Genomic DNA, 72,089 nt, shown 5'->3' with positions numbered 1-72,089 from the left:
AGGAAACGCTTTTCCGCCCTCCACAAATGTTTAAGCAGTGCACGATAGTGCAAAAGCAATATTACATGAGCATCCTAACACCGAATCTAATGCTGAGGAAGTCGCACTTTTGAATCATGACGAATGACGATCAGCAGTTGCGTCCGCTTTGCATACGAACTAAAATGGCGGCGCCCACAACAATGTCGAGAAACGGAGTGTCGTTACTCTAAGCGCAGCTCATTTAGTGGCTCTAGTCGGCGCTTATCGCGGAGAGATAATCCTAGCTGAACGCGTCATGGCTCCTGGCAGGTGCGGCATATTGTGTGCCTACTTCCATCGGGCGATCACAATTAAACAACCAGGATCGAACAGCTCCTTCGAGAGCATTCCATAGCATAGCCTGTCAATCTTGTGTCCTGCTTTTTTTTTGTGTGTGTGGTTATGTGTTAACTTTTTTGGCTGCTCCGAGCATTTGAAAGTGGAAATGTAATATTCCCGCACAATCACGCCAGTCTAATTTGCAACGTAAACGGTAGGTGCGAGAAATATAACTTGCTTCATTTACGCACAAAAACGCGTATGAGTTCAAACTATTCATGCTGTATTGCTTCATTGAGAAAGAAGGAAATTTCAAACCGAAAGCTCAGAAACAATCAGTTCCCAACGTTTCGGGGTCGACTTGACGCCTTCAGGGGGTGAGACTAAATGGAATGGGACAGCGAGAGCTTCGATCTCTTCTACCGGGTTGATGTTTTGTTAGCGTGACGCAGGCCCTGGGCGTAAGTAGAGGCTTAGGCACCGAGGGACCTGTTAATGTTCCCCGGTATGTTCTGAATGTGCCAGGACTCCAAGAACAGACGTTTTCGGATATGTGGCTCCGTGTCTATCACGTGCGCGTTCGCGAAGTCCATCCGATGATCCAGCACGTCACAAGGTTCGCCGACGGCTCTACGCTCGCGATCAAAATTGCGCACATCGTTCTGGTGCTGGCGCATGCGTTCGGGAAAAGCTTTAGTTTCGCCGATGTAGGCTGCGGGGCACTCTGCGCACGGTAGCTTGTACACCACGCCTTGTACTAGCTTTTTGGGAGGCGATCTTTCGGCCTTGGCATGAGCCGTCCTAATGTTGACACTGGTTTGTGCGCCACTTGATTTCCTTCTTTTCGAAAACGCGCGCCAGTGCCTCGCTGGTCCCTTTTCCATAGGGGACGCTCATGCGCGCGATGGGGCGGGGCTGTGCGTTACCCGGCGATCCATGGTTAGGGCGCGTAAAACACTGTCGGCGGACGACGCGCTGAACAAAACTGCTTGTGTAGCCGTTTCTTTGGAGGTCAGCAAGGATGGTCTTTTTCTCCTTTCTTCAATCCGTTTCCGACGAGCAGATGGTCATTGCTCTAGACAGGAGAGTAGAGACCACTTACGCCTTGAGATTTAGTGGGTGGTTCGAGTCAAAATCAAGGTAACGTCCGGTGTCTGTTGGTTTCTTGTAGACCGATTGATTGATTGATTGTAGTGTTATGGCGCGAGAGAAACTAGGCCAAAATGCGTCAGGCGCATACACTATTGCAGGAAAAGGGTTAGGGAGGAGACAGAGCTATAGTAGCTAGTGATGCAATAAAAGTATGAACATGAATCGTGTAAAAGATGTATATGAATTTCATGTAAGTATAAAAGTTATAATCAATAAGAAATTATCTGAAAATAAAAAAACGGTGAAAAAGGAGGGGTTATAGCAGGTGTAGATAGCCTGTTATTTTAAGAAATTCCAAAACTTTACTGAAAGGTACAAGAGGTTCATTTTCTAGCAAAAATTTGGGATGAAATGGAAGATGGGATCTAAAAATAGTGGAAAAAAATACTTGTCGTTTTTGATCCAAGTACCTACAGTGCCACAGAATATGTAGGACAGTCAATGTTTTGCCACAATGCTCACAGCGCGGGGTATCATCATTACAAAGTAAATATAGATGCGGTAAACGAGTGCGTCCAATACGCAAGCGGCACATCAAGACCTCGTGGAACCGGTTCCTCTGGTGGGAACTCTCCCATAATCCTAAACAAGGTTTGATATTATGTAGTTTATTGTCTGTTTCTTGATTCCATTCTAACACCTAAAGTTCATAAACTGATTTTTTAATAACTAGTTTAAAATCCTCATAGGGTAGGCCAACCGATGCTTTTAGGCCACCATTAACAGAGGCAGCCAATCTATCTGCTGCCTCATTACCTGGAATACCTACATGGCTTGGCACGCAGCATAGTTTTATATCAAGGCCAAGTAGGAGAGCGCGATTTATTTGGACACGCGCTTGTTGAACGAGGCGATTCTTCGTAATGGTAAGAGAACATACAGCCAGTAGAGCACTCTTGGGAATCTACGAACAAAATAGCCTTCCTCACACGGTCTTCTAAGATGTGTTCAAGCGCCATGAGCACAGCGTAAAGCTCAGCAGTGAAAATACTTGCAACACTGTCAATACGTCTCGCTCTACTAAAGTGTTCCGAATAAACTGCAGAACCTACGAAAGACGAGCTTTTGGACCCGTCAGTAAAAAATTCCACATAGTCTTGATATTTCTCTTGTAATGCAAGAAATTCCTTGTGAAGAACCTGATGGTTAACTGACCTTTTATTACATTTTGTAGGCGACCAGTCACATGACAATCTTACTGCCTTCCAAGGGGCAACAGTTTGTGTTTCCTTAATCAAGTTACTTTCAGGAAGAGCCAGCTGCAGGGAGGCAGAAATGCTCTGAAGCCGGAAGCTTAATGGACGTATGATGCTAGGTTTGTTTTCAAAAAGCCGCAAAAACATGGAGGTGTGAACAGAATTGTTTGATGGATGCATAGGATCAGATTTCACTTTGAACCCATAACACAAGCTAAGATATTGTCTGCGGTTCTCTAGTGACATTTGATGTGTATCTACATACAGGCTGAAAACAGGCGACGTCCTAAATGCTCCTGTGGCAAGTCGAAGGCCAAGGTGATGGACCGGATCCAGCATTTTTAAGACAGATTGCCGTGCTGATCCGTACACAATCGCACCATAGTCCAGACGGGAACGGACCAGTGAGTTGTACAATCGGATGAGACATCGCCTGTCAGACCCCCAGGATGTGTGTGAAAGAACTTTGAGAATGTTAGGCGACCGAGAGCATTTCTGCTTCAGCTCCTTGACGCGAGCCAGAAAAGTACGTTTGTTGTCGAAAATAACCCCTAAAAATTTGTGCTCGTATTTTACAGATATTGCAGCGCTATTGAGCTGCAAACAAGGACCAAGCAACGGACCACGACATAGTGAAAAGGGCACACACACTGTTTTTTCAGATGAAAACTTAAAACCATTTTCATTGGTCCAATAGCTCATTTTGTTTATTGAGAGTTGAAGCTGGCGCTCGCAACTTGAGAGATTGCAGGACGAAAAGGAAATCTGCACATCATCTACATCTAATGAATATGAAACTGATGGAGATATCACTGCAGCAAGGCTGTTTATCTTTACCACAAACAAAGTGCCGCTCAATACAGCCCCTTGAGGGACGCCATTTTCCTGAGGAAAAACATCCAAAAGTGTGGAACCAAACCCAACCTGAAAAGTTCGGTTAGTCAAAAACTCCCTTATGCAGCGTAACATGCGGCCACGGACACCATGTGTGTATAAGTCCTTTAGAATCCCGTAACGCCAAGCAATATCATATGCTCTCTCTAGGTCAAAAAATACCGAAACACAGTGCTGTCGATGAACAAACGCTTCACGTATGAAAGTTTCCAGGCGAACAAGATGATCCAATGTTGATCGCCCCATTCTAAACCCACACTGATTGGGATCTAGAATTCCCTCAGTCTCTAAAAAGTGTACTAATCGTCTATTTATTAGTTTTTCATAAGTTTTCCCAAGGCAACTGGTCATTCCAATGGGACGATGACTTTCTGGTAGAGTAGAGTCTTTACCGGGTTTTAGGAGAGGGATTATATGTGCCCGCTTCCAGCACTGAGGAAAGGCAGAAGCAATCCACATATGATTAAAAAAGGTTAACAAATGGCCTAGAGATTCAGGAGACAAGTGCCGCAACATTTCATAGTGGATTTTGTCAGAGCCAGCTGCCGACTGCTTTTTTGACCCAAGGGCCACCTCGAGTTCGCACATTGTGAAAGGCTGGTTGTATACAAGAGTGTCTGATCCTGACATAGCAATTGGTCGCTTTTCTGCTACAGCTTTGAACTTCTTAAATTTTGCCGAATAATTACTTGAGCTAGACACTTCACAAAAATGTTCCGCAAGAACATTTGCCTGGCCCTTCAAGGTTGGCGAAGCCGAGGGAAAAAGAGGCGTCCTAAAAGAGAGGTAGCTACCGCGAATTTTCCTCATTCAGTCCCACACCTCTTTAGTAGTGACAAAACTGTTCACCTTGGAAACATATCTCATCCATGAGCTTTTCTTAGCTCGTTTCCTTGTCCAACGAGCCTTTGCTTTACATTTTTTTAAACTCTATCTTGTTCCAGACCGTTGGGTAGCGGCAGAAAGTGCCCCAGGCCCTGTTCTGACGTTTAAGCGTAACAGAACAGTCTTTGGTCCACCAAGGCTTGCAGCGCTTAGGAAGATTTTCAGATGTTTGTGGAATGGAGGCAGAAGCAGCATTTATGATACGGTCAGTAACGTACAATGTGGCATTTTCCGGAGTCAGCTAAAAGTTCAGTTGAATCAAGCACTGCTTCCAATGCAAAAGAGCCCAGTCAGCTTTGTCTAAATTCCACCTGGGGATACGTGTTGAAAGTGAAGAAGGTGCTACAGTACTTTCTAAAATAACAAGAAAATGGTCGCTCCCAAAAGTGTTATCTAAAACCTTCCAAAGAAAACAGGGAAGTAAAGTTGGGGATGAAAGAGACAAATCGATGGAAGTGAAAGTATTATCAGCTGCACTAAAAAATGTAGGATTGTGTCCATTTAAAAGGCAAAGACCGGATGACAATAAAAATATTTCAATGACACAGCCACGGGAGTCTTGGCGAGCACTACCCCACATGGGGTGGTGGGCGTTAAAATCCCCCAAGATTAAAAAAGGTTGCGGAGGTTGCGCTACAAGTCCATGCAGGTCATGTAAATTCACTGGAATATTTGGTGGCAAGTAAAGTGAAACAAGCGTAATAAGGCGGTCAAGAAGAATACGAACCGCCACTGCTTCTAGAGAGGTTGTGAGAGGAACAGAAGCACAGGCAATACCACTCTGCACAACCACAGCTACTCCACCAGAGGAGTTGCTATGGGATGCACGGTCCTTTCTAAAAACCTGATGACGACGTAGAACATTTGTTTGTGCGTCCTTGAGATGAGTCTCCTGTAGGCATATAGCGACAGGTCGAAGCTCATCAAGAAAAAAATTTATGTCATCAATATTAGGGAAAAGACCTCGGCAATTCCACTGCATGATGCTATAGTTCTTTGCCATTTAGAGACGAAAAGATATATACAAAAGTGACCTAAAAGGGAGATTCGTTAAGGTGTAAAATCTATTTTTACTCGTGGGGTACCCTGCTTTTTAGGAGGATCTTTCTGTTTCCAAGTGGGGTCACTGGCGACAGAAAGAGACGACTCCGATCCTGAGAGGGGAGCATCCTCCTCGGACCTGGGGCCACTTACGTCCATGGGCTCGTCTGTTGCCGCCGGCAGTTGACCCCTGGAGGTCGACTGCTTTGGCGGCTCCCCGAGCTTCCCCTGGGGAGCAGAGGTGCGAGGGGGTAGGCCTCGGCCCTTAGGGGCCAAAGGGCCAGGTGGAGCAGAAGAGATCAGCCCCTGCCCTGAGGTGGATGCTGAGGAGGCAGCATCCACCTTGCGATTCGAAAGCGGTGTCATTGGCACCGCTCCCGAGGACGCCAGAGACCTCGACGGGAGGCGCAGATCGTCCGTAGACGTCTGTGTTCCAGTCGAAACCATAGGCCGTACCGGTCCCCTATGTACGGCCTGGGCATAAGAGCCTTTGGAGACAAAGGCAAAACGCTTTTTTGCATCAATGTAGGAAATGTTTTCTTTAACCTTCAAAGTGAGAATTTCTTTTTTTTTTGCTTCCATAACGGGCAAGGTCGGGAGTATGGTGGATGTTTTCCATTACAGTTAGTGCACTGAGCTTCGTTCTCACACACATCAGCGACGTGCTCCTTACTGGAGCATTTGGCGCGGGTCTCGCTACCCCGACAGCTCCGCGACCCATGGCCGAACCTCTGGCACTTAAAGCAGCGCTGAGGGTTCGGCACATAAGGCCGGACACGGCACTGAAGGTAGCCTGCACTTACATTAGTGGGTAGAGTCGTGGAGTCAAAAGTGAGAATAACATGCCTTGTTTTGCGTTCTACGCCGTCGCAACGGACGGTGATGCGTCGTGCTGCAACAACTCCCTGTCCAGAGAGACCCTCAACTAGCTCTGTATCTGTCAAGTCGAGCAATTGTCATCTTCAGAAATGACCCCTTCGATGGTGTTTAACTTTCGATAAGGGGTCACACTGACCTTGTAGTCTGAGACGGAGTCCAGGGCTAAAAGTGAGTCACTTTGTTTTTTTGTATTTAACTCCACAAGGAGGTCGCCTGATGCCATCTTTTTGGCGCTAAAGTTAAAACCGATAACACCTGCAAGCACTTTGGAAACTAAAAAAGGAGAAAGTTTAGCCAGTGGCTTTTCGTCCTCAGAGTGCAGAACAAGAAACTTTGGAAATTTGAAAAGATCAGGGGTCTTAGTAAAAATGTCAAGGACTTCGGTGCGGGTCCTTTTCAGGGCCCGATCAGTTGGTTTAGTTCTGGAACCCATAAAGATGGGAAGGCATTTCAGTGCCCAGGTGCACCGCCCACCACGGAGTCCAACGCGGGGGTAGGTAATGTGCCATAACAAGAAAGGCTTGGCTGACACAATTACTCTACCATTGCTGCCCGGGCACTATAACCGAGGGTGGATGCAGGGACAGGACCTGTTTAAACTCAAGGTTAGCCCTTGCTGCCTAAGGAGGTGAAAAAGGAAGGAAGAGAGTGCAGAAGAAAAGAGAAAGAGGTGGAAGGAAAAGTGAAAGAAGTAAGAAGAGGGTAGAAGAGGCGACTGACCGAATCATCCTGGTCGGGCCAAGCCAGGACACGCGTCTACGAGAAGCAGAGGCCGAAGCGGTGTATTGCCTCGCCCGGGGGGCCCCGAAGGGTCCAAACATACCCCGGGCTCAGCTCAACCACCAGGGTCCCCTTTTCCCCGGACACGGGTACGCCACGCACAGCCAGAAGTGGGTGGGCGCAGACTTGTACGTAATCCGTTACAAGTAACGAAATTACTTGTAATTCCTTACATTTATCGGTAATTTAGTAACGGAATAATTACATATTTTCTAGAGTAATTTTAAAGTAATTCCCTTACATTTTTGACGTAACGGATTCCTTGTAATCCGTTACGTTACATTTTTTTTTGGTCAAAACCACCCCCCCCCCAATCTAAATATTTTTTTTTTTTTCATTTTTGCAAAGTCGAGCGCAATGACACTGTCACGCGAATCGACCAGCGCAAAGGGAGGCTTGGCACTCTTCAGTTCCGCAAACCCTTTTTTTTGCAACACCAAGCCCCTGAATCTATCTTTTTTTAGACCCTAACGTCAATGTCAAAAAATCCAAATGAACAATTCTACAAACAAAAAAAAGCGGGGGGGGGGGGGGGGGGCAAGTCACTTCCGCTTTTTTTTTAGTTCCTTTGTTTTTTCTTTGCGATCGAAGACGGGGGGAGGAGGACACCAAATGATTTCATTTCATTTCATTTCATTTATTTACTCTCAAGGCCGAAGCATTACAGAGAAGAGTGGTGAAGCAAAAAAAAAAAATACAACATGAACATAAACACAGCAGGGGGATTACAAAAAATGGTTGCAAACGGCACTTTTGAAACGGTCGGTGTCAGTGATTGAAGCGATGGAGGCGGGGAGGTGGTTCCAGTCTGTGCAGGTTTTGGGAATGAACGAGTGGAAGTGCAAATTGGTGCGGCTGCTTGGGACGCCAACCTTGAACTGATGGTCGCTGAGGGAAGAAATGTACGATGGTGGCAGAAAGAGAGAGTCACTGAGTAGAGAATTGAAACGATAAACCTTATGAAAGAGACAAAGACGAGATAGTTTACGACGCAATAAAAGATCGGGTAAGTTAAGATTAGATTTCATAGAAGTGACACTGGCAGTCCGAAAGTAATTTGAGAAGATGAAGCGCGCGGAACGGTTTTGAATGGCTTCTATTTGAAGAATAATGGAGTTAATATGGGAGTCCCAGATTGATGATGCATATTCAAGCTTTGACCTCACTAAAGTTTTATAAAGTATGAGTTTCAAGTTAGTTGGGGCTAAAGAAAAATTACGCCGTAGATAACCGAGTGCGCGATTAGCATTACTAGTGATGTAGTCGACGTGATCTTGCCATGAAAGGTTAGCAGAAATGATAATGCCAAGATATTTGTAGGACGAAACTTGCGTTAGGCGAACACCGTTAAGTAAGTAGTCACACGGTAGGATGTGATATGAATGACGTGAAATTCTCATTGACTTACATTTGGCAGGGTTAAGTTTCATTAGCCAGGTGTCACACCAAAATGAAATGTTATCGAGGTCAGACTGAAGAGCATGATGATCAGCAGGTTCCAGAATTTTGCGATAAACAACACAGTCGTCAGCAAAAAGTTTTATAGATGAAGAAATGCAGCTAGGTAAGTCGTTAATATAAATAAAAAAAAGCAAGGGCCCTAGCACTGACCCCTGCGGGACACCGGACGTTACAGGACAGTAAGGGGAGTTATGGTCACTGGCGGTTACATATTGCGTGCGATTAGACAAGAAGCATTCTATCCATTTAAAAATATTAGGGTCCATGTTAAGTTTACTTAATTTATAGAGGAGCAGACTATGACAGACACTATCGAATGCTTTAGAAAAGTCGATGAAAATGCAGTCAACAGTGATTAAGTGATCTGCAGCAGAGAATAAGTCGTTAGTAAAGGAGAGTAGTTGAGTTTCACATGAGTAATTTTTTCTGAAGCCGTGTTGATGCATACTAAAAAAAGAATTAGTTTCGAGGAAGGACACCATATGACAGTATATGACATGTTCCATGAGTTTGCACGGTATACTGGTTAATGCAATGGGTCTATAATTATTGGGACAATGAGTATTACCTGATTTGTGCAGAGGAACCACCTTTTCCATCTTCCAGTCGTCCGGGAGCGTAGAGGATTCTAATGATTGTGCAAAAATCTTCGACAATGTTATAGATGAATACACTTCGGTGTTCTTCAAAAATTTGGGGTTAATGCCATCATCACCTGGAGAAGAGGAAAGCTTCATATTTTGAATTAATTTCATTACGCCTGCCCAGTCAATAACTATTGGATCCATCGGAATAAAATCATAAACCGGAACATCGGCAAACATACATGGCGTGCTGTTAACAAACGACGATTGTGCGCCTCTTCGAGAAGCTCGAGGTGGTAAGTGCACTGAAAATAATTAACAATGTCCTTCTCGGTTATAGTGACAAGGACCATTTTCATAATGTCACAACACGAGACAACGCTCCGTCGACCCTACCCTTTTTGTGAATCAGCTTTCTGCGAGCACTTATAAAATGGTAATAGTCTTTCTTTCTTCTTCTTCCTGTTTTGCCCCAGCAGGACGCATGTTATCTCAAGCAGATATTTTTACAAATAAAACATAATGGTGGCTGACGTAGACTTGATATTCTGGGCTTGAGGAGAAAGTGAAATTCGTGAGTGGGGCCATAGTGCGGCTTACTTAGTACTCTACCCTTTGCTGCCCGTGGCATCAGCGGTCGTCTATCTGGAGAACACCGGAGTAAACTGCGGTCGGTCCGTGCTCCGTGCGTTTTTGAGCGGCACCAAGAAAAGTACACACGGCAAACATGCGTTTACATTTCCTTGCTTTAACCGACGTTCTAATTAATTGTTCTTGTGAGTGTCCTTCTTTTTCTTTTATTACTTATATTTATATACTGGAAACTTTTTTTTATTCACCAATGTCTCAAGTGAGGCTCGAACTGTTCAGAACCAAAGGAAGAAGAATATCGAGCCAAACCTTATTTATTCTTTAATTATCCCCTTACTGTTACAACTATGATTTGCTGTTGATGACTTCTACAGCTTCGCGATTTAGACAATGGAGAATTTTAGTAGATCGATCCGATGACTCCGATAATGATATCCGATACTTCGCCGTCGTCTTTGCGTATTCATCATATCGTTATGGGGTACCGTTATCGCGGGTATCCGAGGTATCGGAAGGATCTACTTAATCTCTCGAATAGCAGGCAACGGCTGCAACGACGAAGCTTTGCTCTACATTCGAGGTAAAAAGTACTTCCCTTGCTTCGCTGAAAAAGCTCAATGCAGAGCATGAAGCATTCGTGAGGAACAATATGGCACTCCCATCCAGTGCCTCAGCTCAAATGGTGTTCAGCGTAGCAGTCAACATATTGAGTAAGAGATAATGGATAATGTCTGACGAGACTTTCGAGAGCCAGCTGTTGCTCAACATACTCAAGGTCATTAAACGGTGGCAACAATAAGAACTTGAATAACCCTCTTCCCTTTGTTCCTTACTTGAGGACAACAATGTTGAAAGTAACGTACGAAAGTAACGGATAACTTTTTGGGGTAACGGTCAGTTACTTTCATGGGAGGGTAATTGTAATTGTAATAAATTACAACTTAGCCTCGAGTAATTGTAGATGTAATTCGTCATTATTTTTCAGTAACGTGTACAAGTCTGGGTGGGCGAACCCACATGGCTCGGGGTTCGTAGTGACGCCACTCACCAAGCACCTACTAGAGTAGGTGCCCCCTGCGTGCGGGTATGGTGGCCCACGTGGCTGGGGTCCGTGGTGACGCAACTCACCAAGCACCTAGCACCTAAGGTGCAGGCGCCCCCTGCGGGCCTCAGGGTCTGTGGAGACGCCACTCTCCAAACACCTGCTTTCACAGGTGCCCCCTGCGGGGTTGTAGACCGAGAATCTCAGCTGGTCGCCTTGCCTTTTCACAAGAGCATCCAATAACGGCAAAACTTAATCTCTCTCGTATTCTACGGTGAACTGGATGGCCGGTTCTATGGAGTTCAGGTGGGCCGAAAAACAGTTCACCTCTGATTCTTTCACGATGCAAAAACCATAATTTACATAGCTCATCAACTCATCTTGCCTTGGCGAAAGTGCTTAGTGCCCTTTGTTTGACCATTTCCACTGCGAGGTTTGCCGTCGTGACAGAAATAGAAGCGCCCATTGCCGACCAGCTTACTCGTTTGAAGAGCTCCCACTTGAAAGTGAAGTACGTGCTGCCGAGGCAGAACTCAAGAAGGCGTCAATGGACGATTATATTTTTGTCACGACGGCAACCCCCACAATCGACCGCGATCACAGGTAAAGCTTCAGATAACCCGCAACAATAACTTGAGCAACAAGATAGCTCAAGCGTCGTTAGTCCGGGGCGTGCTTGAAGCATTCTACCGTATAAGTCGGTTACAAGTCAAGAAGGTAGAGTCAAACACCCCTCAAAGGGAATCTTGTATTCCTCCGCCACCATTCGCGTCCCATCGTTTCGTGACGTCACGACCCGCGCGAACCAATCTCGTTCTTGCAAAAAAATATTCCCAACATGGCTGCCGCGCATATTTTCTACGACTCCAGCATCTTGCAGCAATACTTCTGCTCTTTACCGTGGTTATTGACTTCCCCGGGCGTACGTCGCTAAGTCGCAACCGCGTCCACTTTTATTCGCAATAGGTTCTGCGCGACAGCGCGCGAATCCGGCGATAGCATTGTCATCGAAAAGTTCGCATTGGGCGTTATGCTTACCAGCGTTGGTCGAACGCCGTCTGCTTCTCTGCCTGAGGTTGCGCCTCAACATCGTGACGGCATCGGCTTTTGTTCGCTGTGGTTTCCGTGGAGCGACGTTAAAATTCAGCGGTCACCAAACTCTTGTTTGTAAATGTAGTGGGCTGTGCGGGATGGGCACGAGTGAAACGCGAACACAGTGAGTGTCTTCACCCGATTTCGACCGTATCGTTACTGGCGTTAATGAATAGTCTGTCTATTGAAATGACGCCTTCGAAGCAGTATGTATTCATCTGTGAAACGTGGCGTTCTTCTGCTTGCTGTCAGAGGCCCTGTCAGTCGTATGTTTACGCTTCGAAACCCGGGCACGTGACGAGTGCACCCCCCTCGCGTATCGGCCTAAAGCATTACCGGCGAACACGCACCAACTTTTCCAATATAATTCAGAAGGAAACTTTTGTCCACAGTATTTCATTGCGACATTGGTTTCATAATTTGCAACAGCTGAAAAGTATGTTAATAAAAAATTGATTTCAAGGGAAGCTTGACTTCAATTCATAAATTGTGAGTTTCTTATATGCGAAATATTAATTTAAATAAAATGTTTAAAAACATACCAAATACCCTGATGTCCTGATATTGGTCTGAAATGAATGCAAGCGGCATAATGGTTTGTCTTTTTAACAATAAAATCGACAATGTTTGAATCAAGCAACGGCTCGAGCCACCTAATTACAATTCTGACGTATGTTTATCTCTGTATCATACCAGGCCATAGCCGGGAATTACCTCTTGAGAGTTCGCCATCGTCTTTTGGGGCTACCTTGGCAAAGTCAGACTCTTGTAGAAACATGTCGAGCTTCTTCTTGGAGGCAACCTCGCAGTCCTCATTGTCAGAGCTTTCATAAAACCATCAAAAAAAGGGTCCCTGTAGTTTCATCGACACTTGTTTCATCGACACATGTTTCACTGACACATGTTTCATCAACTTTTTATTGACAACCGTTTCTTCGACACTACCACACCGCGCTGTGAAGTTTCATCGAAAGGCAAATCGCACGCTGAAGGAACAATACGTCGTGCGTTTATCACTGGGCACGTGTTAAACTATCCGACCCACCCAGTTCACGACACTCTGCGGTTACAGTCTGCGGCAGTTCATTACAAAAAATGCGAACGCACCCGACCCACCCGTACAAGCAGCTTCGCAGCAGCGTGTACGGGTGGTCCTGCAGCCGTACCCTCGTGCACCAACAGACCAGCGTACCCCTAACAAAACAAAAAAATGTTGTCAACGTAACATACCAAAATATCTCGATGAAACGATCTTTTGATAAAACGTGGCAGTGTCGATGAAACAAACTTTCGGGGAAATGTCGTTTGACGAAACGAGTACCACCGCACAAAAAGCCTGTTTCCGAGCCGCGTTACTTCAACGCCATCGCAACTGGCATCATTTTTGGATACTCATTGCCAGACAAAATGCACTCTAAACAAAAAAAAAAAAAAAAAACTAGTGAATTTCACGTCCTTTTGATGTTAAATTTCACGACCTGCAGTTGGATGAGGAGCAGCAGGTTCGTCTCCATCAAGCAAATTGAAAAGGTTCTGGACTGGTCAAAACTGACTCGTTATCGGCATTTATTAGTGCAAAATTATGACGAGTGCAGAGGGCTCCAGCTTTAGAGTTAAGGTTTAACGTGGGGCTCCCTAAGCCGTGGGGTATGGCGAGTGCACACCGACAGTGGAAAGCGACCACCTACCCATTCGATCTCGTTGCAAGCCTTATGACCTGAGTCTTCAAAGGGCTCTGCATCATTCCTCATGTGGGATAACTTCTCAGCAGTTTATTAAACGGATCCTACAATTCCGCTCCAACGGAAAAGAGGATTAGGTCTGTTGCAGACCACAGTATCACCGAACCGGGAAACACCACCATTCATTCTAAACCAGTTTCAGAAGCCACCCAAGCACTCAAAAATGGCGTTTTATTACTTCGCAACACTGTCCTCGGCAAGAAGTCTGGCTTCAATCTGTGCACTGTGGTTCTATCGGCTCCAAATAGGTTCGATTTAATCATGGCACTAGTCCGGGGGGGAGGGGGGGGGGGTCAAAACTGAGGTTTCTACGGAAGAGCGCTTCACTTCCTCACAGCGTTCCTGCAAGACTGACGATATCAAGCTTGAGCCGGACTGAACAAGACCCAGTTACCGGCATTCACATTCCCCAGATCTCAGTCCTCTCAACCACCCTTCATCATTGCTGTAGCAGACTTTCCCTCGCCTTAAGCAATCGGTGCTGTCTTACGATATATTTTAAGCGAGTACAATGGCATTTCTGAAATTCAGGGATTTAGGCCATACCCCTTCAGATCGCACCTCGACGCACAGGGCAGCCTCCTCCTCATCCACCATAAGGTGTTAGCCAACTCGCCGAAGTGCGACCCAAAAGTCATATTGACCGTCAACATCAAGGGAGCTTTCGACGTCCCTATTATGCTTCGAAACAGAGTACTAGCACTGGAACTTCTCTCTCCACTGTGCTAGCACGAGTTATTGTTATTCCCAGGGTGGCCTCGGTCGTCTGAATGGCCACAGGCGTCCTGTTCATGCTACGAAACGGAGCATTGGCACTGGTACTTTGCTCTCCACTGTGCTAACGCACGTTATTGTTATTCATAAAGTGGCTTGTCGTGTGTGTGGCCACAGGCGTCCCGTTTATTATTGGAAACGGATCACTGGAACTAAGATTTTGCTGTCTTCTGTGCTTCCACACGTTACTGCTATTCTCAGAGTTGCCTCAACCGTGTGAATGGCTACAGGGGTCCTGTTAATGCTTCGAAACTGATCACTGGCAGTGATAGCTCGCTGCCCGCAGTGCTGACGCACGTTATTGTTAATGTGAGAGTGGCCTCAGTCCTGTGATTGGCCACAGGCGTCCCCTTTAAACTTTGAAACAGAGCACTGGAACTAGGATTTTACTGTCCGCTGTGTTAACACATGGTATTGTTATTCCCAGAGATGCCTCACTCGTGTGAATGGCTACAGACATCATTTTTTATGTTTTAAAGCGGAGCATTGACAGTGATCAGTTGTGTTGTTTTTCTTAGAAACAAAAACAGCATATTTGCAATCAAAATCCGATTTGCTAAGTAGCAAAGATATTCAGGCAGCGGGAAGCCAATATGGCATCTGATGTCTCTCCCCTAGATGGGCTGCAACTTTTTGTTTTTGCGAAGTTGAACTCTATACTGGGCGATTCATGGCGCAGTGAAATGTGTAGACCAGCTTAGACATTATCGCAATTAAAAGAAAAGTTTGTCTGGGGGCTGCCATATCGAAAAGCCGCGAACGATGCTATACGACAACGAAGCAGAGAAGCATGGCAACATGAGACACAGAAGGTCAGTCGTGGAGAAGAACGACAATCCGATTTTACAGCATATGAGTGGTCCTTAAAGGACCGTTTTGTGTTCCGGCATCTGGCACGCTTTCTCCTTAATGTTGGCGTTAAGCTTCGTAAAGGGGCTCTACACCAGATAGGTCACTCTCGAATGGGGTGTCCACTCCATCCAGCTGGATGACGATGGGCTGGATGGGGGCACCTGTGGCACCGCCTCGTCTGAACGTTCTTCAATGTTAATTTCATGCCTCTCAGCATTAATCCAGTTGTTCCTTGCCAACTTATTCGTTGAGGAGTGTCCCCATATCGAAGACCTTGAACGTCGTGTTTCGGGCAGCAAATCCGTTCTTGATCTGGGCCCATATTAGTTCAATGGGATTGAACTCGCAGTGATACGGTAGGAGCCTGACCACAGCGCAGCCAGCCGTCTCGGCAGCAGTGTCCATACGATACTTTAGGTGCTGTGGTATCACCAAGTCCACAATGTCGAGGAGCTGCTTGTTCAGCACCTTGGGGTCCCATGAAAATATTTTAGACGTCGGCCACTGTCGGATGTCGTCCTTGCGGAAACTCGTCGTCGGCACTGCTTCCAACCGCCGTGAATTGTAAGAAGCGTTGCCCATGACGATAACGCTTCCTGTCGGCAGTTTGCCACAAAAACCGTCGAACCACTACTCGAAGCAAGCGCCATCCATTTCCTCGTGGTAATCGGCAGTCTTTTGGCCACGGAACACGCTCAGGCAGCTGCCGACGAAGCCTTCATCGCTGCCGATGTGGGTTACAATAAGACACTGGCCCTCCCCCGATGGCCGTCGAGAGACCAGGCATGAAGGCGTCGTAAGCCACGGGCGTGTCTACCCACACCCTTGAGACAGTGTGCCCTACCGTCACCCACGTCTCGTCCAGATAGAAGATCTTCCGACCATCTTGTCGTTCACGTGCGATCTCATGTAGGCACCTCTGCTGCCAGGCGACGATGTCCTCTCGTTCAATCAGCCGCGAGCTTCGTGCCTTCTTGTCATGCTCGAATCCGATGTCCGGGAGAAGGCGACGGTCACTCCAAGCCTTCAACGAGGGGCGTTCAGTGCTCGTGGAGAATTCGGCCGTTATCTTCTTGACCATGGGGACCTCGTTCTGTGAAAAGAAACGGTGGACGCACGATCTCAGCGCGCACAACGTGAAGTCACCGTACCTGACTTTGCGCCGCTTCTTCCCTTCACTTGCTGGGCCCTTCCGAGAGGGTGTCACAACTCGTCCTTCGGCTGCTTTCGCCTGCTTCTTGGTCTCTAGGATGGACCGTACACCAACGCGAAGCAGTTTGCTGACTTCAATGCAGGACTCCTCCACAGTAAGGCCGGGCTGGCGGGGCTTGGCGGGCGGTGCGTGTCGCACCTGAGCGTACGCGTTCATTATCAGCTGCCGTGCAACTCGGTTGAGGACATTGCCGCTCTTATGCTTCCTGTAGCGGAGCCTTGGCGTTGACGGCGAGGCTGCACCAGACTCTCTTGACGAAGAAGAATCGGAGGAATCGCATTCCACTGTCTCCACGTTGGGATTCATTACGGAAAACAAGGAAACCTTCCGATTTGTCAGAACCTGAAACGCAGGGGTTTTTGAAACATGAAATGCAGAGGTCTTTAAAACCCGAAACGCAGGGGTTTTTGGTTCTCTCCGCTTTACATGCTTAACAGACGGAGCGAATGCACGGAATGTATCTGGTTCGTGTAGGAAGGTTACCAAGCTAAAGCCAACAACCATATATACATTACTTACAAAAACTACAATTTCTTTTTATTTTCAAAGCAAATGACGCTTTCTTTTCGCCTCTTATTTCATATAATTGAGCTACTGTCCCAACTCAGGTCTGTAATAGACACCGATTTTTTAGGGGCGAAGCCCCTTAGGGGCTAGCCATGCCCATATGTCCGTCCGCCGTCGGGTCACGAGCACGTGAGCACGTGCTCCCGTGCTCGTGTAGGGCAAAAAAAAGACCGCATCTCCACGTGGTGAATGATGTTGATTGGGGCGAAGCTCTGGTGGTGTGCTTGTCTGCGTAGACGGTGAGCCTCAGCATTCCGAGCCTTTCGTTCGTTTTCATCCATGTCAGAAAGAGAACCTGTGGTATGGAACGTGGTTATATACGCATTTGAGCATTTGACCGCAGCGTGACATGGATGAAAGCGAACGAAAGGCTCGGCATGCTGCGGCTCAGCGTCTACGCAGACAAGCACCACCAGAGCTTCGCCCCAATCCACATCATTCACCACGTGGAGATGCGGTTTTTTCTTTTTTTTTTTTTTAAACATTTGCTTACTGGAGACATAAGTGCCAGGCCCATCAAATAAATCTGGCATTTGTCTTCCGTAAAACTGGCCAAATAAAATCAAAGGGCGGAGGAGGAGAAATACCTCGGAAGGTTTGACTAAATTCTAGCGCTAGGCACCACTTCACAGACCTGTGTGAACAAATATTTATTTGTTTGAACAGATTCACTTTGTAAATTTCGGTGTCGCTAGCCACCAAAAGTAAACCTTTTTTTTTTTTTGTATCTCTTTAGTAATGAACAATTTTCGTTGCCTCCAAGGCATATTTTATTTACTGCAACCATCCGGAGCGAGTAATGTAGAAGCCTAAAATAGATAATTCACCCCGGCTGGGTCGCCCAAGCTGCCGCCCGCTACAAGGTCTGTCTGTAGCCAATATCTATCTATTGAAGCAGAAGGGGCGTTTCCAGCAAACTATTTTCTCGACTGTGGAGGCGTTTCAAGCGGGCGCATCTCGTTTCTGGGGAGGAGCTTCTACTACCTTCTTGTCTTAAAAGCGACTATAGATAGGAGTATTGTCGCGTCGAGCGTCCAGCCGGTCCATCTCAGCCGTGTGGTCAGTTATCTTGCACGCTTTCTTAGACCGCGTTCATCGTGGAAGGATCACGTTGGAGTCGGTGTCCCCCGCTGTAACACCGTCCGTTGGCTGAAACCAGGCAGCACCTGCTCTCGTGGTCAGTTTCCTTGTTTTTTGGTCATTCTTAGGAGTTTTCATTTTTTCATTTGAGGTTTTTTAAGCATTTTCGTATTAGGGGAATGGGATCTCCAGGCCTGACCTGGCCGCAGCGGTTTTTTGCTTTGAGATGGGCAGGTCGACACCGTCCCGGAAAGCGAGATACGACGTCAACTTTTTTTTCTTTCTACTGGATCAAAATGCTCCTCCTCACACTTTTCCTCTCAGCCTTTCCCACTTTAAAATGTTTTTGTCACAGTTTATTTACGAGAAATAAGCCTAGCTGGGACGCGTCAAGGCTCCTGGCAGGTGCCTTGTTTAAGTTGGTTCTGGGTGCGGCATCTTGTGAGCCCCCTTTCATCGGGCGATCACAAGGAAACAACAAGGAGCGAACAGCTCCATCGAGAGCATTCCGGAGCATAACCTTATTCCAATGTCAGGATGTTTTTTTTGTTTTTTTTTTTTTTGTTACGTATTAAGTTTTTTGGTTGCTCCGACCTTTCGAAACAACCCGCCAGTCTGATTTGCAACGTGAACGGTAGGAGCGAGAAATATAATTTGCTTCATTTACGCCCAAAAACGTGAAATTTCAAACTATTCATGCTGTATAACCTCATATTGTTTGCGGTCAATGTTTTCTGATAACTGTTTTTTTTTTCTTTTCTAGGCATTGGTTTAACTTTTGTCGCGGACACCCAGCACGTGCGGCTGTTAAAATTAATGATCTCGTGTGAGCGAAAAGAGAACGCACGTCTGCGTGAGTGCGCACAGTTGTTGAGGATGCGTGTAATATTTGAGGATCGTTGTTGTTTATGATGAGTGTCAGATTGGTTCATTGACATCGAGCATGTCCGGGCCGCCTTTGATGCTTACCTTGCTGCGGCCCGCGCGTCAAGCCCCATACGCACATTCGCGTTTGAACGCGTTTGAGTGCGTTGCGGAGTCCTTGCGGCCAGGCGCGGTCGCTTGCGGAGCGACGCGCGCCTCCCCGCAACGCTCGGCAGCGCGACGCAAGCGAGTAGAGACTTGTTCAACTTTCCGAAGCGTTGCGGTGCGTTCGGGTGCGTTCGACCAATCAGAGGCCGAAAGAGGAGAGGGGGTGACGTGTTCGCCCGCCCCACCCGGCCGACTTGGCGAGACGTATCCGGTTCACCGGTCGCAGTGCTTGCTCTTTCGTTTTGGGGAGCGGTGGGGGCTGTATTTTCCAAGGCTGCGATGGTTCAAGCCTGACAAAACGTCGGGGAAGCCGGCGAGATTGTCCCAAGATCGAACACTTCGACGCTGTCGCTGTGCGCCGCCATGTTGCCTTGGATTTCGCTTACTATTGGTGAGCCACTAGCGACAATAGCGCGTTCTTATTGGCTCTTGACTGCGGTTGACTGCGTGTCAACGCAACTGTGCGTACAAGTTTGGCGCAAGCGGTCTTCGCAACGCAACGCGTCCGCTTGCCGCTACGGAACGCACCGCGCTCAAACACGAATGTGCGTATGGGCCTTCACATTAACTTTTTAGCCTTCTTTCGCTTGTGCTTGATGGAGCATCTCGTCACTTTGCAGCCATCAGCCAGACGCTTCGACGTACCGTAACCCCCGGTGTTAGTCTACCGACACTCTTTGGTGGCTCTGAGGGTTGGAAGAGGGAAGTGACATTGCAAAGGAATTGTAATGCCTGTCACAGGCTACTTTCGGGAGGGTTTAAAAAGCTCTTTTCTTCCGTGAATGCTCGTACAGAAGTGTCCTTTTCTGCAGTGAAGCAACTTGTGAGGTAGAGCATAGACACGGTTCAGGGCATGCTTCAACGGGGCAACGCGAGGTCCTCATCCCGACTGGAGAGACCAACCGCTCCTGTTCTCCACGACCCGTTTCTCCCCACAGTACAGTGAGAAGCGTAAAGGCAAGGAAAACACGTGGAAGATTTGACCGCACTGCAAAATTGCATCCACATACTTCACACACGCCAACAAATGACGCAAGAGGAACTATACTGCATGCGATTTCAAAAGGCGCCATCTGCTCGTCACTGGTCGAAGAAGAAAGACTCCGAGCATTGGCATGCGAAAGAAGCGTTCGCCCTTTTCGCACTGTCGTCATTGAATCTCTGATCAAAAATGGCGTAAGGGCGGGTACGCGATTGGTCAGCACGGAGGCAGACGCCTAGCCAGAAGTAAAATGGATATGCCGTGCAATCAGCCTACCTTCAGTGTGTATCTGTAAATTCATTCATCGAAGCAAACGGGTCCGCAAACAGCAAATTTGGAGTCAGCCTCTCGATTCATAAAGAAAATGCCAAAAAAATTACGATTGGTTCACAATTCTGAATCATAACCACACTATGAACAATTGGAAAACAAGCGCGCGTAGTGCAGGAATCAAATACGCCAGCGTCGGCAGTCATTTACGAAGGATTGGTCAACGCAAACATTTCCACTCGCTATCCATGAATTGCCACAGTTCGTCAGAATCGCCATGACTTGACTTGAGTGAAGACGGCAAAAAAAAATATAAAACGATGTCGGTCAGTAAACGGGACTTCCATGGCGGGGCTCGGCAGCGTGAACAGCAAAGCGCCGATGCCGGACAAGGACTGGAACCTACATGGCAAGGCTGACCAGCAAAGACAGCAAAATCCCGGCGCTGGCCAGTTACTGGAACCTCCATGGAAAGAGTGGCCAGCAAAGACAGCAAAAACCCGATGCCGGTCAGTCTCTGTAGCTTTTACGGGTGAACTGGTCAATGAGCAAGACTAAACCCTGACGCCGGCCGGGGCCGGTAGCCCACCGGCGCCAAAGGCCGGGCGCCGCCATCCTGTTACCAGGACCGGGCGACGCGCTGTGCTACCTGGGTATTTCCGTACTACAAATATAAGGCCAAGGCAGACGACAAGAGATTGAAGTCTGGTTCCGAAGTCGTCACTTTCGAATGGAGCTAGAGAAACTTACACCGCACTGTTGTTGGGAATATGCCCTTTTCAAAATGCCGCCAAGCAACATCGGCGGTCGCCATTTCTTGGGCAGAAAGCACGTGACTCCAACCGACTCCTCGCCTAACGCTGAAGCATCACTCCTTGATACCAGCTGACGTTGACGCAGCCCTCTTGTTTAATGCCTGCTTCAAGTGCGTCCCCAAACAATGGCCGACAGGGATGGCTGGCGAAGCAGCTGCTGGATGGCTCGCACTATTGAAGAGTGTCTATTGAGATCCTCGAAAGTTATTAGGCAGCGATGCCGGTGCTGTTGTAGGCGTACTTTGGATCATAACTGCTTCTTGAAACTTTATAGCCTTAAAGGGGCCTTGCAACGACTTTTTGACTGGTTTTTAATTTGCACAGCACCTGAGCGCACTGAACGTAGTGTCTTATGGTGAATTCCGCTCGCAGATATCGAGCGCTCCAAAGGCGCTCCATATGGAGCGCTTAGATTCCGCTCGCAGATCTGGCTCGAGCAATCCCGCAGATCTTGGCGGAAGTTGACAAAAGCGCGTACGTAATTTCCTTCAGCTCGGCAGTGCGCATGCGTGGCGAGGTTGACGAGGTCGCCAAGCCGGTCGGGCCGTCGAGTTGGATCTGTTCGGATGCATCGGTTGTTTACGTGGGATTGGACGGCTCGAACGCTTCTACTTCGTGTAGATCAGGAATGCAAAGCCGGGATTGGAGCGTGGCAAATTGTAAGCGCTGACATCTGTGATCGTGAGAGGAAGAACGAGAAAAAGAACGATAGAACATCCGGAGGCAGACACACGGTTAGGCCTCTTGATTCTGTTCCCAATGACTGTTTACCTTTTTGCGCCGCGTGTCGCCGGCCTTTTCTCGTGCAATAAAGCAAGAAGAGAGTAGGCAACGACCGTGCAAGTGATGGTTTGTTACCTCTTCATTAAAGCCGTGCCAGCAATGTGAACTCCACCAAAGGCGATCGCTGTGCGTGCCCCGCCGCTTTGTAGCGGCCGAAAGGCAGGTGGCGAACGCCTTCCTCGTTATTAGGGACACGGGCTGCACGGTACGGACATTTTCGCCCGGCCTGTGTCGCGTGTTATTTCTGCAGCTAAAGAGGGACAGCCGTGACTGGTCGTCGGAAAGCTCAGTCGGCTCAGGCGTCGGTCGGCTTGTCAACGTCCGAGCAGCGGCCATTTTGAATGGCCGACCATCTCGGGTGAATCGGTGGGTCGCTCCAAAAATGCGAGTTATTGTCGCCTAAAGAAGCGGAAAGATACAAGGACGAGGAAGTAGACAGACATGAGCCCTCTTGTCTGTCTACTTCGTCGTCCTTGTATTCTTTGCGCTTCTTTAGGTGATCATGAACCAACTGGCCCAAATTGCTACTTTAATCCATTTCCCACTCGTCGATTTGGAGCGGGACCTACGGAGCGGATTTTTGCCTCCCTCACGGATTTCGGAAAGAGCTCCGGATCTTCCAGCGAAATACACCATTAGTAATTTTTTTTATTTTGTCAAAATTCGCTTTATTCTTAAAAAATTACGGGCCAATTAAAACTTTAAAAAAAGCAAGCAAGAACTAAGCTCCATCATGACGTCCCTGGTCCTGGCTTGGGTGGCCAATGGTAGAGGTGAAGCGAGTGGCCCATCGGCTGTGGCTCACGTTGATGGTCGCTTCCCCTGCAACCGCACGCCAGTCAACGGCTCGCTGCTTGCTTCAGCCCTCCATCACGCTCGCAAGCACGAATGGGTCTGTCGGAGTTGGAGCTCCGAAACCTCGATAGAAGTGCGGAGCTGGGACTAGTACCGTACGGGGACACACTTCGTAAGCGTCCGGATTGAGCTGGAGAAGCCTCTCGGTCCCAACTCGTCGACGCCAAAGTTCCGGCATAGTTCCGGGCGGGTCTCCTGACACAAATTCGTACTTTCGATTTTTGCAAAATGTGCCGCCTGCGTCGTGCGTCGTCTCCCAGGTCCCAGGGTGGGGGCTTTTGCCCAGCACGCGCTACTGCAAGTAGCGCGTGCTGAACAAAAGCCGGACGAAATGTTTTGCCGGCCATGGTCTGATCGAAAGTTATGAACCAGTCTGAACCGGTTCGCGCTTGTTGGAACCGGTAACCGAACCGGAACAAAATACAAAGGGGTTAAGCCTGAACATGAACCGAATCGGGTTAATGAAACAATTGGCATCCTGCAATATTCATTACTCCGAGAATCATCCCCGAGCTCCTTAATAACTGAAGCGCGCATGCGCAGTTGTTATTGCATCGTCCGCATGAAATCGCCTTTCTAAGAACTTCTCGTAGTTGTAAACAACTCTTATCTCACGCACATGCACCGCAAAGTCCGGGAAAGAGGACAAACAGTTCCCGTCGAAAAAACTCAATAGAATTCCTTATACAGTTACTTGTATATATTATACTATATATAATACCCATCACCGCACCTGCCATCTATGATGCATATGGAAGCTGTCCTGCACTTGCGGAGAACAATTCTGACTATTCCCTCTACATTCCACGAATTCCGCGCTTGCAATTTTTTTTAACTTCATCCTGGCGAAGTTATAAAGGGATGCTAACGAGAAATATATCTACAATATGCAAACACACAAAAAAAAGTTAAAACTGCATTTCCCGGATGCGTTCCACCGTGACTGCTATTTACTTATCTATTCATTTATTTGTTTTTTTCGCTGGCATCAAAAACTTGCCCGTAGCTTGTCTGTTTTTCCTCTGGCCCGATTAGGTTGCAGCAGCGCAAATACAAAGTCGTGTTTTGTAAATGGCACCAGAGAATGTTTTGTGAGCTTATTACGTGTTCTAGCCACAAGCCCAGGAGAGTTCCAGGAGCGAGAAATGAGTAAAGCAGCTCATCGCCGATTGGATACCTGCTTCGAGGAAGCAGCTCGGAAGCATTCCAACAGAACGGCCGTCTTGTACGACGATGGCGACGGATCGCGGAGTCTTACTTACCTCCAAGTGTCTCAGCTGGCCTCGGAAGTTGCCGCCGAGATTCTTCGCAACGGAGCGCCTCCGGAAACCGTGCCCTGCCTCTGTCGCAAATCCCTCTACACCGTTCCGGCAATACTGGGGTAGGTCAAAATCTCTGCCTGGTAGGATGAAATGAAACGCACTTTCAGTTACGTTCCAGGACGCGTATTCAAAAAGGCATGTGAAGTAAAGGGCTGTGTAAAGAAGACGTGTTTCCTTACCTGTTCCTACCGCTGGAGCCCTCGGACAGAGGCTTAGCATGTGCTCATCACGTGGTTCCGGATAGACACGTGCACGCTCTGCTGGCTGTCGTCAAGGCCTATGCTATGCGGAGGGCAAGTTCGTCTGCCTCTTGCGCAGGGGGCAGCGGTGACGTCAGAACGCCGAGCTCTGATTGGCTACGATTGGGAGGATAGGGGGTCGCCGCGATCCACTATCTGAGCGTTGTGCCTTACTTCCGCCGGAAGTAAGGGACAAAAAGCACGTGAGCTGTTGGAAGCCTTCTTTATAAAAAAAGAAAGGCGACCTATGTGTGAGCGATACCTCGATAAGTTTGTATAATGCCGAGAAACGCTTCCTGGATAAGTTTCTGTGACGAGCGTGTGACAGTGACACGACGCATGCGTGGACGCATTGAATTCGACGATATATCTGTATGTTTTCTAAAGGTTTTCTCAATACAGTTGTAAGTTGCGCTCGTGTTTGCTTCTCTCTCTTGTGTCCGTCTTTTTTGCGCAAAACCATGTATCCAATCTTTCTATTCTGTCCCAGCTTACTTCTCCCTCTCTCAACACCCCACTCTTCTCTCTACCCCCTATCTCCCCTTCTTTCCTTTCTCCCTCCTCTCCTCCCTCGTCCTCCTCCTCCTTTTCTCCTCCCTCCCCACCCATCTTCCTTCCCTCTATCCTCACCTGCCACGCCTTCCCTCCGTGTATTCCCTCGTCCATCCGCAGCCTCCCAACACCTCCTAGAGGCCGTAGCGCTCTTCTCCTGACGTCGGAAAGAAAGGCCATCAGAGGCGAGCGTCGAATCGTAGGCAACGAGCGAGGATCGACCGTCGTAATAACCCGCTTTTAGTCACATATGCGTGTCTTATCAGCTAAAATGAAGGCTGCACAAAGAAACGGGGCTAGAAAATATTGCTTTACCCGGGCGAAATATTACACCGGTATGAAATGGCACGAGAGGTGTGTATAAGACGTGTACAGAAAAATCTAATTGTTTTAAGTCGAAAACATTGAGCCACGCAGTTATCGCTGTAGAAATGCATAATTTACACATAATTGCTTCTACAAAATTGCGAGACAGACACTGATTGGACAATGCAAATTGGATACCATTAAATATCACTCAGACGCATACCTCGGCAAACCTCACTCATGAGGGCCCTCACTCACCCTCACTCACCCTCATCCTCACAGGTGAGGTGAGGGTGAGTGAGTTTGTGAACCAGGAAAATTCATGAGTGTGAGGGTGAGTGAGGGCCGTGAGGGCTGTGAGGGCGGTGAGGGCGGTGAGGGCTGTGAGGGCGGTGAGGGCCGTGAGGGCGGTGAGGGCCGTGAGGGCCGTGAGGGCCGTGAGGGCGGTGAGGGCCGTGAGGGCCGTGAGGGCGGTGAGGGCCGTGAGGGCCATGAGGGCGGTGAGGGCCGTGAGGGCGGTGAGGGCCGTGAGGGCCGTGAGAGCCATGAGGGCGGTGAGGGCGGTAAGGGGTATGAGGGCCATGAGTGCGTGAGGGGCGTGAGGGCGGTGAGCGGCGTGAGGGCCATGAGCGCGTGAGTGGTGTGAGGGTGGTGAGTGCGTGAGGGGTGTGAGGGTCATGAGTGCGTGAGAGCAGTGAGTGGCATGAGAGGCGTGAGGGCCGTGAGGGCCGTGAGGGCGGCGAGTGCATGAGGTGGTGTGAGGGCCATGAGTGCGTGAGGGCGGTGAGTGCGTGAGGCCCCCTTCAGATCGAGCATCTTTCTCAGCAATTTTGGTGTTAATGACGGGTTGTTCTCTAGCTTTCCCTAGATCGACACGAATTGCTGAGATCGGGTCCGGCTCGAAATAAGCAAGCAACTCGGAGCAATTCGAATACGTTTGAAGCAGCTGCATCCAATCAGGGACGCAAAATTTTCACGTGATACCCCGTGCCGGTGATGATGACACCGAAAGAGTTGGTTCTGGTTTGAAATCGATCGTTTTTTGGAAATAAACTGTTTCACAAAGGTGCATTAGTATTCTTAATAAGCAGTGAGTGGCGTGAGGGCGGTGACGCCAGTGAGTGGCGTGAGGGCGGTGAGTGGCGTGAGGGCCGTGAGGGCGGTGAGGGCCGTGAGGGCGGTGAGGGCCGTGAGGGCGGTGAGGGCCGTGAGGGCGGTGAGTGGCGTGAGGGCCGTGAGTGCGGTGAGGGCCGTGAGGACGGTGAGTGGCGTGAGGGCCGTGAGGGCGGTGAGGGCCGTGAGGGCGGTGAGGGCCGTGAGGGCGGTGAGGGCCGTGAGTGCCGTGAGGGCGGTGAGTGGCGTGAGGGCTATGAGTGCGTGAGGGCCGTGAGGGTGGTGAGGGCCGTGAGGGCGGTGAGGGCCGTGAGGGCGGTGAGTGGCGTGAGGGCGGTGAGTTTCGTGAGGGCCATGAGTGAGTGAGGGGCGTGAGGGCTGTGAGGGCGGTGAGGGCCGTGAGGGCCGTGAGGGGCGTGAGGGCCGTGAGGGCGGTGAGTGCGTGAGGGCCGTGAGGTTCAGTGAGGGTGAGTGGAGGGCTGAAGGTGAGTGTGACTGTGAGGGTGAGGGTGAGTGAGGGGCTCAAGGTGAGTGTAGCTGTGAGCGTGAGGGTGAGTGAGGGGCTTAGGTGAGTGTGGCTGTGAGGGTGAGGGTGAGTGAGGGCGACCTAAAATGCCGACCTCTGCTCAGACGTAGCCAAGCTGGACAACGCTGGACATGTGTCACAATTATGTAAGCGATGTTAACGCTTGCAGTCAATGAATTCTTGCATTATATCCCGGCCACATGGCAAAATTAATGTCATTTAGATCGAATGACATGATGGGGTCGGCAAATCAGTTCGCGACCCCCGTATTATAGTCACTCAGCGTTTCGAACTGATTCGATCCCATAATATCACTTTGTGCAAATATATTAACTTTTTCGTGTGGCAAGGGCACTAAACGTACTATTTACAGTGAACTAACCGACTTCTCTTTATGGGCTCGAGCTGCCATAGAACAAAATATAATTTAATTCTTATTCAATAACACTATTCCCGTAATACAGCTAGGACGGTAGTATAAACGCAGTAGAGGCAATACAATAGCATTAGTATAAACAAAACACACAAGCCCAAACAACGCACTTTTAAGGATCGCACACTGCACAGGGATAACCAATAAAAACAAGATTCCATTCTATCACATGATTAAAGTAACCGATTGCGGTACCCTACTCGCGTCCTACATGACCAAGAAAGCCCGTCACCTGCCCGATCATATTCCTACGCCCCGCAATATCCCTCAGAAACAAATTTGAACCGGAACTCCATGAACACTCGCTCCCTGTCGAAGGAGAGAGGTCTATCGATAATCCACCAGTGCCATATATGACTAGTGGCCACACATGTTTCTCACACCGTAGCAGGACCGCGAATCTACGTAAATGCCGCAGTATCAAAAGGACACAAAAGAACCACTCACGAGAGCAGCGGCAGAAGTGTGGGATGAAAGTAACGAAAGGCGAACGAAAATCGAAAACACATCTCTCGCTCGTGTGCGTCCCCTGCGGCGGTGAGAGTACTTTTTTTGGTTCTCTTTTCTTCTTAAATGTATCGGCGTTCCTTTCCAGACACTCCGCAGCTCAGACACAACGTAAATCTACCAGAATCGGGGCACGTATGAAGGAAGAAATTATCGTCGCCGGAGCCAGTTCATTGGAAATGTGTGGGGAGTAGCGAGACCGAACCGTGGTACCAGTTATGGGATAATCATGCATTTCGATTTGGTACTTTCAACCTTGGTAACGCATTGTGTATTACGTTTATATTATATATAGAATAAATTGTGCAAGACTGCGCTTTAAAAACGCAAACTGCCCAAGAACGAACCGCCTGACATTAGTGGGCAGACGACGCGGCAAAGAGAAACAGAGTGGGCGCCTCTTCTCGACGTGACCTCCCACCTCCCGCCTCTGTGACGTCACGACTCGGAGCGCTACGGCCTTCATTTAGATGCTGACCCACCGCCCTTTCCCTCCATCCCCTGCTTCCCTCTCACAATGACTCTCTTCTCTCTCTCCCTCTCCCTACCCGCTTCCCACGGTCCCTGCCTTATTCTTTCCATCCCTTTCCTTTCTCCCCACCTCCCTCTCCTACCCCTCTTTTCTTCCCTCCTCCTTCGGCGCCCTCTTACGGTGCGAGCACCACGAGGAAGCCCCATCCGATTAGCCCCATCAAGTGCAATTGCACCTTCATTGCACGTCGAAGGCACACTGACCTTTTGCTGTACGAAGAGAAACCTATATGTCGTTGTTTTAATGCGGTAACATTAGAACGCTCGTTTTTACGAATACCCGGCGGTGTCTTTCGTTTGTCAGCGCCGGGGAAAGACGGAAAAGGAGGGGGAGAGTGTGACGCGTGCGACGCTCCCATTGGTCCGATGCGCTGAAGTCAGCACGCGTAAACCTCTCCCTCTCTCCCCGGCGCGACAAACTGACAGACACCGCCTGGTTTTTCTCAAAACGAGCCCCGTCGCTTTCGGCAAAGTCTCACGCACAGCTGGAGCGGAACTAGACAGGAAGATGAGCCGCGCAATATTTCTCAGATAACAAAGCCGCAGCGCTGAATGAGATAGTGAAATCACAGGACCCTTATGAGCATTACATGCACATCATGTCTCCTAATACTCTAACTACGTTTCTCGTTTCTGGTTCTCTTCGATTAGGATTTTAAAGGCATCCTGTTCCTTTGCCTCCCTTGATGTGGAGAACTCCGTAGAGAGCCTCGAAAAACTCCAGGAGTCCATACCGGTGTCACTTCTGCTCGCCGAGGAAGTCCTCTTCAGCCAGGTATGCGGACTTCTTGCCCAAAGCTTGCACCTAGTTGAGGTTATAGGCGGGTAAAGGCTGGCCACACACATGCGACAGCGTACGCCCGAGTGCCTTACAACATCTTGAGATACCTTACGAAAAGAGAACACACTAGCGCCATCTCTTAAGTGGCCGCGGAACGCTTCTAATGTTTGGTAAATTTCTTATTCCTTCGGATATTATTCTTTTTTTATTTGCTTGAAACACTTTTCGCAAGGTTACATCGAACTATTTCCCATAGACAATTCGAACACTTGATCTCGCAAACATTTTGTTCCCTCGCCGCAAGAGATTGCGAAACGTTGGTGTTAAGCAAATGCCAGTGCGCAAACCAGGCTTAATAATGGAGGACAAACTCCTCCAACAAAGCCCTTCGCTCTTTCCGCATTAGCGGAGCGAACGCTAAAGAGGAGGCGTGTCCATCTTCTCCTCCTCTCCAACGTTCCCTCTACTAAAGTGGAAAGAGTGGAGGGCTTTGTGGGGAGGACCTTGTCCTAGCTGCACTCGTAACTTGTCAAAGACCAAAGAGATACAGCACTGTCTGGTTAATATGGACTGCTCAGTTCTCTCAGAATGTGTCCATAACACGAGGTGCACGTAATAGCAAAACAAAAAACATGTAAGTATTCGCTCACTTCGTCCCCGAAAATAAAGAGTTTTAGAAACGGGGACCCCGGCGCTATGGATGCCCCGAGCAACCTGGGGAGTTGCACTGGGCATGCGCAATACGACGCCCCTAACGGTATGAGGCGCCCAAGGGTTAGGGCCCCCAAATTGAAAACTCCCTAATGTGGTCTATATAGCGAGGTCTCCATATGAATTGGGTCCGTATTAATGATGCATGATTGTAATTGAATTAGCTAACATTTTATACGACTTATTTGATTGATACATTTTTGTTTCTAAAAGTAATTTTCTTTATTTCAATGCCGGGCAACATCGTTTAAGAAGTCGAACATCGACTTTTGCCCAATGTTCGAAACTTAGCCGAATCAGTCGAACCTTGAGGTATATCGTCGAACCTCGGGTTAGAACATCGGGTTCAACCGAAGTTCTCAGCATCCCTAGCTGAGAGATAATAACTCACAGTTTCCAACTTTCAGAGCCCGTTGTCAAAGAGCGGCTCATGGAAAGTCCTAGGAAAGGTGCTGAACCAGACCCATGTCCTCGCAAAGTGTCTCGGCACCGTGACAGACACCAAGGCTTCAGAAAGGTCGGCGGATCCGGAGATGGCTTACACAATGTGGACTTCGGGATCAACTGGAGAACCAAAGACGGTGCAGGTGCCCCACTGTTGCATCGTACCTAACGTGCTTCACTTTAGGTAATAGTACTCTCCCATCTCAATACTTTTTATAGAGTGTCGAAATACTCAGGCTTTGATCTTCCCGACATGCTATGCATTATCTCTGAATTCAAAGTACCTAAAGAGAAAAAAGGCAAATGAAGGTTATGAAAAAACTAAGATTGAAATCTTCCCAGGCTCTCTATCGGAGCCACGCCACGCAATGCATAACTTGCAAATCCAGCAGGCTGCCTAACAAAAGCAGTATTTCGTGCGTTTTGTTCATTCATTCATACATTCATTCATTCGTTCTTTATTTCTTCCTGCGGATTTGGTCCGCAGACCGGGGGGGGGGGGGGGGGGGGGGGGGCTTAAGGCAAATATAGTGAATCTGACAAGGTCTTAGCTCAATCTTGGCCTACAACACGTGACATAAGAACTAAGTGCACACAAGACAATTACACTTTCAATATGAGTTATAAAAGCCTATACAGAAAGCACAAATAAGCACAAAAAAAATGTCATACCAGTGTACGAGTCATACCAGCGTACAATAGCTTTTTCCACAATATTGTTCTGGAATAAAATAAAAATTAAAGTGCCAAAAATATACGTAAATGTTCAACAGAAATATCGAATTGAAATTAGAAAACAGAGAAGTACCGAAGAAAATAACATCTACACAATCAAGAAAAATATCTCTACGCATAAGTGAGAAGAACACATAAAAATATGGGCAAGTTTACGATATAATCTGAGAGGCACAACAGAAACTCAGAAGCTTTTAGCTATTTATAAATTCACGTGGTATACGGCACTCGATGCAATAATAATTTCCAGTAGAGTAAAACCCCAAAACAACATTCACAGGAAACAAAATCACTGGTAGCAAGATACTCTATAATATTTCGTTTAAACTGCGGTGTAGACACTCAATAACTAATTTCAAACTCCTCACGACTTCGGAAGGTTGCAATTTGTAAAGTAAAACTTTGTCGCCCATAGTTTCTTCTTATACAAGGTAATTTGCGATTCGGACACTGTTATACGCTGCTGATTGTTGATCATCGAGTGTCAGGTAGGATTGATTCATATGGATTATTTGCAGCAGTTGGAAATAATATATCTGATTGACCTTCAGCATATTATGTTTAAGAAAAAGTGGATCAATGCGCAAGTTTCTATATTCTCATATGTAGTTTCTGTTCATTCTTAAAACTTTTTGTACAGTTAATAATTTCATATAATCTAAAGTGGTTGTCGTACCCAATATTAAAACTGCTTAACTTAATTTGGAGTAAAATAAAGTAAAATATATATTCGTTTGTAGCCAGAGCGGAACAGTTATTTTTTTTTTTTTGTATTTTAACAGAATGCCAATAGTTTTACACAAATCGGCATTTAGCTCGGCAGTATGGCTCTTTCAGGAATGATCTTCCGTGAATCAAACACCTGGAAATTTTCGCTCACTCAGTTGTTCCAATATCGAGTTTAAAAATTTAGTTTTTGGATTAAGTCTTGTGTCCCTAGTAAAAAAAAATCATTTGTATGAGAAATTTCTTGTGTCCAATAAACACATATGAATCATACAAGATATATAAGAATATATAAAACATAGCAAAACCATATAAGAATTATATGAGGACTATATAAGAATTATATCAGATATATAAGAACCCCATAAGAAACATATTAGAAACTTCCCACTAGTTTTTTATATGGTGTTTGTATGTTCTCATATATCTTATATAGTTCTTATATAGTTCTTATATGGTTCTTATACGGTTCCTATATGTTCTTATATATCTTGTATGATTCATATGTGTTTATTGGACACAGAAATTTCTCATACAAATGAGAATTTCCAATAGGGTTAAACATTATGTATTTAGTTATGTTTGTGTCCAATTGAAGTTTAATTATTTGTAGCCATATTCTAAGAGCTTTAATAGATAAAAGTTCGTCGTGCTTTCAACTTTTTGTTTAGTTAAGCCACTAAAATATATGCTTGACTCATTAGCTTACATGATTACTTCCTGCGCACCGGGTATCATTGTTAAATCATTCATGTATATCAAAAATAATAAGGGGCGTAGGGTGGATCCATGGGGAACACCATGCTGTATTTTCTCTCTTGGAGGAGGGTCTTTTATTGACGGTGACAAATTGATAACGATCAGGCAAATAACTCTTTATTAGTGTTAGCGCTACACCACAAATGTCATATTTCTCAAGCTTCCGCAATAATATTTCGTGCTGCACTGTATAAAAAGCCTTATTTCGATCAAGAAAGATTCCCACAGTGTAAAATTTATTTTTCTTAAAATAATTTATTTTATTTTAGATGCCAAGAGCTTGCTCTGTAGACCGATGTCTTTGAAATTCATCGTCGCCTAAGATTATGATATTGTTCTTAATAAAAAAAGCCTTCAAGACTATTATTTATGATGGTTCCAAATATGTTTTGAAAATATACACAAACGGAAATATGGCTTTCGATTTCTCGTTAAAGCAAGTAAAAAAAAGAGAGAAAAATATCGCTTCCTTCGTAAATTCTAGCTAATCACAAAACGCCTGAATTTGTGTGTATCCTCCCTTTTAATAATATATATCCAGTCGGTGCTAATACGTTTGAACAAGCTCGATTGAAGGTGACTTATGCTAAAAGTGAGATCGATAAGACATCTTGCATTCAGACCGCTGTCTGTTTATAACGCAAAATGCGTTTCCCACCAAACTTGTTTCGAAATTATGCTAATGAAAACTCCCTTGTATGCGGTAAATAAAACGTTCTAGACTACGTTTATGCATTTCTTAACTCGGCCATGACGTCAATTGGTATCCGGTTTTAAGGGGTGGAAAAAAATATTAAGCCAAACTTGGTGGCTCGAATTCTCACCGTTCTGAAGACGTCTACTCAGCTCTGTTAAAACACAGTAACATAGGTAACACATCATAAAAAACGCAGTGTTCGCTAAAAAAACACGATTATAGAATTAGTATCTGCGCACAGGACTCGGGCATGTTTGAAACATGTGCGCTCCAAACATGTCTAAAGAACATGTTGTTATGACCGACGGTTTTACGCACTTTTTCCTCACAGTTTTTCATGTTTCCACTTTAAAAACAAAATATTGTTTCTGCAGGGAGATTTTCAACATCACGCCGGAGGACGTCATTTGTGGGCCGTGTCCTCTGACCTTCGATCCCATTGTGATACAAATGTTCTTGGCGTTGACATCGGGAGCGACCCTACTCCTCCCGTCCGATGTTATCGGGGAGAGACCTTCAGAGATTGTTAAGCTTGTGACGGCCCACAAAGTTAGCTTCCTGCAGGTAAATATGCCTTTTCTGATGATTGCTGCTTAGATGTTCGCAGCAGTAATCTGCTACTCATCTGTACGTATTCAATCCATAGTCTCCGCAAAAACAAAGGACAGGCACAACGAAACACGAGACAAGCGTTCTTAACTTGTACTAGCTGAGAAGAAAAATGTCGCAAAAACGATACTCGTATTGCACATTGATCAAAATGGTTAGTCTTAATATATCCGTGTTCATCATCATTTACTTTTTTAGCGACAGCCTGAAAATTAAAAAGAAAGATTTACTAACAAGAAAATGCGTTACGTTAACTGGGTCGCCAACAAGCGAAACATAGTTCTTATTTACACTGGCATGTGCGTTAAGCGTTATACTGTCACTTTATGTTTTGGTGCAGCAAAACTTAACAAAAGTGTCCTGCGCATAACAGCGGTAGATGTTCGTTCCTGAAAGATGTGCTTTAGAAGGTTTGCTCCTTGAAGAAAGGTTTGGTGCTCTATCCTTTTGCGAGGCGACCTGCAGGATCCGGAGATTTTTAGAACTCCACACATCTTGGCCGGGGAACTCTTGGACCAGAACGGGGACTGAATTAGATTGCGCTGGTATCAGAAACAAGGACCGTCCGCACACCTCGCACGAAGGGAGTTGTCCACGAATGTCCTCTGAAATATCGCCGCTGCGATGTGAACGAAAATAGAAGTGACGTTATCTGGAAAGTCATTAATATTATTTTAGAGTAAAACGGTCAAGAAAACTTTATCAAAGGACTTGTAATTGAAGGAAATACGTTGACTGGGGTAAATCTAGGAAATACATTCCGTGACTATTTTACGGATCTATTTTCTCCCGTTCAATTAGCAAGTGGTGGCTTGTGTTTAACTCAAAGCATCGCAGAAAATTAGTTGTTATTTTATACCGATAAGAATGAAGTACTTTGGGCGTATTTAAACCTTAAGAAAAGTAAATGTATCAATTTGTGGAATACAGGTGCAGCTGGTAAAAAACGTGATTGATATTATTACGCCCTGTCTCACGCATATTTTTAATTTGTCGCTCTGGACTGGTGTTTTTCTTAGGGGTATTAAGATTGCGAAGGTATCTGTTTTATATAAGTCCGGAGATAGAAATATTATGTGCATTTACAAAACAATTTTCAATCTTGCCCGTTTTTTTTTTTTGAAGGCTTCGAGAAGACTCTACATGGAAGACTTAACATTTATTGTGAAAAAATGCGATACTTGCTGATTTTCAATATGGCTTTCGAAAAGGTCGCTCCACAGAACTGGCTTCTCTACAGCAAAAATAAATACTCCAAAGCAATATTGCAAATAAAATTGTAATGTTGCGGAATTGTATTGATTTCTCGACAGCCTTTGGCCGGCTGAATTATAAAATTTAACAATAAAAACTTACTTTTTATGGAATTCGAGGGCATTCTTTTGCAATATTTCAATACTGTATAAGCAGCAAACAGTTGAAATAAATGGGTTTTCTTTCATTACTGAAACTAGTGCGAAAGGGGTACCTTAAGGTGCTGTTTTCGGACGACAGCTTTTTAATTTGTTTCTAAAAGATATAGTCACCATTGCAAGTAATACCCGATTTGTCATTTATGCCGACGATACTAGTATATCTGTTTCTAGGGAACAATATTGATAGGTTGGTTGCCGATGCAAAAATCAGCTTAGAGAAGCTTAGTTTGTGAAAAGTTTCCAATTTATAAAAAATAAATTAAAGTAAAACAAAAGCCGTTATCTCTAAATCAAAAGGTGCAGTGTACAATGCTACTGCAACGTTAATATTGAATTCCTTGTAGTTGTTGAAAAAATTTCGGATCACGAAAACGGGATCACGAAAACGGGATTGGTTCGCAAAATCATGACGTCACGGACACGCTTAGGCGCGATTGATATTGCTTTCCTCGCGGAAGATTGGCATTTCCATTAAGGAGCATTTTTCGCTCCGTTATTGAGTTGTTACCTACTCTACGCGGCGATGCTTGTATCCACCACTGATGGCGTTTAGAAGGGAAGTCCCAGCCTTGTCTTCTGGCTAGTGTTGGATGACCACACCAGTGTGGGATGCCTTCGAGGCACCATAGATGTAATGCTTGAATCCAGCATAAAGCAGCAAGGCAGCGTTCGGTTATGCGCAAGTCCCGGTTAGTTTGCCAGCATCAGCGTGGTATAGAGCGTCTAAAAGAAGCAAAAATCTGAAAATTATAAAAAATGCAGCTTTTTTCTTTTAGTCTTATTTAAGCAATAAGAATGTTTTTCTTCTAGCTTTCTTTCTCGTTGACATATTTATGTCCACCAATATGATCAATAAAATCCTGCCGGTTTAGCGTACGCGAGCAACGTGGCAAAGCGTAACTACGCGCAGCCGAAACGCGACCAAACTCACTTTTCTATTTTGCTCACCAGAGCTACTCCCCAAACTTGAAAGCAGAACGGCAGTATCGCGATTCAAATGTATCGCAATACCATCTCGCAGATACTTTTGAGTATCTGCATCTCTGCATCGAGAAACAATTGAGAAAAATATTTGTATCTCAACGGTGAAGTACTTTTACGAGGCATGCATTTTCTCGCGATACTTAGTCACGCTTAATTATTTCGATGCATTCTTTTCAAACATTTACTGGTGCAAAGGGTTCTAAAATTTTAAAATTTTTCATTTGAAACCGCCATATAACATCATTTAAACGTGTGTCTTTGTGTCGGGGAAGGGGGGGAGAGATTGCCTTGCACAATGCACAAAGGAATCAACAAACTTGAAAAAAAAGTCGTTCGAAGAAAGATCAGTTGGCTCAGTCGTTTTTCCCAGGTCTCTCGTTTCCTGTAGATTCCGTGGGCCCGCTTTCTTGTTCAATATCTTTTTCTCGCCCTCACCCCTCCCCTTTTCCAGGGTTACTCGGAAAAACTTTAAACCAAAGTTTACGACGCACCCTAGCATTTCAAAGTTACCGGTTAATGACCGACGACCAGTTCGCGCTTTCCACTTTTCGCCCGCTTCCTCCTCTCCCTCCTACCCTTTCCACCCACGCCCGCCCCTCTTGGTCCCTTCTTTCCATCCTTCGCTTCCCACGCCCGAAGGCGTGGAGAGGAGGGTCTTCTGCCTTGCAGAATCTCGAGTCTGGTCGTCGGCCTTTAAGTTATGTTCCAAATAAGAAAGGAGGTTAAACCAGGGCTCATTTCGGGCAGACCACGTCTACGTCTTCTACGACTCCGGAGAAACTGATTCTTTGTCTTTTCAGGAAAATCAGAACACAAAAATGTGAGGGCGGAAGTTTTTCGCTTCGTTGTCGAACACCAGAAATGGTGCCTCAATGCTCCAGTATTTCCCTTCCATCAAGGTGGTATTTATACATTTCGGCACCGGTAGAGAGGCTTTTTTTTTTTCTTCTCGCTAGTCTGGTATTGCGACGAAATCGTCGGTGCCGTGGTGATAGGCCCTTTGAATTATGCTACTGATGCTGAAGTGTAAGCAGTTCACTTTCAAAGCTAGCAAATTCGTTTTCTGATCAAACAAACATTTGTATCGCTTGACGATTCGAATGCTCCAATTTCGCTAATATTTCATACTTGCTATACAAATGAGGTTGTTTGAAATGCACTTCGTCATTATATCCATACGCGCAGCATGGCCTAATTAAGGGGAAAAAATATTCAGTATGTATCTGTATCTGTATTCCGGGATACTTTTTGCACACTTTTTTAAAAACATCTCATGCATATCTTGTTGCGTAAAAAAATCTACCTCAGTATTTTTATATTGGGCCTTAAAATACACGTATTTCAGTATTTTCTGTTCCGGCATACGTTTTTGGAGCACTTTTGCCAGGCCCTGCTTAAGAGCTTCCGGCTTATACATCTAAAGCTTTATTAAACTGGTCATTTCCGCGTAGGCAACTCCTAGCTTCTTCTTCACCATCGGAGCCGACATCGTGAAGAAATCCCTGCTGTCCCAGGACACGAGCCTTCGAATCCTTGTTCTGATAGGCGAAGAGTGTCCTCCAGTTAGCGTGCTTAAGCGCTGGAAGAGCAATGGAAATGCGACGGAGTTCTTCAACGTGTACGGCATCACCGAGGTGTCGTGTTTTGCCACCTGCCAAAAAATTGATTTCGGAACAGATGGGTATGTAAGCACTTTTTTCCTGATCAATTCCTCAGCAGCGTTTCAGCAGGTTTATATAGGGCGGTCTCGTACGTGACGTACAATTCGGGATGCAAAATTTCCGAACATTTTGAAGGTCGAAAAAATTAACGAAAAAGTGAGGGTTTATTTTTCTTAGATATTAGAAACAGTAAAAATCTGTTTCACCAGGAGTAATCCAGGAAACTTTTGAAGGATACCGACATAGATCACCGACGGCAATAATATTGTGAAGTGTTAGGCGGTAGCACTATTACATTATATTATTTTTTGAAAGTTGACGAGAGCTTTGTCAATTTAGCAGATTTTGCACTACGCATCTGGCAATAGAAATAAACTCTTCATCATATTAAATGCCGCACTGGGTTTACTGCAACGCTTAACTAGCAGCCACCATTCGTCCATTTTAATGTTATGTTACGCAAAAGTGTGTACATGTGGTGGGGCAGAAGCGGAGGCACGGTTGCGTGTTAACGCCCAGTCACACAGTTGCGTTTATCTCCGACCGTCTAACCGCTCATTCACACTGCAAGCAGATCCGCGTTCGCGAAGCGGTAGCGAACGCGGTTGTATAAAGACCCAGTACAATTGCACGCGCACTTAATTACATCAAGTGCGCGTGCAATTGTACTGGATCTTTATACAACCGCGTCCGCAACCGCTTTGCGAACGCGGATCCGCTTCCAGTGTGAATGAGCGGTTAAACAAAGCCGGTATTTAAGTGTCTTGTGGCGGCCTTGCACCGGCTGCGCTGCTTAGGAGCCGGTGGTAAACCGTGAGGAACGGCTTAAAAACCACTTTTTAGCCTGTACAGTTGTACAGGCTAAAAGTTGTACACTTCGAAACTGGCGGCCTCCATCAGTCACCACTTCTTCGGGTAGTCCAAACTGTGCGAAGACAGCCATAAGTTTCTCGACTGTCGGGGGTGCGGTTGTCCTCTACGACCCTAGTCTACACTGCACAATTGATCTTTGCTTCTGCCTACAGCCTGTCGGCATTCTTCCGACCAATGCTACTTCTTTTCTTTCTTTAAGAATTCATACAAAGGTCCCAGTTTGGCAGCTAAGTCTGGGAGGAAACGAGCATAAAAAGCTAGCTGCCCCACAAATGCCTTAACCTCCGTCACGTTACTCGGTGCGGGTGCCTTTTTGATAGCCTCTACCTTCTCAGAGCATGGCTTCAAACCCTGGTCACTCAACAAGTATCCCCAGTAACGCACTTCGCGTACAGAAAATTGACACTTGTCCTGATTCACACAAAGTCCATGTTCCTGAAAACGTTTCAACACTTCCAAGACTCTCTGGTTGCAGTCATTTTGGTCTACGCCACCCACAAGTACATCATCAAGATAGCATGCTACCTTGGTTAGGCCTAACAAAATCTTATCCATTACACTCTGGAAAATTGCAGGTGCAATCGAGACTCCGTAAGGCATACGTAAAAACTCAAACAATCCTAGGTGAGTGGTCACTGTGAGCAGTTTCCGCGACGCTTCGTCAAGGGCTAACTGCAAGTATGCAGTCTTTAGGTCCAAAATAGCAAAGATGCCACACCCCCGAAAGTTGTTAAACACCTCATCTACCCTCGGTAATGGGTAGTGATCCACCGTCGCCTATGGGTTTACGGACACACTTTAGTCACCACAGATGCGAACTTTACCCCCTGGCTTGGGAACCACGACAAGGGGTGTTGCCCATTCACTACTTTCTACAGGCCTCAGAATGCCCAGCGCCACCATTTTCTCAAGCTCACTCTCTACTTGCTCTCTGAATGCGTATGGCGCCACTCTGTGTTTACAAAACACAGGTTGAGAGTTTTCTTTCAGTACAATCCTTGCCTGAAAACCCTTTATTGGCCCCACTGGACCTTCAAAGACGCTAGGAAACGACCTTTTCAGTGAGTCTGTCATCGTCTCGTTCTCGATACGACCCACGCCCGACCAGTTAATTTCTAACTGCTTGATCCAGTCTCTGCCTAGAAGAGCTGGCAGCTGGGCATTCGCGGATTTTACCACAATCAAAGGTGACTTTTCGCTTGGTAGCTCCCCGTTTTTTTACATTAACGCTAGCTACACCCTTAATTGGCACTAGAGCCCCGGTGTACGTTCGGAGACGGATGTCACTCGCCTCAAGGGGCACGTGAGAAAACAAATTCACATACATTCTTTCTGGCATCAAAGTAACTGCTGAACCAGTGTCGATTTCTATCGTCACCGGTTTTCCTTCCATTTCCAATACCCTCTGGAATGCCGCAGACGCGTCATTGTTCCGCATACAGGTTACGCTCCAAGGTCCGCGCTTAGCGTTCGAAGTAGGCTTAGGCTTGGCCCTACACACCGCATTAGTGTGCCCCTGCTTCCCGCATTTGAAACACTTTACTTTCAAAAACGGACACTTCTCGGAAGCATGCACGGTACTAGCGCATCTAAAACAAGGGCCTACCGTACGCTGATACTGGACCTGTGGCGATGCAGTGGCGGAAGGTGGACACCGGGAGTGTCCTTCACCATCACCTTGAACGCGGTGCACGTCCATCGAGTCCGGAACGCCGGGCTGTCGTATCTCGTCCGTTTTGCGCAGAGAAAGTTCTGTGGCCAGGCCCACCTTCAGAACTTCGTCGAAGTAATCGTCGTCGAGCTGGATGAGTGTCCGCTGTACCTCAGGGTCGTGACACCCCGCAACGAGCCGGTCCCGAAGAGCCTGGTCGAGGTAGTCCTTGAACGCGCATGTCTGGGCGAGCTTCTTGATAGCCAAGGAGAAGTCCGCTAGGCTCTCGCCGACCTCTTGATTTCTCCAATGGAACTTCGTGCGCTCTGCAATCACTAAGCACTCGGGCGCGTGGTGGCGTTTCAGCACCTCGGAAAGTACATCGTACGATTTCGATACCGGCGAGTCTGGGACGAGCAAGGTTTTCAGAACCTGGTACGACGCTTTCCCGATGTAGTTCAGCACCGTCACGGCCTTGTCTTCCGTCTTGACAGCGTTCACTCGAAGGAAAATCTCGAAGCGTTCGAGATACTCGTCGACGTCCTCCTCCTCCGGCTTGAACTCCGTGAACTTCGGCATTGTGCTGTTTGCCACGTTGTTACTCGGTTCGTTCGATCTTCCATCCCATCCTCGTCGCCATTGTTGTGACGCGCCGAAGCGCCGAGGAACAGAAGCTCCCATTCAGAGGAACAGCACACAAAGAACAAATTTAATATGGCGAAGACACAATTTACCGGGCAAAGACCAGCGCACCCTGGTGGTGAGAATGGGAACCTGTTACCTGGCTTTATGCATACACAACACAAGCCTGTCGCCAACATTCCAGGTCAAAGTTTCGAGATGCCGAGTGCACTGGATAAGGAGTGGTCAGCTCGACTCCTCGAAAGGCTTTAGGTCTCCCCACTAATTGTTCCAATCAGAGTTCGACGTTCCGGCGTCCTTGCGCGCGCCCCAATCCTCCTCTTCCTCAGCTTCTCGACAACTTGTAGCTCTCACGCTTTCAGCAGCGCCCCTCGCGAGCACAATTGAATATTTTTAGGTCGCTTCGTATAAGATTTGTGCGTGCGCAGCAAAGACGAGGACGAAGTGAGGACAAGACGCAACCGAGGAGCAGATTGCGCGTTCGTACGCTCCCTCGCGTTGCGGAAAGGCGCCATTAAAGAAAAGCATGAACATGGCAGATAAAAGGAATACATGCTTAGCGTTTAAAAGTAAACATTTCGACTGAACTCCGCCTGGCTAGGTAAGTAATAAGACAGGGTACTTTGTAGACTCTAACCAATATTTTTAATGTACACGACGTTTCGAAGCCGGCTCGGCTCCTTGATCACGGGTGGCTGTGTGTCGGCCCAAAGGTAGCAATCTGTCGTTGTTGTTTTCTTCTTCTCTCTCTTAGCATTGTTTTCTTCTTCTGTTTCTGTCAGTAGCGCATTTTAGCCCCTAGATATAGCTGCTTGGCAGCGTTCCGTTGGATCGGTTCGGATTGTGGTTAGTACATTGTATGTGTCAAGATTCTAACAAGAGACGCTTTCTCCAGTTTCCTTCTCTATCCAGGATGGAACTGCTGTCAAAGCCGATGACGTAGCCGGTCTTCTGAGCATGTTCCGCCAGCACGTTGCCTTGGATGTCTTTCTTCTTTACGTCATACTTATGTCTGCGCAGACGTTCGGGAAAGTTCTTTGGAAAAGCTCAGAAAACCGGCCACGTCATCGGGTTTGACAGCAGTTCCATCCTCGATAGAGAAAGAAACTGGAGAAAGCGTCTCTTATTAGATACTTGGCACATACAAATGTACTAACCACAATCTGAACCAATCCACCGGAACACTGCAAAGCAGCTATATCCACGGGCTAAGATGTACCACACACAAAAACAGAAGAAGAAAACAATGCTAAGAGAGAGAGAAGAAGAAAACAACGACAGATTGCTACCTTTGTGCCGACACACAGTCACCCGTGATCAAGGAGCCGAGCCGGCTCCGAAACGTCGGGCACGTTGAAGATATTGGTTAGAGTCTACAAAGTGCCCTGCTCAGCGTTTCGATAGAACATTAGGCCGCATTTTGTTTATTTTATTTTCATTTCTTTTTACGCTCATAAACAAGCGCTGACAGACTCTTGTATCCGAACATGGCTCGTGCATAATCGGACGCTACAGCGCCACCATAATATATGCGCCTTGCAGACGTCGAAGCCAAGATTACATGGTCACGTCTTTTAGACGCGCTCGCGCCCACTGTCCGAGTGCAAGAGGCCTACTGATTGAGAGGGTGTTCGCTCTATTCACAGCGCTGTCCCCCTCGGCGATCCGTTAGATGGAACCTTACTCGAAGTGCGGAACGATTCAGGGGAAGTCATTGAAGAAGGGGAAGGCACGCTTTTCATCGGTAAGTGTTGTACCATCGTACAAGTTGAAATATGGTTCCCAGACGCTCGGAACCGCTTTCCTTTTTTTAAGAGTAAGTACAGTCAACATCCATAACTATGTTCGGGGGCAACTTATCTTGGCAGTGCAGTCAAAGCTAGGAGCACGCGTGCCCTCTTCCCTTTTGAGCGCTGATTGAAGCTGTGAGCGCCAGTCCTCACCTTGGGAACGTCAAGAAACGTTGTCTCCGAGTATAGGCTCATTTTTCAGTGAAAGGACGTGGCGTCTTTGAGCTTATTCTTCTGCTATATTACGATCTATATATATGCCGCAATTTGTTTTACAATACTTGCATCGTCATGCCGGTCGTTGCCATTAAGAATGTAGGGACTTGTTAAAGTTCAAAGAGCAAAAAAGCACAAAAGAACAGAAACAATGGGTTCAATGAACTATTTTTTAACTTTGCCAGGTGAAGAACTCAGCTTGAATTCTTTACATTCAGAAAAAAAACTCGAAGCTAGTGCAGGTTTCCCATCAAATATCGTTCATAGTATGAGTCATTCATCATAAGGAGAAATAAAAATAATATTTTCCCAGCTCGTCCACGAAAACATTGTAGTAACGGAGTACGATATTTACGTGGTCCATATTAAAGTGGCATGACTGTATTACGTTTGGTTTACAACGTCTTGTTTTTCAAACAATGAAGTTGAGCATTGATATAACTTTAGGCCCATTTACTGTTAACTGCGTTCGGCAATAAATTCAACTCCGAAAATTATTCCAGCGATTGTACGTTCGCTTACTTATAGATATTATTTATCGTATTCAACTTGATCCCCTCACTGGAGATAGTTCAAACAAAGCACAAAAGGCGGTCCAAGTTTGTACTAAGACGATTAAAGGAACCTCTTGGATAATACTGCCGACAGATGTTTCTCTGAGATACTCGGCTTCTAAATGTTCTTAGCAAAACATCGGTTCCAGTCTTCCCGCAGGTTACTCTAAGCTTCGCACGAGGTAGGTCAATGAGCCTTTCCCAGGGTTATCTATGACCATGCGTACTGTTTTTTTCTTCTTTTTCTTTTTTTGCGGGCGTTTATGCGCGTGCGTGGTAGTGTAAAACGCGTTGTCCGCCATTGTGAATGGCGGTTATGGGACGGTATCAGCAGTCAATAACAGCATGGAGCCGAGGGCACCCAAGTGTTTCAACTGCAACACGCCGCAAATATGTTCCGTCTTCTTTTGCAACAGTGGTACAGACGTAATAGCTATTACGGGCTGCAACAGCATAAAAATACCAGACAACAGAGCTGCTGTCTATTGCTGTCGATAATATTTCAGAAACTTTCCCAAGTCTTCATTTAAACAAACGTCTCGTTATAGGTTTTTAGAAGGCCACCAATCACGCTTTCTAATTTGCCGGTAGACGGCGCTGACCATTCGTGAGGAGCCTGACTACCTCAGGAAACTAAAAAACCGTGAATCAAAACGTTTTCAATAAGTAAAGCAGTTTACCTCAAAAAATGAGAGGAATGGTGACTGAAATTAAGGGGCGGATAACGGTTAAAAATGATTAAACTCACTTAGACATCATTTAATCTGGAGCTAGAAAATACTATTTGGCTTAGTGGCGCAAGTCACCGCCCGATTCAAGGGGTGCATTCATCCAGTCATCTATCTAAAAGATCAGTTCGTTCAGTTATTGTGGACTCGATATTTCAGGTGGAACCAACCGCCGGTGTCTCGTGGGCAACGAGACGTGGCGAGACGTCGACCCGGTACTCTTTCGAGACTCTGGCGATCGAGTGAAAAAATGCGGGAACGTCTTGACGTTCCTAAATAGGAACGACTCGAGCTTCCAGTACAATGGCCGGAAGGTGCGCGGTGGTCCCGCGACAGCCATCCTGCTCCGCTCGCCTTCCGTCGAAAGCTGTCGGACCCACTTCTCGAAGGAAGAAAAGATGCTGTACATCTTCGTCAAGCTGTCGCCCGGCTGCCTTGCCGAAGACGCCCTGCCCTCCCTGACCAAAAGCATCGAGACGGAGTGCCTCTGCCCGTTCGAAATCCTCCCGTTGAACTCGTCGCCGATGAACACACACGGTGAGCTTTTTGGGATGTCCGCAGTACCGCAAAAAGGAGCCCTCCGTCCGTGGCCCATGGAAAGTTTCTACTTTGTTTCTTCGAACTTTCTAGCGGCTTTTGGCACTGCCACTACACCATACAAAAGACAGTATGCAGATACTGCGTGAGGCCTTCGTCGCATGAAGGTTCCGTCAAGATGGGGATGTAAAAAAATCTTTCTTGTTGGAAGCATAATGTATCAAGCAAAAAAGTTCTGATCAATGCAGTCATCAGCGAAAACTGTGTTTTTTACACGGTTTTGACAGATGTCTTGTCTACGGTACCTGGAACGCGCCTTGGACCGATGTGTTTAGCGTCTTATACCTCCCGCCCATCGGTTTGAAAGTGGTCCCTCAGACGCAACAAATGACGTCACGGAAGCCGGCCTGTCGTGCTGTCAGATGTCGCGATCCTGGCGGTTGGTTTTAAAAATGCTAGCGAAAAAAAGGAGCGAACGCGAGCTTCACTGTCGTCGCGGCGACTTGACTTCTGTCTGACGAAGCTTCCGTGGTCTGTGAGGCTGGAGGGCGACTTGCAGCGAAGCAGGCGTCTCTCGCATCCACCAACGCTGTTCGGACGCCGCCAGGATCGCGGCAATCGACAACATGCACTTCCATGACGTCATCAAGCGGAAATCGAGGGACCACCTTTTTTGGACGCGGTAAACACATCAGAAGACGCGCGTCAACAACTCAAGGGGACTACTATTCTGTGTACTGGACTAAGCAAACATGTTCAAACAGAAGACGTAGTAGTACAAAGGTGAAATCAGAATCTCAACAATAACAAAAAAAAAAAAAAAACACGAGTTTACGCAAAGATGGTTTTGGGTAAAATAGGAATGGTAAAAGCTACAAATACAAAGAATAAATTCCGGTTCTTCTTGTATAGCAACGACCACTGCGTCCTCTGGTATTTCGAATCTCATTTGAATGCCCTATCTTGTTCTTGTGTTATGCGTTGACAGCATTCAGATACATTTGCTTGAATACGTAGACACTCTAAAATTCATATTATTCGTGAATTGGAAAACAAAATTATCACATAAATATATGAGAAGTTTAGAACTCTTAAAATATGAAATAGTTTGCATATCTGCAGTAATTCCAACCCACCTGCCTGAAACTTTATCACTGTAATTTCCTGTAATATGCACTACACCAATACTTTTTTTTAAAGTAAGGGTTGCGCTTGGCACTACGTGCTTCCTCTCAACGTCACGCCTTGAGTAACGCCATGAGTAGCCGGCGCCTGGTCGGATTCGGCCATTTTTTTCAAAAACAAAACAAATTCGACGTTGGTTCTTAGACACTGTAAGGCCGGTCTACCTTTGAGGTATGGCAACACTGGTTTACGCTGTTGATAGGAAATATAGCCACGGCAGTGCGACTGCTCGTCTTTAACGTGCATCATGCAGTAGTGATGCAAATATAGATCATAATATTTTGTCAAGCCCGTGTATTACGCTTATCGCGCTTACTATAAGTTTGCTGATAAGGTCTCTCTGACATGGTTAAACGAAACGATGGCTGTTGCCATACCCTTCTTATAGCGCGGTAGCTCGCGCCACCTAGCCTGAGAGCATTCGTACTCCTTCCAATGGGTGGTTGGTGTTTACCTTCCTGGTGCGAGCAGTGTCTTAACTACAGTCCTACTCGCTTTAAAAAGCCGAGATTTGAACTCGGGCGACATATTTAAGGGATAACGTGTTGTGGCATTGAAACCGCTTCTTGTTCGTTTGTCCACAGGGAAACTCGACCTTAAGGCGCTGCTTAAAACAACTTCAAAGAAGATGAATCATGCTGCTGCATACAATCGGCTTCTGTCTACCTTGTGGAAGGTAAGAAATAGTTCCATATAAATAAATAAATAAATAAATAGATATTTGTTTAAAAAACCGCGACACCTAGACTACTGATGTTTATGCAGTACAGTTATGCGGTCAGTGGCACATAGAATAGGGGAATAACTGTCACGATAAGTCGGCAAATTAATTTCGTTTATTAATGTTTTATTCAGAGAAAATAAAAAAAATATTCTGCCAGGTATATCGTCACGGGTGGTGACCAAAAGAACAATAAACACACAGAAAGAAATAAACATTTAATGTGGCGAACTTGTGCCAAAAGTAAAAGAGTACAAACGATAATAACAGAGCGTCGCGGGCGTCGAAGTCGGCGTAGCAGCAGAGTCGAACGCAGGTGCGAAAACTGACTCCGCTCGCCTTGCGGAATCCCTTATGTACCCTCATGGGTTTCTGAATCGTTCGGCGTAGAAGGTTCCGCGCGTAGAACATTCTAACCTCGAATCAGCAAGACGGTTCTCGAATTCACCAGAACATCACATTACAGTGTCAACAAAAATGCGTAGCCGCGGCCAGGAATCGAGCCCTGGCCTTCTGCGTGTAAGGCAAGCGCGATTACCGTTAGGCCACGCGCGCGCTGCCTACATGGCCAGCTGCGCGCGCGGCAATATGTTCTTGCTGGAACATCATAAAAACCGCTGAATCGTAAATGATCGTGAGTCTGTGGGAGGCGCGGTAGTGCGTTAAAGATAGCACTCGTGCAGCAGGCACAGAAAAGCCGCACAGGTACGTTCTCGCACCAGCAATCAGGCAGCCAGATTTGTTGAGTACGCGAGTGAACTCAGGAGAAGCGTCGGCTCCAGGACAGCAACCTCTGTTGATGATCAACCTCGAAGAGTGAGTTCCCCTGGTCAGAGGCAAGGAGGAGCGCCTGTACCTTCAAACTGTAAAGAAAGCATGAAGGTCCAGAGGGTAACACAGGTAACACAAGAGACTGTCCATGAAGTCACTTACCCTTTACCTCGCACCTTTTCCTAATGAGCTCAAACCATTATTGGCGCATTGAGGTCAAGATCACAGGATCAGAATCTATCAGTTTAAAAATAATTGGCCCCAGCAGACGCGAAAGTTGCGTTTGAGGATTCTGAGGATGGAACAATGCGCGCATTCGGAAGAAGGAAGAAGAAGCCAACTGGGCGTAAGACGTGTCTTTTCGATCGTCCGAAAGCCAGCCGGACCAGTGGCACAGACCATGTCTTCGATCGACATGGTGCTCAGGCTGCTCAGTTACAAGCTGGACCGCAGGCTGAAAGGCTCCAAGGCCCGTTTTCGTAAAGACCGCCGCTCGGCCAACACCGGCGCCAACCCCTGGAGCCCGCCCGCGGGGGTGATGGATTCCCTGCGTCGCCGGTAATTCGGCCGGCTACTATGCAAGTCGGACACGCGAGGAGCCCACTCCAGGTGTTTGAGACCGGCCTGCTAGAAGTAAGGAGCCAATGACAGCACCGCGAAGACCACAACCGCGAAGAATGCTATTAGGCCTAACGCACATATCCTAATCATAAGCACTCTCATCTTGTATATTACATCATCACATAATCCCCTTCACTAGACGCGGCACCACGGGCCTCCTTGGTACGGGCTGTTGCCTTTCTGCGGTGCCGCGGCTCTCCTGAGCAAATAAAGATTATTATTATTATTATTATTATTATTATAAAAGAAAAGCAAGTTGGTTCATGACCTAAGAAATTAGGAACAGCGCGCAAAAGGACAAAGACAACGAGACTAGAACACGGGAGGAGCGCTCGTCCTGTGCTCTACTTTCGTTTTCCTCGTCCTCTTGCGCGCTGTTCCTAATTTTTTAAGTTTTGAACGAGCTCTGGAGCAAACGTTAAGCCACAGTAGGCAGAAAAGTGGCTTTAGTAAAGCCCAACGTAGGTCAATGCTGCTCAATAAAACCAGCAGTATCTAGCTTCTTTGGCCAAGGGAGTGTCTGCGCTTGCTTGAAAACTTGCTCATACATTTGCATGTCAAAACGTCCTGAATTGGCGATTACGGAAGATGTTCCATTAGAACGTTCCGAGCGTTGGCGTCACAATCCTTTACTAAAAAAACAACTCTATCTTCGAACAAAGGTGGGGTCAGTCTGTAAAATTCGGAGGACGTCACCAGAACTTTGCAAGCTCTAAGCGTTATATGCCATTCAGGAACACGAAAGAGAAAAAAAAAAAAAAAACGGACAATAAGACGCATAGAGGCGGCCATACTTAGGGCTGTCCATTTGGACTTTTGTTTGCATTTGGAGGTTGCGTTTTGCTCGTGTTTTATCTCCAGTTATTTTATTCGGTAGCTTGGCTCCAAGTATGCAATCGGTACAGGTTTTTCCTCGAGATTAACGATCTCTAGTTCCGTATATTGTTCCGGACATATTTTTGTCCAAGGGTTGAAAAATGTGTTTGAGATGCTGAGTACAAGATAGTGAGAAATGCACTTAGATAGAGTAAAAAATACCTTAGAGGAAATGTATTTGAAAGACGCCAAAATACTACCAAAAGTTCTTCGAATACAGAATCTTGACAATAGTATTTTAAACAGGCACAAGTCTGCCACAATGTCTTGTTTTGCCAAAATTAAGCTTAGGTAGACATTGGTACTAAAAAACCGTTTCTTTTTTTTTATATTGCCGCATGCATGATCGAGGAGATACGCGTCTTCGTTCATCGAGAAGATTCGCGTACACTCTTACGCCGTGCGTGAGGAGGCCAGAATGACCTGGTCAGTCAGCCTCGCCCTAGCTCTTTCTCGAAGATTCTATTCGAGATGACAAGCATAGGAGATAAGCAGCCGATCGCTGCATTGCCGATTCATATCCAGCGATAGCCAGCTTTTACGCCGACGTACCGTCGCTTGCTCCTTCCATCGTCCACGCTAGCTGCTGGTCTCTCGACGTGTGTCCTGCTCTTTTCCGTTTCTGGCATAAGTTCGTCTCCATTAAATATTTAGTTCAATTCGTTTTCTTCCGACTCATTCTCTCTTTCGTGACATTTCTGGTGGAGGTGCGGGGTACCGCGGCCTACAAAGCGTAATCCTCCAAGGCCTCGCACCGCAAGCCCAGCCCCCGGCTCAAGAAGACCGTCCGTTGAGACAAGCGAGAGCAGAAAAGCCGCCACCCCAAAAAATCTACCGGACCTTAAAGGGCAACTCCACTCAAAAAGTCGACCCTATCGAAATGACTGATATCGCTTTAGGAGGTCAAAATACGGTCATACCCAAAATATTACGTCAAACCGACGCCGCGTTATCGATTAAAACCAATATTAAAAATGTTCTCCCGGCTCGGTTAGCGGCCCGAAAGCGGGTGAGCAACGCTGGCACCGGGTGAGCTAGTAAAGCAACACTGGGCAATGACGTAGTTCTAGTCCTACGCTCTCGTACGGATGCCGCGAGCGCTTCGTTTCGCGTGGCATTCTGCGATTCTGCTGACGGCACGAGGTGTTTACCACATTATTTTGTGTTTCCCTATTTTTATTAGCCTCCAGGCAGTTCCTTCAGCATTGCTTCCGCGACAGCGCGGAAGAGAGCGAAGCGGTGCCGCTCGCTCAGCATTGCCGCTCGCTCTCCGGCTCCACAGCCGCTCGCTCACGCGCGCGTCGTGGAGCCGGAGAGACTCGCCGGACTCGCGTTGGGCAATGTCGAGCAGGATTTGTAGTGGTCTGGGTTGCACCAACAACCCGGTGCGCAACCCGGAGCTGCGGTTCCACCAGTTCCCAAGAGAGCGTAAGAGGCACAAGGTGTGGGTCGGTGCCGTTCGCCGGATAGACTTCGGAAGACCGTTGACTCTGACCTCCAACGCGAAGCTCTGCTCCCAGCACTTTACGTCAGACACCTACGCACGGGATCTGCGGCTGCTGACTGTTGCGGGTTTCTCCACGAAACATGCGTCTTTGAAGAACGATGCTGTGCCGTCGCTGTTCGCGTACCGTCCGCCGGCTGCTCCAGCACGATCGGCCGGATGCAGCAGGTCGCGGCTGATCTAACTAGCGTGCACATAAAGGCACTTTATCTTAGCAACTTAGACCACTTGTGGATAGATCTGTCCATCTATCTCCCGTTATTTTGTTTTCTCTCGGTCCGCGAGCAAAAAACAAATACAGTCACGCTGCGCCGGCACCGACCGCGTCATATTTATAGCAGTCGGATTCGCTTTTCGGCCGGCAAATTTATAAATACACACTAAAACTTACTACATTTGGTACATATTAACAAAGTGAAGCGGTAAAAAAAGAAAATGTGCATCTAACTTTCTGTTTTGAAACTCCACGTGCGATTGAGCCGACCTTGTCGGCGCGTCGGCTGAGAAGCGCGGGACCAGAACTAGGTCACGCCGACGACGCGCCGCTAGTATCAGTGTTGCCAAGCTGCTTCAACCGGTAGTTTCGGTTTCGCCGTGCCGCCGGAATAATACTTGAATTCGCGATATCTACAAAACTATACACACTACCGAAAAACAAATTATATCTCGTGATTCAGGGCCGCCGGCTTCGACTAAACAGATTATAACCCAAAAATTGTAAAAATGGAGTGGAGTTGCCCTTTAAGTGGAAGATCAAAGCAAATATGAGCTCCCGGGACCGGCAAACTGAGACTCCTACCCGCTTACTCCCCCGTCGTTTACTTCCCTGTCACCCCTGCACACCGACGCCTTTCGAAGGCGAAATCCACGAGGACGTCGAGGACTGGATCTAACACCACGAGCGCGTTGCACGCCACAATGGATGGACTGCCTAGGAGTACATGCAGAACTTCAACTTTTCGCTGGAAGCTACTACGAGGAAATGGTTCAAGAACCACGAGGCTTCGCTCACGTCGTGGGATATCTGCGTGGCCGAGTTAAAAGTGGACCTTTACAACCCAACACCCGACGACAGCGGGCGGAGGATCTGCTTCAAACGCGGATTCAGGCACCCAACGAAAGCGCAACCAACTTCGCGTATGATGTATGCCTAAGTGCACGTGCCGACCCGCATGCCACCGACGAGAAAACGTGGAGCTTTCTCACGGAGATTCGTGAAGAGCGACATCTTCGGCAACCTCGTCCGCAACCCTCCAACGATAGTTGACGGGTTTGTTGCCGAAGCAACAAACATCGCCACTAGCATCGGCTCAACGACGTCTCAACTTTGGCATCGGTCCGCTCCGAGATCAGACAGCGCCGACGAGCTTCGCGAGATCATCCGCGACGTTGTTCGCGAAGAACTAAAAAATCTGGTGCCTTCTGCCGAGGATCGCTGTCCATCGACAAAGTCGTGCGAGAAGAGTTTCAGAGAGCCGTCGAACCACCGGCTCCTGTCAACCCTGCGCCGCTCCAGCAACCGACCCTGAGCTACGCCACCATAGCCCGACGATCGCCGACAGCAACCCGCCAGTACCAGCACCCGGTGCCCCCTCGGCGGAAAGCCCCTACGCCGCATTACGCTCGGTGCACTCAGGAACAAGCTCCGTACGTCCGAGCCCAACCTCCGGCACCAAGGAAGTCGGACGTGTGGCGCACGGCTGATTGATGCCCGCTGTGCAAGCACTGCAACGAAGTCGACCTCGTGTACCGGCGATACCCCTACCGGCAGCTTGAGGTTCGTGGGTTCGCAATGAACGCCCCCCCCCCCCCCACACACACACATACACACACACGTACACCCACCGAGGAGCGGGGAATGAGCGCGGGACATCAAGGAGTACCTGCATCGCCCGCCGCCACCAGCACCCGCTTCCTCCGGAGATCCCTTTCGCCGACAGCATGACGTCCCTTTCGCCATTTCGTACTTCCCACCGAGACAGCTCTTCTGCCCTACCTCGTTGGGAAACCAAGTTCGGCAACCCCTGGAGGTGGATTTTCCAAAGACAACCGTCAGAAACATCCTCCAAGAATGTCGGATTGCCCCCACTCTAGCGACAACAAGCGTCGTCGCGGGATTTTCAGAGCCGACAGACAAGAAAGGCGTGCGAACATACCTTTAATTTTGCGCCTACTATCGAGCTTGGTTCGGGATTTTGCAAGGATTTCCGAACTGCTCAGAAACCTCACGAATGACGCCGAGAAGTTCGAATGGGCCGAGGAGCAGCAGCAGGCATTCGACGATCTGAAGCGAAGACTCCAGACTCCTCCTGTTCTTCGACACTTTGATAAGGATGCGGAAACCGAGATTCACATGGACGCTAGTAATGCAGGAATTGGAGCGGTACTGGTTCAAGTGCGAAAAAGCACCGAGCGAGTCATCGCCTACGCAATTCGGACACTGTCCACGTCGGTCAGAATTTACTCTACGTTTGAAAAATAATGTTTTGCAGTCGTCTGGGCAATCACGAAGTTCCGGCCGTACTTGTACGGAGCCCGTTCCGCGTAGTCACAGACCATCACTCGCTCTGCTGGCTTGCGAACCTCAAAGACCCTTGAGGGCGCCTCGCTCCATGGAGTCTCCGACTACAAGAGTTCACCCTGACCGTAGTCTACAAGTCAGGCCGCAAGCACAGCGACGCCGACTGCCTGTCCAGGGCCCCTGTTGAAACACCTTCCGGCAGCAGCGATGACGATGACGAGTGATTCGAAGGAGCAGTGAACACCGATGACATGGAACAACGTCAACGAGACGATCCGGAGCTGCGCGCATGAATCGAGCACCTGAAAGGGCGTGGGAGTACTGTACCGCATATTTTCTTACGAGCCCTGCCGACCTTTGCCATTCGACAAGGTGTACTCTACAAAAAGCAATTCGGGGACAACAACTCCCATGGCTGCTGGTAATTCCGACCAACATTAGAGAAGAGATCTTTCAAGCATGTGACGACGACCTCACGTCTGGATGCCTTGGTTACAGCCGGACACTGGCCCGTATTAGTGGAACTTTTTACTGGATCAAGCTCCCCAAAACCGTCCATCTCTACACCCGATCATGCCACCAGTGTGAGCAACGCAAAAAACCGCCAACGAAGCCGGCAGCTCTCCTGCAGTCAATTCCTCCGCCAACTGCACCGTTCAAGCAGATCGGAATGGATCAACTTGGTCCTTTTCCACTGTCGACCCTGGGAAACCGTTGGATAATCGTTGCCACAAATTATCTCAAGCGGTACGCAGAAATGAAAGTCTTTCCTTCAGAGAGTGCTGTTGAAGTCGCCAAGTTTTTCATCGAGTCCATCGTCCTACCGCATGGCGCTCCCGAGGTTCTGATTACAGATCGCGCATCATCGTTCATGGCACAGCAGACCCAAGATATATTTCGGCTCAGTCACATCAGCCAACGTCGGACCACTGTGTATCATCCGCAGACCAACGGGCTGATGGCTCTATGAACGTCGACGTAAAGCACAAGACGTGGGACGAGGTGTTACCCTACGTCAAGTTCGCCTTCAACACGGCGGTTCTAGAGACCACTGTATTTACACCTTTCGAGCTGGTACATGGTCGGAAGGTAACGACCACTCCCGACGCTATGGTGCCCCATGAGCCAAATGACAATGAGAGTGACGACGTCCAGGTGGTTGCTCAACGGGCCGAAGAAGTCAGCCAGCTCGCCCGACACCTGATTCAAAACCAGCAATGCGTCGACGCGGGCGGCTACAACATTCGTCGCAGGAACGTCCACTTCCAGCCCGGAGGAAGGGTGTGAGTGTGGACACCCATCCGTCGACGCGGCCTCAGAGAAAATACTGAAACGGTACTTTGGACCCCACAAGGTACTTGGTCGCCTCGGGGAGCTGAACAGCGAGGTGATGCCCGACAGAACAAGAAAATCATCAAGCCGCCCACCACGACCTGAAGTCGCTCACGTCGTGCGCCTCAAGACGTACTACGCACAATAAGGCTGTGAACTATGATCCTGTGCAACGTTGCAACGTTTGATAAAACTGTGTATTGCCAGCCTCCGCATTTTCCTATTATTTTGTTTGCCATGCTCTGATTTTTTTCTTTCTTTCACGTGGCATTGACACGATACTCTCTTTAAACGGGGAGTAGTGCCACGCTCCTCGGCGAGCGAGCACATGGGTGGACGAGTGGTTACCGCGCTTGACATTCGCGCGGGGGCCCAGGGTTCAATTCCTGGGAGCTCTTCCCGGAACATTCGAGGTCGACTATTCGAGATGACAGACAAGCATAGTAGGTAAGGAGCCGATCGCTGTATTGCCGATTCATTCACAGGTTATCTCTAGCGATATCCAGCTGTTACGCCGACGTACCGACGCTTGCTGCTTCCGTCGTCCAGGCTCGCTGCTGCTCTCTCGACGTGTGTTCTTCTCTTTTTCGTTTCTGCCACAAGTTCGCCCCATTAAATCTTTAGTTCATTCCATTTTCTTCTGCCTCATCGTCTGTCATTTGTGATAATATTTGATCCAGGTAACGTCATGTTCTCAAACTCTGACGTTCTGTCTCAACGCTAGCGTCTTATTTCGATAAAGGTTCAGCTTTCTGCAATGAGGAGTTTTTGTATGCGGAGCAAAAACTTGGGTTCCGTGTTCGCAATCGAAGCCGGTACATTCAGGTACTTTATAAATTATAACTAGAGTTTCTTGATTTCGGAACTTATTTATTGTGAAATTCGAGAGATGCTTTTCGGAGTTTCTTTTTCGTCCTATATGCAAAGTTTTTCGGAATTTATTAAATATAATGTCCCGTCATGAAGGCGAATTTATTTTAATGAAACTATCGAGTGATATATGAATTAGGCGTTGGCGCCCTCGCCGTTGATATCCCTAATTATAAAACTTCCAGAAAAGTGCTCCTTAACTAGACGTCCATACCTTAAAATCAGAAACCTCTTGGCCCTAGAAGCTGGGAAACTCGTTTCCTTTCCATCCCATTCACCTACTCTGCCTGCTGCATCGGGTAAAATGCTTTAGTGATTCAAACTCACCAACTGCCCTCCCACCATCTCCAATAGAATATAGGAGCTCATACTTCCAGACCCTGTACCGAAACAATTTGTAGACTCAAGAACCAAAGATTTGGACAATCATTGGCCAATCACTGGCAATGGTTCTTTGGCCAGCGGCCAGACAGTGGCCAGCCATTGGCCGATGACTGGCCTCTCCCTGGCCATTGGCCACTGGTCACTGGCCATCACCCATCGGCCAAGCATTGGCTGATGCATGGGCACTCTATGGGCATTGGCCAAAAGACCATCGCAAGACATTGGCCAATGCTTGGCCTAAATCCGTGCTGCTACGTTTCTTACTTTTTTTTTTCTTTTTGACATCATGATCTCTAAACTCGGTGTTTATCCGATAAATCGGGATTAACGAAAATTTGACCGGTGGGTGTTTTTCGGAGTGTTTCGGATTTATACGAAAACATAAAATCCTATTTTGTAACCCTCGCAATATTACTGTGCAGAAATTCACCACCAGGACAACGGACATCATTGATCCACAGGAAAACTTTCTTCAGAACGGAGGAAGTACCCTGAGGGCTTCCACCATCTGTCAAGAGATGGAGTTCGCTACAAAGCGCCCCCTGCCACTTTTGGCCGGCAAGCTTTTGCATGAAACGTTCGGGGAAGTCAACGCTTACCTGAACGAAATCATCGAAGGAACCATTCCACGAGATTTCGGTTTGAAAGGTTAAGTTGCTTAATTAAAGCGACACTAAAGTAAACTTTGAGATCTTGTTTTTATGGCAATAATTCAATCGACGCGCGCCCTGCGTCTCTGAAATTATAATTATGATCACGCATCACATTTTATGCAATTAGAAATACGACCAGAAATTCATGACACACCCTTTTTTCTAGATATCTCAGAAAAAGGGGCGCGTCGCAATGCTTCATCGCATTTGATTAGGCTAAAGTATAGCGCACGATTGTAATGTTGGATTTTCTAGGGTGCTTAGGGTGGCTTGATTGGGGTTGCGCTATAAATAGACGATCTCAAAAACACTTTAGTGCTCCTTTAATTTGAGTGACTAGAGCCGTTTATGTTGCTTAGGTTGCATAATGTGGTTAGGACGCATAAGAAGCTTGGGTAGCATAGGCTGTTTACGTTACTTAAAGGGGAAGCTCTGGTCGGAATCAAAAAACAAAATAAATTACTCGTATCTGTTTATTTGCACGAAATATGATCACAGCCGAAATATTACGTAAAAGTGAAGCCGCGTATTCCCCTAAAATCACTTTTAGAGATGCACCGAGCTGCTCTTTAGTGAATGGCAGGCGGGTTAGCTTTTCGTCAAGGAACACTGGGTGGCGCATCCAGGTGACGTCACGTCGCTGTGAAGCTGCGATTGATTCCGCACGTTGTACAGCGTACCACAGCACCGCGGTGACGTCACGAAGCGACCGTACGGCTGATGATCAGGGTTGCCATCTCTCTAGCCGATGTATAGTTTCGGTTTTGCCGTAGACGTCCGAAACAAAACTTCGAGCCGCGATATTTAGGAAACTAAACAAAATACCGAGAAAAAAATATACTTTCTTAATCAGGGAGACTGCAGGGGCTGAAAACAGTCGTAATACCCAATTCGACAATTTGGGCAGGAGTTGCCCTTTAAGCTGCTTAGCTTCCAAAGAATGCTGAAGTTTCTTAAGCTTCTTAAGTAGATTATACTGCGAAAATTGCTTAAAATGCTATGGTGTCCTGTAAGTCTCGTGCAGACGCAATGATAAAATGCAATTCATAGGCAAAGAATTTCAAAATCGACGGTCTCTCGAATTTTCTAGAAAAGGGCGTCTAACAGCTGTTATTTCAACTGTCGGTACGTTTGAACCATGATTTCCTTCTATTCGTTTCGGAAAAGAAAAGGCTGTCCCAAAAGCGTGTAATGCGAAAATATAAAGCGCTAAATTTAGTGAACCTACGAAATTTGATTGGTGTATAATTTTACACCAATTCAGTATTCCTGCTAGTGCTATAGACTTAGCGGGGAAACGCTTCCCGTCAAATTTAGCTTCACTTTCGACGTTAAGGAGCTCTTAAATAAACGCTCAGTTCCGCTCCAGCCAAGCTGCACAATCTGTCTCCCAACTTTATTCGTAGGAAATAGATACATATTTTTCTTTTTCTTTGAATACATGCTGGATTGTTACTGTTTGCAGAAGTTTTAGTTTTGTAATCTCCGTCTCAGGTGTTTTGTGCCAGGTTCAAAGAGTCCCGGGCTCGAGGACGTGGCTCTAGAATGGGCTTTCTGAGAGCTTAGGCAACCGATACATTTAGCTGAGCTACGCGTTAGTGTCTGTGCGTTTCACACATTTGATAATTGTTGTAATTGCTGTCCTTGATACGTGACACCTGCTTTTAATAAACGGAGCAGGAATGGTGGTTTAGGGATCGCGAATTGACAGAGTAACTAAATGAGCTTCTGACTTGATGCATACACATGCTTATTGCCTAGTTTACTTGCAGTGCATTGTTATAATTTCTAAGAAAAGCTTCAAGCGCTATAACTGAAGAAGCCATCTGTATTTTTATCAATAAAACTTTTATTAACACTTCTACAATTTGAGTTTTTATTATTTATTTCGGTATATAAATACGTTTCATTTTGAATTTTGCATCCTGGGCATTTCTATTCTAGTTCATTTTAGGAACTGGTTGATAAAAAACGCATGTCGTAGACTCTCATTTAACTTTCAAACGTTCTCAAATTATTACAATGTAGTATGTCCCAAACTTGCAGCGCTACGCAAATTGACGATCTGTCGGACGCACGACGTTCCTTTGCCGGAGGTCGCCAAAGCTGCTGCTGTTGTATAGTGAGATGACACTGACCTCACGAGCTGCCATTATGACCGAATTAGAGCCATGAATCAGCAAAGACGACCAAGTGTCTTGAAGCATGAGAGGAAAGCAGTTGCTGTAGAAAGAAAACATTTTTGTCAGAGTCTGTGACCCTCGTCGACGCACAGTGTAGTTCAGTGAAAAGCTTTGACAAGTTCAAATGATCTACACGAAAAATTATTATACGCCTATATTCTCTCACCGACCTTAAGTGGACCATAAACTAAAAATAATCATTATATTTGAAACCCGAGAGTGTGGCGAGGGATACTTTGAAATAATAAATGCACAGGAAAAGAATTCCTGGGTTTTAAACATCATGATTTACTATCACCAGCTGACCTACACCCTCTGTCTTTTTTTAGTATATCATATTATAAAATACAATACTGTTTAGCTTTTCTCCCAAATGTTCTCTTCTTTAGTGTGTTTACGTTAGTGTGAGCGCATTTACTCACTTTCGTTTCACGTATGCCAATAGAAAGCATTTGTTAGGTCCCACCACACTAAATATTTAAGAAGTAAGGAAGTGGAAGCTGAGTTCCTATTTTTATTATTGAATTGCTGACTATGTTGTGGAAACACCACAGAGACACCAATTTTTATTAAATTAACGGAACAATTTTATTTAAGATTAGTCAAACGATTACCGAATTGCACCTGGTGGATGTTCTCAAAGCTTCCTGGAATAACGTCACGTCAATTGTAGGGATCAATGGCGCTGAACCTTTTTAATCGGACGACGGCTTGCGCCATCTAGCCAAATCTTTTAATTTAAAGAACTAATCGGGAAATAAAAAATCAACATTTTAGATATTATTCTGAACTCGAAAATAATAAAGCACGGTCGAGAATTCTTTCCACTGCAAGCATTCATTCAACTATTGCAACATTATCCACAATCGAAAGTTACAATGCGTATAAGGTTCGTGCCTCTTCGCAACATGGTGGGCGCACTTTCCGCCTTACAGGTTGATAAGAATGGAGAAAAAATTATAGTTTGCTTGACTTCTGTCACCAGTTCAATAATAGTCCGATAACGAGCACAGGGACCTCGAATCACTTTTTGCCGAGTTTTTCTTTCCTCGTGGAGCATCTGTGCTCTGTTGTTCTCCGTAGTTTTATTTATTTACTTTTATATTTTCTAAATCACGTCTTGGTTGTTTGCTTGTCTGTATCTGTTCTCTCATTTTTTGTAATATGTGCGCACTAATAAGGCCTCGAGCTGTTTGTGGGCACATTAAGCAGAATAAATAAATAAATAAGTAAATTTTTTCTGGGATTCATTTCCTGCCCGCCCGTGTCCCAAGAGCATCGGCTACTCGACGCAGCCCTGGAGTCCCCCACAGCTGAACCCCATGCGAGCATCCTTTTTTTTTTCGGCAATTTTAACACCCCCATCGACAGGTGTTCCTACGGCGACCTTGCCCCCCGTGACCATTCCGATAACATCCTTTTTGAGACTGGGACGCCTGCTGGTCTGCTCCAAGCATGCCAACAGCCAGTATACATGGCCAGTGACGAGGCACCGAGCTTTCTTCACTTCGTATTCGCTTCGACACGCCTTGAAACCGTTGAAGTATCTGAAGGCCTCCACGACGGTAACCATCCTGCTATGGAGCTTCGATCACTACGCAATCCCTTTGCCGCGCAAAGGCAATTTCGTGCGTAGGCTATGGAGTTTCTGGCATATTGACTTTGATCACATGACTCAGCTGACTTCCCTGGCGCCATTGGGTATTTATTTATTTATTTATTACTTTTGCGGTGCCCGTCAACAGCCCAAGAGCCTACAAGAGGGTGCAACGAAGTGCGTACATTTACATGTTTACATGTTTGATAACAGCACAGATGCAAAAGCATGCCTAGTTAAAGTTTAAATGTGCAATAACAAAAGAAATGTGATCTCCAACATTGCAAAAACTGATGTGTAGAAGTTTGTCTTCCTAGCTATATTGTTTCAAAAGTACCAACAAAGGAAACATTCCATCAAAAAAGCCTGGTCAGTGCTCGCATGCTAAAATTTTTACGCTCAAAAATATCTGCCTTCGGCGTGTTTACTGCACTCCACATGTTAAAAGCGTACTGAATACGTTCTAGGGGCCGCATGCTCTTTGGCTCAGAGCAGCCGATTACACGATGAGAGCGAAGTGTCCTGCTTGGCACGGCAATAAACACTGAAGAGGTTAGTTCCGGACAATCAATAAAACCGTGAAGACATTTGTGTAGAAACACAAAATCAAGTATCTGCCTCCTTGTGGACAAGTAATGGAGATGTAAAATATCTATTAAGTGCTCATGGCTGAAGCAAATCCGCCTGTTAAAATAACGATCATAGAGAACTCGAACAAACTTTTTCTGTACATTTTCCAGTTCCGTTGCGTTTGTCTCGTTTAAACAATTCCATATAATGCTAGCGAAGTCTAACTTAGACAAGATGAGCGACTGATAAAGGTATAAAAAACAAGAATAAGTCTTAAAGTTGCGAGTCATTCTCGCGATTGCTCCCAAGGTGCGGTAACATGCAAAAATGCCACATGTTCAGAGAACTTCAGTTCACTATCTAAGAATACGCCCAAATCTCGCACCACTAAAACGAGCTCAACCAAGCATTTTTCCAAGGTATAATCAAAAGCGATACGGGAATGCTTTCTTGAAAAAGATATCCACTATCTTTAACGCAAGTTGCAATCATTAAGCGTGTGCAGAAGAGGTTTGTGCGAATTATTTATGACCGACACATTGGTCGGAAACTGTTTTTTAGTTACGATTTGGTGCTGTCTTTATTTCGCCTCGAAAGGCTATCAACGAGGTAGTGCATGGTACTGTTAATACTGAAAATTTACTCATGAATTTAGACTTTCATGTGCCATTCAGAGCTAGTCGCCATTTTTTAACATTTTATCCTACTAGAATTTGTGAATCGTCGCCATTGTGTCGTATGCAGTCTGCCTATAATGTTTTATGCGATTGTGATGTTGATATTTTTCTTGATTTTGTTAGTCTTAAGTCGGCCTTGAAAAAGTATATTTTATCCAACCAAAAATTAATCTAAGCTTGTATTGGCTCTGTAAACTTGTATTTGTGTCCTTACAAATGTCTGTAATTTTGTGCATGTTTGTATGTTTAATAGTGTTGCTGTAAACACGAAATGACAGTGCACCACACGAAAGGCGTTACAGCTGTTTGTGGGCACTAAAGAAAAATAAAACATTATTATTATAATAAAACATTATTATATAACTACTAGCCTACTCCAAGTACGCTCTAAGCAACCGCTGACACTTCAAGTACAATTTAGGCGCGCCATTAGTATTGTTTAGGATTATAGAAGTACCGCACTCCCGGTAAACAAGTTAAGTTCCGCACAAGGCTGGCGTTCGACTAAATTTGACTAAGTCCTGGCAAATTTTTAGCGTATCAAACGGTTTTAAGTGGAATGCTTTTTTTAATCTATAATTGATTTTTTTTTGTTAGATGAAACACGTGCATTTAAGGCAGGCTGATCACCTGTTCCGCCTAAATTGGTTCCAGTTACTAAAAACTTCCACTTAAACTCTTCGCCATATCTTTTAAAATTAATTTGCGACTTTGTTTTACTTATGTGGTGAGTTGTGGAGAAACACACCAGAAAAGAGGGAAGTGTTCGTCTGTTGCGGCCGGCCGCACAAAGTACAGCACTTTTTTTTTTTTTTTTACGTTTTTCCGCGGCGTGCGTTGCCGGCCGTCTGGGCCGATCCAACTCTGTGAACAGCGTTTTCCTTTTCTTTTTTTTTTTTTACTTGGGCATTTTTACCCGTGATCTGACACGTGACGCGACCGGGGTGTGGAAACCGAAAACAACTCTGTAACTGATTTCGGCAACCAGTCTTGAAGAAGGCCCGTCTCCGGCCGAAACGAAGACCAACTTTACCAATAATATGTTTTAAAAACTCCAACAACCATCTCAGGTGCGTTTTCTTCCATACATATATATATTGTTACATAGATGAAGAAAAAGAGCGCGCCAAAGAAATGGCTAGGGCGCGCGACAGCTCGAGCTGCGCCCGGCAGTTCCAAATAAAAGCCGACCGCCAGAGACTGACAACTCCTTCAAAGCGCTCGTCCTGTTCGCCTTCCTTTTTTGTCATCGTCTTTGTTAGCGGTTTTAAATTTTATATCATGAACCAACTCGCCCGCTTCGCCACTTTAGTACTGACAACTCCTTCAACGACAACACCGCAACAATATATATGGGTGGTTTCATCTCAAATCGTGCAGGCAAAAAGGGTCGAATTTTTAATTTCGATGAAAAAAATATATGTTATGGCGCCGTTTCTAAAACCGCAGTCGACACAAACCGCAAGTTCGTCCGATTTTTGTTCTCGACTTATGAATTTTTAAAGAGGCCGCGGCGGAAAGCAGTGTTTTTCACACCCGTCGTGGGTCGGATGTTTCGCTTGATCTCCCGCCATGGATTTTCAGTCCACATTATATTAACTTTTTTTCAAGCACTCTGTGGACACATTTAAAAGGCTCCAATACTATGAAATAATTTTAGGCCTTTTGCTTTTTTTCTGTAAAAATGTCAAAAACGCCTCCTCGGTCAATTGTTGACCAACTTTGACAATTAATTACTGGCGATCTACTTGGGTTACACCAATATTTTTTATGTCCAGGGAGAGCCCAAAACACGCTCTTTATATTTATTATAAAATGCCTTGGCTGTATAAAATATCCTTTGCGGTACGTTTACGTTAATATTATGCAAAAACCAAAAAGTGCCATTTTTGAAATTGATTTTCTCAAAAAACCCATTTTTTATTTTTTTTATTTTTTGTTCAAATGTAGATATGATAGTTGTCTACACGAAAATCAAGCCTAGAAAGTGTATATTTTGTTTGTATGTTCTACATTTAAGCATCAATATCGTACAAAAACGTGTTTTTACGGCTCGAAATGGACTTGCGAATTGCGCGTCTTCACAAGCTTGGAAATAGTTTTTTTTCTTTTTTTTCAACGTTCCCACATCAAAATGAAATACAGTATTTCCACCCTGATATATTTATTGATTATTTAAATTTTAATATAGGCGGCAAGCTACATCGGAGGAGTTCCAAAAAGAGAAAGCAACACTTCTTAACAGACCAGCAGGTGTCGTAAATTTTTAACGTGTAGCAGTCGGCAGACGTCTTATTGATTCAGGGCCCTAATTGGCCTGCATGAACGTCCCGCCCTTTCGGAGCCAGCAGATGACCACGACCTTTCGCGCTCGTTGTGTTAGAAAGGACGGCCCGTGACAGTAAAGCGAGCAGCGCACCCTGTGTCACGAGGAGTGAAATGGTACGATGGTGTCGTTGACGCGGCGAACAGTGACAGCCACCCAGGAGGAGTCAGTCAGAGTATTGCACAAGGGAAAGCAAAGGAATCGTTGCCTGAAAGGATGAGGACACCACGGCCTTACAATGTCGACGGTCAACAACTGTTCTGCCAGCCAAAACAACGCCGCGTGCGCGCTAAAACCGGCGGCGCGGGACAGAAATCCCGCAGACGCACACACGAAGATGGGCCGGTTTCGTTAGGGATGTGGGGAAATTTGAAACCAGCCATCCGTGCATGCGTGAAACGATACCGCCTGTTTGCCCTAGCTTCGAGCGCCCTATCCTTACCTTGAAACGGCCGTGCTCTCTCTCTCTCTCTCTCTCCGGGGAGATCCGATAGCACCGAAGGGTTATCTATTAAACTTGAGGAAGAAAACGAGAAGGGAGTGTTTAAGTTTAATTATCCCCACCAACCCGCTCGCTGTGTCCTTATAAAGGGTTATCTCTTTTGGAAACAACAAAGCCCGGAGACAGACATTAAAACGAGCGTGTTGGTAAATATACTCGTGTTTGTATTCTGCCCGGAGACTAGTTGGGTCGAAGTCAGCCTCCTTGTCAACTGTAACCGTTTGTGAAGAGTGGGCTTCTCCCAAGATGAAACGTTAGCGCCGGCTGACGTGTTCTTTTAAAAAAGGGAAGGGGAAAGAGAAAGTTTGAGTAACTGCAGAAACTACCTCGAAAGCTCCTCTCCCGATATGAAGCTTGAAGCATAATCTCGGTTACCTTCTCGCGCATCGCCTGCTCGAATCTATTCGTCACATTCTTTCGTACAGCTACAGTTCCGCACAGCCGTCGTGAATGTGCGTAATAGAGGGAGAAACAGATTCGAGCATCATCTGGACGCCGTCATCCTGCCAGACTTCAATTACGTGGGGCCGACTCGTGTGTGTTTCTTCGCCCCGCTGAACTTTGTTTCTCGGGTGCGGTTTTTTCTAAACGTTTTTTTTTTTTCAATGTTTTCTTACTAACTGTTTGTTAGCACTGTTCAGTTGTTGGGTTTATTTCGTCATGGCGTAGCGGCGTGGCGGTGATGTAGAGAGCGTGTTCGCACGCATTTGGTTGCGTCCCGTTTAGGGAATGCCCGGGGGAGTTGGTTTTTGTTCTTGCCATGTGCGGCTGAGTTTTCCCGTCTTTATTAAATTATTGATTTTTTTGTTTTTGTTTTACCTTTACGTGCCGTCGACTTCTTTGTCTGACTCTCCACCAGGCGGGGACCTATCGCCTTGCCACCGCTCGAACCTAAATACTTTATTTTTTTTTTAACGCAATTTTCGTTAAGATCGGAGTTGGGCAATTAAATTCCTATTTATTTATTTTTATTTCCTACCCCTCTCCGTGACACACTCTCTGTGTGTTATGGACCGTTTCTGTGTCACCACTTTTGTGTATTACGGAAGTGAAAGGACATTCCCCGGTGACCTGTGCGATGTGCGATAAACAAGCCCCAGTGTTTGGTTTCGTAAAGAATTGTATATAATATATCGACAATGTGGTGACTTTCTTTGTCTTAGTAATATGACAGCTAATAGCTAGTCGTGCTAGTTTACTTTGAAAGGTTTATAAATCGAAACAATACAACGTCTGTGCCTTTTGGTAATTGAAAGTCTACTAGGCCTGCTGATTTGGTTAGATATGTATCTCATGGTTCCCGCTCTTATCAAAACATACATAAATATTCAATAACACAAAATCCGTTTATAATTGATTACAAAATGCAGAAGAAAATTCAAGAAAACTTTTTCACAATTCATAGAGACGCATGGGTCGCTATGTCTGACTTAGGTCTTGCAAAACAAAGACGTCTTTTTCCGATATTGAGGACTAAATATAAAACATGCAAACAAAATATACACTTTCTAGGCTTAATTTTCGTGTAGACAACTATCATATCTACATTTGAACAAAAGATAAAAAAAAATAAAAAATGGGTTTTTTGAGAAAATCAATTTCAAAAATGGTACTTTTTGGTTTTTGCATATTATTAACGTAAACGTACCGCAAAGAATATTTTATAGAGCCAAAGAATTTTATAATAAATATAAAGAGCGTGTTTTGGGCTCTCCGTAGACATAAAAAATATCGTTGTAACCCAAGTAGATCGCCAGTAATTAATTGTCAAAGTTGGTCAACAATTGACCGAGGAGGCGTTTTTGACATTTTTACAGAAAAAAAGCAAAAGGCCTAAAATTATTTCATGGTATTGGAGCCTTTTAAATGTGTCCACAGAGTGCTTGAAAAAAGTTAATATAATGTGGACTGAAAATCCATGGCGGGAGATCAAGCGAAACATCCGACCCACGACGGGTGTGAAAAACACTGCTTTTCGCCGCGGCCTCTTTAAAAATTCATAAGTCGAGAACAAAAAATCGGACGAACTTGCGGTTTGTGTCGACTGCGGTTTTAGAAACGGCGCCATAACATATATTTTTTTCGTCGAAATTAAATATTCGACCCTTTTTGCCTGCACGATTTGAGATGAAACCACCCATATATATATATATATATATATATATTGTGACCCATCCATCGTTCCGTGCAGCCATCACCCTCATTATCGTCATCATCAACGTTTGAGCGCATGATAGATAACGTCCTCCGCGGTCTTAAATGGCACATATGCCTTTGCTACCTTGATGATATTATTATATTTTGTCGTACATTTGACGACCACCTCTGTCGACTCTGCGATGTGCTCGGCTGTCTCAAGAAAGCTAACCTTGTACTCAACACAAAAAAGTGCTGCTTCGCCTCTCGACAAATTAAGATCCTTGGCCGCCTCGTAAATAAAGATGGCATCCGACCCGACCCAGACAATATTAAGGCAGTACGCGAGTTTCCTGTTCCCCTTAACATAAAACAACTTCGCAGTTTTCTAGGACTTTGTTCTTAGTTTCGTCGTTTTGTTCCACAGTTCGCACAGTTGGCTGCTCCACTTACTCCTTGTTACGAGCCAATACAGCATTTACCTGGTCCCCTGAATGTCGTGACTCATTTCATGCTCTTAAAACCACTCTCCAGTCCGATCCCATCCTGGGGCACTTTAATGACTTTGCGCATACGGAGTTGCATACCGATGCCAGTGGTTATGGCCTTGGTGTCGTCCTATTCCAGCGTGACCACAACACAACAAAAGAATACGTCATAGCTTATGCACGTCGAATGCTCTCTACCGCTGAACAAAATTACACCATAACAGAAGAAGAATGTCTGGCTGTCGTTTGGGCCGTCAACAAGTTCCGGCCATACCTTTATGACCGGAAATTGTTGACGGCCAAAGGAAGAGAGCCTTATGTTGGCTCTCTTTCCTAAAAGACCTCACTGGAAGACTTGGCCGATGAACTCTTTCACTTCAGGAGTACAATTATACACTAGTATACAAATCTGGTCGCAAACATACAGACGCTGACGGCCTATCTCGATGCCCCGTAGACGAACCTGATGAACGTCTCGAAAACATGGACGATGTATTTGATGTTTGCGCTGTCAGCCTCGAACTTATTACTTTAGAGCAATCCAAGGATCCATGGATCAAAGAAATAATCGAGCATCTCAATAAACCAACTCACTTCCTTAATAAAAAGTTGCGTAAACAGTTAGAGCACTTTTCCCTTCAAGATAGTGTACTCTACCGGCATAACTTTTCTTCTGAAGGCAACAGATGGCTAGTTGTCGTTCCTCGCCAAATGCACAAGGATATTCTTCAATCGTTTCATGATGATCCCACCTCAGGACACATGGGATTCCAAAAAAGATACGCTCGAATTAGGCGACGCGACTTCTGGCCCCACCTTCAGACGTTCGTTTTTAAATATGTTCAGTCCTGCTTGAAATGCCAGCGTAGAAAACGCCCAACCGAAACACCTGCTGGACTACTCTAACCTTTAGTTTGCCCCAGTACGCCCTTCGAAAGAGTGGGGATCGATTTGTTTGGCCCATTCTCAGTTTCCTCGCACGGTCATCGTTGGATTGTCACAGCCGTTGACCACTTGACTAGATACGCTGAGACCGCCGCGCTGACCTCTGCAACATCTGAAGAAGTAGCTCAATTCTTTGTACATAATATACTCCTACGTCACGGCGCGCCACCGTGGACGACCGTGGACGGCAGTATCTTTCGAGCAAACTTGTAGCCATTTTGAAAGCCTGTCGGGCAGTTCACAAGACAATATCATCATATGATCCCCAGACAAACGGGCTCACCGAAAGTTTCCATAAGACTCTCGCTGACATGATATATATGTATATCTCCAGTGATCATTCAAACTGGGACACAGTACTCCCCTTTGTAACTTTCGCCTACAACACTGCCCTCCAGTCTACTACAGGTTACCATTTAGTGTACGGTCGCGAAGCTTCATGCACTATGGACACCATCTTTCCTGTTGCTCCGTCAACCGACCAAAATGACCTCCTCACCAAATTCATCTCCCGTGCCGAAGAGTGCCGCCAGCCGGCACAGCTACGCACATCGCGACAACAACATATAGCCAAGGATCGCTACGACAAGCATCATACACATACATCCTACGCTCCCGGTGCCCTTGTGTGGGTTTGGACCCCCGCCCGACAACCCGCCCGAATTGACAAGTTTCTTCACAAGTGCATCGGCCCCTACCGAGTCATCGCGCAAACATCCCCCGTGTCGTACCTCGCCGAACCCGTGTCCTCCTCCTGCGATGGCCGCCGTCGTACTTCAGAGGTTCTACATGTGAACCGCTGGAAACCCTACCACCTACCGCTACCCATCGCTTCCCTTTACCACTAACCAATAGAAACAGAAATAAACCGGTTTTTAGGAACGTGTAACCGGTAACCGAAACCGTAAAAATTAAAACCGTAAAAAACCGAAACGAAACCTTTATCAACCAGAAGCGGTAACCGTAACCGTAACCAAAACGTTATATTTTTCGGTTTGAGACCCTGATTTAATCTATGTGTGATATGTGTGAGCAAAAGGTTTTCCTGTATCTTTTGTATTGTGGAGTCAATATGGCGGTTAGTCTACTTGATGCTATGGCATATTCTTTCGCATATGGAGGCCAATACGTATTGGGTGTAGCCAGCATCCTGAAGTCTGGAAACTTGTGTCTCGAAGCTTCGTGTGATTTGATATTCATATGGCTTTTTTAGGCTGGATTTCAGGACTTTGGTGGCTACTCCATGGTTTACGATGTTGGAATGCTCAGAGTTGAAGGGGAGAAACCCTTTAACTGGTCGGGCTTGATACCTCCAGTATACATGCGTATTATTGAATTCTAATGCCAAATCAAGATACTTGGTGGTTTTCCTAATGGGAATCTCATATGTGAAGGTGAGCCCGATGCAACATTGTTTGAAACTCCTCAGTATGGTATTGAGGCACCCGCCATTTTGTTTCTCAGCTTCCGTAGTACACAAAATTAGAGAATCGTCCACATACCGGAATATTGCCGCAATTCTCGAATCTTCGGTGTTTTCTTGAATGGCAAGTCCCTACGCACCGAGAAACAGTTCACTGAGATAAGGAACCACTTAAGAACAGAAGAGCGGAGTTTGCATGCGTTCCCCGGTGGCTCCTTATCGCAGTAAAGTGTTTCCCCATGCTGTCACCCTTCATTAAGTCATCAAAAAAAGATAGGCGAACTCCAGATTGCCGTAGCACGGGCGCCGGCCATGCCAGTAAATATCGCTGACAGTCAGAGGCTGAGCAAACATAAGCTTGTTTCACATGCAGCGATTTGTGTCCGAAATCGGTGCGGTGCCTGTCAATTTGCTATTAAAATCAAAGTTGCACAGACGCAGCAGCTCTACGACTGGGTGCTATTAAAATTCCTTGATAGTTATTTTACAGGTAACGAGAACCAATAAAAATGACAAAGCACATTTCGCTGGAAACAAATGGCGGCATTCAGTTCAGACCTCTGCTGCTCACGTGCTTGCTGAAACACGTGACAAAGTTTGTACCTTGTGCCACTGAGGTGGTTTACAGGATTCCTCTAACGTGTGGCCGTGTTTACATAGGGCAGACGGGACGTTGCTTAAATGATCGACTTCGAGAGCATGCGGCTTCTCTTGGCAACAATTACGGTTCCCACTTACCGGGGCATTGTAGAACTTGTGATTGTTCCCCCAAGCTGGACGGTGCGCAGGTGGAGGGACGAAACAAAGGAAGGAGGGAACGAGAGTTGCTGGAGGCAGCGAAAATACGTGATTGTGACAAAGACGTTTGCATAAGCGTCGCATCAGTGTATATGCAGCAGAAAGAGTACACTTTCATTAACACTATCTAACTTGACAATATTAACGCGGAGTTTTTTCTATTCTTTTCTCGTTCGGATTGTGCGGCGGGGTGATGTGGCTGTTTTGCTGACTTTTTGGAACAGGCTGTGGGCGGTATGATTGTGCGGATTTGGCGGTACGCCCTGTCTCTGTTGAACGAGACTAAGCGCGTGCATGGCGATAGCAAAGTTCGAAGCTTTCAATAAAGTTTAGTTGCCAGTTAGCGTTTGTCCTGTGTGCTTCTTCGTCTTTTTGTCCCGTCTCTTTTGCGCTATTTTTAATATGAATCTCTGCTGTACGCCACCATTCACTTCCCAAAACCTTCACCGTCACGCAGTCGGCGCTCCCGATAATGTCGCTACATGTAGGAACCTCTTATTTAGGAACTTTAGGTTCCATCAGGTTCGAATGCATTCGCAGCGTCGGTGCGATCGCTAGAAATGTTACGGGCTTCGTTCAACAAGATTACAAAGCGTCCGCTGTTGTCGGATGTTTTTCTTACCGATGATCTCCAAACCACAAACAAATCGCTGTGTCGGCTACCGCACAGACCTTTTTTCCCACAGTCACTGCATGTGAAACAGCCTACATTCCGAAAATCACTCAAAGCTCCAATATAACCAAGCAAAGGCAACGAGAAAAAATGACCATCCAAAAATTTTATAAAACATTGAAGGAACATTTGGCGGCTCGATCGCTGACGAGAACAAAAAGAAAGAATGAAGAAAACAAGAAAAAGTTGCAGACGATAAAAATAACCTACAAAAACACTCCCTCGGCAACAACAATCGTTGCCGCGAAACAATATAAAAAGAACAAGATGAAAAGGTGGCAATAAGTTATTTTCGCTTTCGCAGGTCACCACTGAGAAGGTGGTGGTGGTGTGGGGGGGGGGGGGGGGGGGAGGTGAAAGGGGATAGATGAGAGTATTGTCGCGTCGCGCGTCCAGCCGGTCCACCCCAGCCGAGTGGTCCGTTATCTTGCACGCTCTCTCCCACCACGTTCATCGTGGAAGAATCACGTGGGAGTCGGTGTCACCCGCTGTAAGACCGCCCGTTGGCTGAAACCAGGCAGCACCAGCTGTCGTGGTTAGAGATGTTTCACTTTAACCAGCTCGTTTGCCTTATTGCGTTATCTTCTCGCGGTCAGTTTCCTCGTTTTTTGTTCATCTATAGGGGTTTTTGTCCTTTTTTGTTTCGGGTTTTATGAGGTTTTTCGTGGAAGGAATGTGGGGTTACCATCTTTGGACCGGGCCGCAGCGGTTTCCTGCACTAAGATGGGTTAGGTCGACGCCGTCGCGGAAAGCGAGATACGACGTCCACCTTATTTTTCCTGCGGGATAAAAATGCTCCTCCTCACAATTTTCTTTTCACCCTTTACCGCTTTGGAGGGGAGGGGGGAGGGGACATTTTTTTGTCGGCGCTAGTGCCACTAAATAAGCTGCGCTCCAAAGTAAACATACTTGGCCATATTTTGGCTTAAAAGCAAGGTTTCCAGTTATCTGAAGCTTTAGCTGAAATCACAGGAAACGCTTTTTCGCCCTCCTCAAATGTTTAAGCAGTGCACAACAGTCCAAAAGCAGTATTACATGAGCTTCCTAACACCGAATCTAATGCTGAGGAAGTCGCACTTTTGAATCATGACGATCAGCAGTTTCGTCTGCTCTGCATACGAACCAAAATGGCGGCGCCCACAACATTGTCGAGGAATGGAGTGTCGATACTCTAAGCGCAGCTCATTTAGTGGCTTTAGTCGGCGCTTATCGCGGAGAGATAATCCTAGCTGAACGCGTCATGGCTCCTGGAAGGTGCGGCATCTTGTGAGCCTCCTTCCATCGGGCGATCACAATTAAACAATCAGGATCGAACAGCTCCTTCGAGAGCATTCCAGAGCATAGCCTGTCAATATCGTCTCCTGTCCTTTTTCTTTGTGGTTTTGTGTCAAAATTTTGGCTGCTCCGAGCATTCGAAATTAGAAATGTA

The 72,089-nt window shown here is 46.3% G+C and overlaps 1 protein-coding gene across 1 annotated transcript; it reads left to right on the top strand.

Annotated features, from left to right (window-relative positions):
- The first annotated feature begins 30,416 nt into the window (after positions 1-30,416).
- Positions 30,417-56,370, top strand: LOC120841896 (beta-alanine-activating enzyme-like). Its single transcript, XM_040212897.3, has 7 exons — positions 30,417-30,511; positions 33,619-33,808; positions 37,704-37,933; positions 42,726-42,823; positions 44,527-44,904; positions 46,674-46,765; positions 56,112-56,370. The coding sequence occupies exons 1-7, from the start codon at positions 30,417-30,419 to the stop codon at positions 56,340-56,342; spliced, it is 1,314 nt and encodes a 437-aa protein (XP_040068831.3). The 3' UTR covers positions 56,343-56,370.
- The last annotated feature ends 15,719 nt before the right edge of the window (positions 56,371-72,089 follow it).

The sequence above is a fragment of the Ixodes scapularis genome, unplaced genomic scaffold, assembly GCF_016920785.2.
Source record: "Ixodes scapularis isolate PalLabHiFi unplaced genomic scaffold, ASM1692078v2 PGA_scaffold13__105_contigs__length_92229423, whole genome shotgun sequence".
NCBI lineage: Eukaryota > Metazoa > Arthropoda > Arachnida > Ixodida > Ixodidae > Ixodes > Ixodes scapularis.
This window is presented reverse-complemented; position numbering and strand designations above follow the sequence as displayed.

What these genes read in the sequence shown, in the direction of transcription:
- LOC120841896 (XM_040212897.3), top strand. Translation starts at nt 30,417, where the DNA reads ATGGCTTACACAATGTGGACTTCGGGATCAACTGGAGAACCAAAGACG. An exon ending in ACAAAGTTAGCTTCCTGCAG is followed by an intron (nt 33,809 to 37,703) that starts GTAAATATGCCT and finishes ATTTCCGCGTAG; the next exon opens with GCAACTCCTAGCTTCTTCTT. An exon ending in ATTGATTTCGGAACAGATGG is followed by an intron (nt 37,934 to 42,725) that starts GTATGTAAGCAC and finishes CTCTATTCACAG; the next exon opens with CGCTGTCCCCCTCGGCGATC.